General features: G+C 36.1%; 1 protein-coding gene and 1 long non-coding RNA gene across 2 annotated transcripts; one reads left to right on the top strand and one right to left on the bottom strand.

The window, feature by feature from the left end:
• The first annotated feature begins 24,915 nt into the window (after positions 1-24,915).
• Positions 24,916-26,925, top strand: LOC114258433 (peroxidase 44). Its single transcript, XM_028198386.2, has 2 exons — positions 24,916-25,272; positions 25,992-26,925. The coding sequence occupies exons 1-2, from the start codon at positions 25,081-25,083 to the stop codon at positions 26,754-26,756; spliced, it is 957 nt and encodes a 318-aa protein (XP_028054187.1). The 5' UTR covers positions 24,916-25,080; the 3' UTR covers positions 26,757-26,925.
• Positions 26,926-31,854: 4,929 nt separating this feature from the next.
• Positions 31,855-41,669, bottom strand: LOC114258398 (uncharacterized). The gene is made up of 2 exons (XR_003627965.2): positions 41,439-41,669; positions 31,855-32,056 (listed from the first exon to the last, which is right to left on the bottom strand). It is a non-coding gene; the product is annotated as an uncharacterized LOC114258398 (long non-coding RNA).
• Positions 41,670-72,089: the final 30,420 nt, after the last annotated feature.

Genomic DNA, 72,089 nt, shown 5'->3' with positions numbered 1-72,089 from the left:
TGGAGTTGAGTTGGACTGGCTTGAATTAGTTTGATTGGGTTCTAATGCATAATGATTCAATCTTATATTTAAAATTTAAAATCAATTACAATGAAGTAAATTTTACACTTATTAGTGTTAATGGGAACCGAACAAGTTATACGCGGAGAGACAGCGGAGCCAACATATACAACTATACGCTTTGTCGTCTCCGCCTTGGGAGGATGGATTGATGCGAAGACGCCAAGGTAACAACGAAACCGGGGGGACTGCCGCTACGTGGCGTGCTGCAAGCTGCTAAAACTTGTCAAATGTATTGCTTTACCATATTTGGGATTCTCAGTTTTTATTTTTTGGGCGCAAGTTTAAATATTTTTTTTTTAAAGGTTGATATTCCATCAAAAAAAAAAAAAAAAATCTTAATATTTAACTCTTATAACAAAATAAATTCTGAATTTTTAATTTTGTTAATTTAAATTTTAATATTTTGATTTGTTGTCAATTTAAACTATTTATCTATTTTTGTTAAGAAAAAAATGATAAAAAGAAATGTTTTAGTTATTAAACTTAATAAAAATAATATTTTAGACATTTTTATGTACAACTATATTGAGTTTAATAATTAAAATATCTATTTTTGTCGGTTTTACCTAATGAAAAAAGACAAATAATTTACATTAAAAACAAATCAAAATATTAGGATTTAGATTTATAAAATTAAAAATTTTGAATTTGTTTTATTATAAGGGTCAAATTCTTGAGTTTTATTTTTCCTTTTCTTTTTTAATTATCTCCCAACAAACTATACTGCTAATACCATTTTATGATATTATCAACTAATAAAAAATCTGAAATTGTGACAATGGAAAATAAATGATGGGACTGATTAGGGATTATAAAAATATATAAACATCACCTAATTTACGGTATATTTTATTAGTTTAGTACTACTTTTATACTTAATATTTATTTTACATTTAGATATTCAAATGACTTGTTTTTAATTTATTTAATAAAAAAAATTGAGTATGCCTCAAGTGGTGTTTAATTATAACTCATTGTATTTTTTTTATTTTTTTATTTTTTGATCGGCAAAATAAAGTTTTATTGATGGAAAGAGCAAGAAACATGCAAACTTACATTAACAAAGCAGGATGGCACATGCTTGAGATTGGAGAGAAACCAATCAAGAGCAACCAAAGAGAATAGGAAAAAACAACAAAACAGCAGCAGCAAACCAAACAACACAGCAAATAAAAACAACAAAACACCAAGCCGACCCAATGACAGAGATCAGCAGTTGCTGCTCGCCCCTACAGATTATGAACCACAACACTGAAAGCTGTTGTTGATGCTCCAACTAACCCAGGCACCTTCTAACCTCAATATCAAAGCCTGATTTGCCTCTAATTGAGAACAACATCATTAACTGAGAATGAGAAGTCCTTAAGTGAAGCTTTGAGCCAAAGAGCTAATCTGATCTTTGATTAGTTCCCACAAGTTAGCAAAATTAGGATGGATTTCACTAAAAACACACTCATTCTTATGCTTTCAAAGAGACCAGAGATCTATTAGTGGAATTGCTCTCCAAAATTTTTTGATGGACACTTAAATTTACCACCCATCCACTAATTGAGCAGGTCTGTCACAAATAAATTTTATTGACTTCTCCCAACACACAAACCTTTTTGACTTCTCTCATAGTTACTACAACACCCTTTTTAACTTCTCCCATACACTATAGTTTGTGATGAGATTGTTAAATTATTTCTATAAAAAATATAAAAATATAATTTGTATATTAAAAAAAATCTAAAACAAATATAAATATTTATATCTATATATTATATAAGAAAAATGGAGTTTCTAATGAGAAGCCTCCTAAGAGCTCCAAACTCTCATTCTAAAATTATTGAGCTTTTCAATTTATAAAATAGATTAAAAATTGACTGATTTATTTATTTAATTATTTTAGAAATAATAATGGGAAGATAACAAAAATATTTCATAATCTCTCCATCATAATCTCTGTCACAAATTTTCAAAAAAATAAATAAATTAAAACTTGCATTCCTTTTCTCTCCCCAATCAGATAATATTTTTCATGAAAGTTGTGGATATCTGTCTATATGTTATATATTATAACATAAGAAAAAAAAATTAAAAATTAGATATAAAACAGACAAAATTAATAAATTAGATTTTTATTTATTCAGTTAAAATATTTCTTTTGTCTCTCAATATCCAATTTTAAATTTTAAAAATCTATGAAGTCTATCTAAACAAATTTGATTTGAAAATATCTCTCACTATTATACTTTAAATCAATAAAACTCATATATCTATCACATATTTAACTCACATCATAACTTACCTAAATAATAATAATTAAAAACAAATAGAAACCACATAAAAATTAAATTTAAAAAAAATAAATAAAATCCCACAACTCCATCTAAAATAATTGAAAAAAAAAATAAAAACCACACACAAAAAAAAAAAAAAAAAGAAGATTAGAATTTAGATATGAATCTCAAAAAGATATAACAATGTCTAAATTTGACTTATGGTTTAATAATATAATTATCAATTTTTTTTATGTATGTCTATCAAAATTTTAAATCATTTAATAGGACAAATCAATTAATTTTCTAAAATTATTGATTTTTCATTTATAAAATATATTTTAAAAAAAAACTATTGACTAATTTATTTATTTCATTATTTTAGAAATAATAATTATCCTTTAATTTATGAATTTCAAATGGAAATATATCAAAAATATTTCATAATCTCTCTATGCTAATCTCTGTCACCGATTTTTTAAAAAAAAAAATATTAAAACTTGCTTACCTTCTCTCTTCCCCAAAAAATCAAATATTGCTTTTCGTAAAAGTTGTGAATATCTATCTATATCTTATATATTATATTATAACAAAACAAAACAAAACAAAACCAAAAAAAAAAAACAAAAGTCAGATATACAAACAAATAAAATTAATAAATTTGATTTTTATTTATTCAGTTAAAATATTTCTTTTAAATCTCAATATCCAATTTTAAATTTTAAAAATCTTTAAAGTGTATCTAAACAAATCTAATTTCAAAATATCTCCCACCATTATACTTTAAATCAATAAAACCCACATTTCTATCACATATCTAATTCACATCATAACTTACCTAAATAATAATAATTAAAAAGAAATAGAAACCATAGATAAATTAAATTCGAAAAAAAAATAGAAACCCACAACTCCATCTTAAATAAATTGAAAAAAAAAACAAAAACAAAAACAAAAAAAAAAACAAACCAAATAGAAACCACACAAAAATAAAAAGGGTAAATTATGCAAATGGTCCCTGTAGTTTACTCATTTTTTCATTTTGATCCCTGTTATTTCAATTTGATCAATTTTGCCTCTTAATTTTATGGATTGTGTCATATTAGTCTAATAAATAACGGCGGTTAAGTTTGATGGATGGAAAATGTAACGCCCCAAATTTCTAGCCCAAATGATAATACAACAATCATGGCTCTTTCAAGGAAAACCAAATATAAATCGTCAAACTTACATTATATGATACAATAGTTCTTCATGCAACAATACGTTAATCCAACAACAAGTAAATAAACAAATAAATACCCCCAAGGGTTTACAAGTTTCCAAGGCTTGAGCCTGGTTACACAAAACGGTTATTCAAACCCACACAAGCACAGCCCTTGGCCTACACATAGAGTCACAGCAAAACGAGAGCATTGTACTCCCAACACACATACTTCCACGCCCCTAGTTGGGTGGGATTACCACATCTTTTCCTGTACAAAAATCCCGTAGGGTGAGCATAAAGCCCAGTAAGAAATTCTTAACGAAGTATATACATTTTATACAAGTCTCAAGGGATGAAATGCACATGTCATGTTAAGCCCTTTTTGAAGATAAATCATATTTTCATCTTTTGAAAACCATCATGCTCAATGATATCATGCAATTTCAATTGTTTAAAACTTAACAATTTATTTCAAGGGCGGTAAATATGACTCTGGTAATCCCTAAGTTGGTGTCTGTAAGTAGACTATACAAGTACTACCAAATTGTTATTTTTACCGGTAATAACTGGAAAGCTCGACACTATTCATGCGAGTTTTCGGTCTTTCACCCCAGACTCTCAGGCCAACTTATTCAATATCATCTACACCACCTATCAAGACTTACCAACGTATTTACCCCAAAACCATTCCATAAAAACTTGTTTCTCAACATTCTTTTCTCAGTGCAAGTATTCAATTCAACTTTCAAAGTTTAATGTAATTAAATGAATTGATATGCCAATTTCACAAGATGAATATAAATACTTTTATTCCAATTCATCATCCAAGGAATAACACAATTCCCTCTTATCAAGTATCCTCAACAATTAGTTGTTTCAAGAATATTTCAACGTTTTGAACAATAATTTTCAAAATGAACAACAATTCTCATATTCCCTGAAATTCATCATTTATGTAACACTTTGTACTTTTGGGTTTAAAATTGATATGGGGTGTACTTGAATGATGTTAAGGATTGATAGGTAAATATATATTGTTGTTGTCATGCCTTATTATTAGATTGGGGTTTGTTGCTATATTTTGTTATGGTTTTGAGAACGAATGCAATTTCGGAGACGAAATTCCTTAAGGAGGGAAGATTGTAGCAATCTAGAAATTTTTCCCTCCGCTCGAGCAGACTTGTGAGGCTTCCAGTACTTTTGCAGTCTGTCCAAAATTCTGAGAGTTGTGAATTTCCGCTCGAGCGTAGGAGTGGTCGAGCGGCCGGCTTTGTTGGTCTGCGCGCTTGAGCGCAAGATTAGGCGCTCGAGCGGTCTGCCTGGTTGAGTTTGAATTTCTGAGGCTAGTGGGATTGTTTTTGACCTTTCATTATTATGTTTGGAGCCTCCATATTTTATTTAGGGTCATTGATTGAAGTGGTAACATGATGGTAAAGTAAGATTGGACCAAAAACTTTAATTCGAATAATCTTCCTACGAACAGTCGTCACTCTTTTGCCCTTTTCTTTTTTTCACACTTTGAATTTGGGTGTGAGACTAGAACCATTGGAAAGCTTGTCTCCGGGGCTTTGATTTGGACACAAGAACGACCTAAAACGGTGTCTGGATGGGAGAGTTATACCTGTTTGAAGTTTTGAAATCTGTGCTGGAAGCAGGCACGGTCGAGCAGGAAAAGCGACACTCGAGCGGACCGGACGAATTCAGCAAGTTTAAAGGGACTTTTCTAGGTCATTCTTCACACTTTTCATCTCCTCTCTTCATCCCTCTCACCTAGGTCCGAAAACCCTAGGTCTTTGACCTCAAATGCCTCACATTTCCCTTTGGATTGATCAAGATCTTCCACCAAAAAGTGAAGAAGGCTTGAAGAACTCACTTTTCAACCAATTGGATTTTGGATTGGCGAAGGATTCTTCTTGGAGCTTCGTTCTTTTACTTGATTCTTGAGGTAGGGGTCCTAGTTATTCTTCAATACTTGCATTTATAGATAGATTTGTGGTATTTTGATTATATAAATACAAAATCTCCATTTTTAAGCATATAGTGTTATATCATGGAATTTGGGGGTTTAGGGTTTGAAGTGTTGGGGTTCAATTGTTGGGTTAAGATTGTAGATTATGAATCTTGGGTGTATAATCAATGGGAAATTTGGAATAAAAAGTGGTGATGTGAGAAGTTTTAATTTTTCTTGAAAACCCTAAGTTGATTCATGATGATAATTAATGATTTTTCCCAAATTGAAAGTAGAATCATGAAATTGAGAGGTTAAATTGTATATATACAAGTTTAATTGAATTTTGGAAGTGTTTGAAAATTATGTTAACATTAGCAAATGAACCTTTGTTATGGATATTGTAAATCATGCTGTAATATGAAATGAAATTTGTGATAAAAGATTCGTTAATGATATGGATGGCATGAGACTTGGGATGAAAAGATGAAATGGGGATTTAAGAGTTCACCTTGAATTATGTTGAATTACATTTAGTGGTGTTAAATTGAAGCATGTTGAATAATGTTGATTATGTTGAATTGCGTTGATTATGTTGAATTGTTTTGACTATGTTGAATTGTGTTGAACAAAGTTGAGTTGTGTTGGGTTGTGTTGAGTTTGGGTTGATAGTTGGATAAAGGGGAGTTTTGCCTCAATTGGATAAAATTGTTATTTTGTATAAATAATTAAAATTGTCATTGCAAATGTAAAATCGGAGGATTATTAATGATGATGGTGGAGCTTGGTATGTATTATCACTCCCATTTGAGATTTTGAAAAAAAAAACAAATCTATAAAGGAATTCATGTATCAGTTTAGACATATTTGTTTTGGGCTATCGGTGGAGGATAGCTATGATTGTTGTAGAAATTACATGTTGACTAGGCAAACGGGACTATCTATAAATCATGCATATCATGGAGAATGCAATGGATTTTGAGAATTTAAACTGTATGTTTTGGAAAGAGATTTTGAAAATTCTTGTGTTATGTTTTAAGTGCACTTGTTTCATTTGAAAATCATATTTTGGATCACATGTATTGTGTTAGTTGAAAAGAGTAAATAATATGATAAGTCTGAGAAATGGTTGTCATTGAATATGACTGTGTGTTTTAATACATTGTATATGTATGATTGTTTGAGAGGAGAAAGTGGATGTACTCCATGTGTGATTGTGTGATTAAATACATTGTGTATGTATGTTTGTTTGGGAGGAGAAAGGGGATGGACTCCATTATAACTAAGTTGGCCGGAGTGTCCTGGGTGAAAGTCCCGAAATTTATACATGGGTGCCGATCCCGTGGACGAAATTTTCGTAAAATGGCAGTTTGAAGTGTTTATGTGTATTTTGTATGATTGGGAAAACCACTGATGTTCGGTTTTTATTCTTGGCAATCCCGTTTAACAAAACTCCTTTCAGTTGTACTTGTTTTCGCACTTTTTATTTCAGTGAGACTATGAGTGTTTAGATGCGAATCCAACCTGAATTGTGCCTTGCAGATGTTAATACTTTCAAGATTGCCACTTCGCGGGGGTCCAAGGGGCAGCGCCCCTTGGCGGGTCTGGGGCAGTGCCCAGGCGGGGTCGAGGGGCAGCACTCCCGAAGCAAAATGCAAAATTGCATTCGAAGTTGCTTGTCCGCCCATGCTCGCTCGAGCGAAGGAGTTCTCGCTCTAGCGAAGGCTGCGCTTGTGTATAAACCTGAAAGAGATGAATGTACGCTCAAACGAAGGGTGCGTGGCTCGAGCGAAGCCACTTATGGAAAACACGCGTTTTTGGTTCCTCGCTCAAGCGAGAGAAGCTTCGCTCGAGCGAGCCTCGCAGTTCTAGACTTCTATGAGTACGGGTTTCTGTCAGATTTTTGGATTACTGCTCCAGATCTTCTTTTTCAATATTAAGGTTTATATCTGGGGATACTTTGCTAGTTTTCTTTGATGTTTAATTGAGTATTCAACTCATGGGTTAAGAAGAATACATCAAAGGTTCGTTTGTTCATTCTATACAAAAGAGAGAGTTGTTCTTCGGTGGATTCTAAAGAATTTGAGCCTGAAGCTTTGGTAGATTCTGGAGTGGGTTATCGTCAAGACAATTCCGAGGTAAAGACGGGGTTGGAAGAGGCACATAGGGGTTGGTTCAATTTGGGCATGGATTCGCTAGGTAATTGAGAGTATACCTGTGTAATTCCTTTATATCTTCTTAGTGGATTGTTTTGTGACTGTTGCCCGTGGTTTTTTATCACAATTGAAGGTGCTCCAATTGTGGTTTTTCCACGTAAAATTGTTGTCTCGATTTGTCTCAATTGTTTGATTGGGATTGTTGTTTACTGCTTAAAATTGACACATAATCACAAATCAACATCTAGGGGATTTCTAGATTTTTCAACTGAGTTGTAGTCTCAGTTTGGTTGTTGTGAAATAATGAAATTGACTCATGAATTGAGAAGAATAAATGAATTGAAAATGAACTGAAGGAAAATGAACTAAGGATTGAAATTGGCATCATGTGGGTAATTGGATTAAGGGCGAGTGATGATGAACTCAATGGATTACTTGTGACAAAAGGGGAGATTATGAGTTTTGTTTTGTAAGTAATTGGGAAATTGAATTAAAAAAGGGTTTGTAATTCTTGTGTTATGTTGAACCCTAATCTTTTGGATGTTGATGTTATGGAGTATGGTAATATTAGAATGGAAATAAAATGTGAAATATTAAAATGGAAACAAAATGAGAAATAATTTGGAATCGGGTTGATAAATTTAAGATGATGTTCTTCTTTAAGTGTACTTGTTTTCAAAGAGAATTTATGGCTTGCTAATGATGAGAGACTACATTTATGGTAGGGAGTTTTCTTAAATGTTCAAGTGAAATTTTAAGAAAAGATACTTTTCGTATAATAATTTGAATTTACAAAATGTCACTTTACTATATGGTATCACCCTACATGCATGATCATTTCTATCTATGTGTTAGTTATTGATTGAGAACTATGAGATTCCTACTGGGCATTAGTGCTCACCCCATGGTTGTTTTACCTTTTTACAGGAAGAAAGTTTGGATTATTTGATTGAAGATTTATGGAGTTCTTGAGTCCCTTTGTATAACTTTGTAATAGATGTAAAGGAAATGGATCTTGTATTTGTATTTATTTATTTGTAGCACAATAGGAGACTGGCATGTATTGTTGTCATTGTAATATTCATTGAGAGAGAGAACATGTTTCATTGTGTTTCTATTACTCAAGTGTAATAGATATTTGTATATGAAAATAAATAAATAAATAAATAAAATGGACCTAATTTAAAGGCTTTGATAATGTTTTCGACTAATTAAAATTTGGGGTGTGACAATTTATATAATATAAATAAGAAATTTTCCAAATATCCATTTATTTTGACATACAAAATAAATATAACAATATCATTCATAGATTTTCAGTCACCTTTAAAAAAAATCCCCAAATTCTAGGTTTTTTCACCAAAACTATACAACTTAAATCTTTTGAAAGAAAACTTTTCAAAATCATCTTTTCTTTAATCAACGAAGATCAAAACTCATAAGATCATTTTAAAAGAATAAGAGACAAACCCATTTTCAAAATCGCTCAATTTCTTGAATCAACAATTAATTTTCAAAGCTATCGAAAGATGATTTCGAAAATCATATAGATCTTACAAATATATATGTATATAACTCTAAGAAAATCCCTACCGTAAGTTTTGAAGAAGAAATGAGATGAAACCCCAAAATCAACAGTGTCGAAACTCGATCTTCACCGCACACAACGAAACCCTCGAGAAGATAACCAACTTTGATGAAGAACCTATGGCAGAACTCTAATGGATCTTGAGAAATCAAGGTTTTGATCCAATTTGGCGTAAGGAAATGTAGAGAGAAGGGAGAGGAAAGGGTTTTTAGAGAGAGATATACAAAAGTGGTCTGAAATATCAGATTCACGAACTGATATAATATGGTCCGCTCGAGCATGGAAATCCCCGCTTGAGCATCAAATATACTTTCCCAGTACTTTAGCAGACAAATCACACTTTTGGAACCAAATATTCTCCGTTCGAGCGCATAAACAGCTGCTCGAGCGAACAAGCAACTTCTAATGCATTTTGCATTTACGCTTTGGGGGCGCTGTCCCTCAACCCTTCCAGGGCGCTGCCCTAGGACACGCCAAGGGGCGCTGCCCCCTGGAACCCTGCGAACTGACCGGGCAGCTCGATCCTTGACATACTCAGCGAAGTAGCAAAACTGGAATCGCTACATAAAATCAAATGATGTTTCAATTTGCTCCCTGTAGTTTACAAGATTTGTTAATTTGGTTTCTATAGTTTATAGGAAACTCAAAACAACAGGGACCAAATTGACACATCTTGTAAACTACAGGGATTAACTTGAAACATTATTTGATTTTCTGGCCATCAAACTTAGCAATCGTTATTTATTGGACTAATATGACACAATCTGTAAAATTAAGGGGCAAAACTGATCAAATTGAAACAGCAGGGACCATAATGAAAAAAGGTAAATTACAGGGACTACCACTATAATTTGCCCAATAAAAATTAAAAAGATAAGAATTTAGACATGGATCTCAAAAAAAATATGACAATATCTAAATTTGAATTATAATTATCTATTTTTTTATGTATATTTATCAAAATTTTAAATAACTTAATGGGATAAATTAATCAATTTTTAGATCTTACTTAAAGAATAATCTTATTAGTCATCCAAACTCCTAGATTTCGCGGGCACTAGCGGATGAGCTAACGGATTGGGTTAAGTGAGGTCTAAGTTGTTGGAGGTAACATTCTCTCATTCCATAAATTTATTTGTTTTTTAGTTTTATTTTTTTCATATGTGATCTTCTTTCTCTGCTGCTAGTTTGGTTTTGGCTTTGGTTTGGTTTGGTTTCGGTTTCAATTTTAGTAAGGTTTATGTGTTTGTTTACAGGTTTGCATGGTAGAGAATAATTATTGGTGATTATAGTTGCAATCGAAGTATCTATGTCCGTTTTGTACCAAAGATTCTGATCGGATTTTATTTTCTTCAATGAAGACCATAAAATTGAAGTAAAAAGATTGATATCAAAATTTTTTATTTTTTATTGTCATTTTATTTTATAGAAAATGTGAAAATTTATTGAGAATTCAAGATTTTACTATAACATTAGGTAAATTTAAAACTTTTAAATATCATTGTGTTATTTATTTTTATTCTCTTTCTATCCCATTACACAATTGCTAATATTTGTTAGTTTGTTAATTATAATTCAATTAATTGAAAATAAAAACTTAAAATAATTTTTCATATATATTATAGTTAATTTGTTACAGCTATAGTTGTATCTAATAGTATAATATATAGGGATAATGTCTACATGTAATTTCTATTTTTTATGTGATTAAATAGTCCGTCTTAAATAGTATAAACAAGAGTTAGATGACTTCTTTTATCTCTAAAAATCCAATCTATTTTTTTTTTACTTTTTAATTTTTAAATTGAAACATTAGTTGTTTATGTCCATAAGACAAAATTGATAAACACATATCCAAAAGTTACACATTTTTAATTTTTTTTTTAATATGTAGGATATTTACAAATGAAAAATGTTTGGGACCTCAAATTTTTTTTTCATAATTTGACTTATAATAATGTAATCATAAGTGTCAATTTTTATACAAATATGAGAATTAATTAAACTATACATTTCAACCAATCACATACTCAAGTTTTGATTATTTCAAGATGTTATTTCACTATAATTTCAATTAAGAGAATCTTCAACCCTTAATATTTTTTTTATCAAATTATAATTTGATAAAAATTTAAAACGATAAAATGTTGAAAATTATTGTTTTTTCATCAAAATTGGTGGAAAGAAAAAAAATGGGATAAGAATGAAATTCCTTTAAAAATTGATGAAAATTTAATGAAAAAGTTAAAGTAATTCATATAAAATCAAAAATTTTATTCAAATTTAAAATCAAATTAGATAAAAAAAATTAAAAGAAAATAATGAAAGTTTGAAACCTTCTTATTATTAAAGACTAGAAATCCAGGTGTGCATTATATTCATATTGTATTTTTAGTTATGAAATTAAAATCAAAATAAATGTAACTTAAATTATTGGATTAATAATAAAAATATCATATTAATTATTGTCAAATATCATTTCACTTCACATTTAATAACAAAATTATATATTTGTCTCGATTATAATTTTTAAATTTGTATATTTTTATAACAAGAAAATGTATGTCATAACTCATTTAATCTCATTTAATTAGATAATACAAATTATCAAAATTACACTTTAGACTTATATATATATATATATATATATATATATATTTTTTTTAATTTTTTTAAATTAATAATATAAAAAGTTAAAAATATAAAAATTAACTTATAAATATTAAATCATTTTAAAATAATTATAATAATTTTTTTTTTTAATGTATAAAATCTCATGTATAGCACAAGTTACTGCTAACAAAGTATTATGAGACAGCAGGGAGAGACAAAAGATAAACATCCATTGTTCACACCAACACTCTCACATCACGTCAGTTACATGTGCATAAATTAAGTTTTTAATATAAAAAAATAAGAAACCGTAAGGTTGCTCTCTCATTCTGACTATAACTAAACTATATATATGAGTGTGATCCATTTTTGACTTCCCACCTTGCAATCTTGGCGACTCAACTCTCCAAAATGTGTAACTCTCTAAGTTGCATAAAATATGCTTCTCTTTTCCGGACTGTGTATGTAGACTTTTTATCCGCCAAAAAAGGGAAGAATAACAAATATTAATTTAGTGTAAGTTTGAAAAATTAGTTGTAGGGACATAATTTTTGAATGACGAATACATGGCCGAGGTGGCACCAAAGTGTCAGCCAAGGTGTCACGTGTCCTGGTATTGGCGCTGAGATGATCTTGGCTAGGCCGAGGTTGTTTGCGAGAATACTGGAGTCCAGGATAAGCGGATAAGGGACAACAGTCTTAGAATAAGAGAAGACTTCAGTTTGGGTAAAGATAAGACTCTTAGAGAGTTTATCCTAATCCTACTGGGAGTCCAAGATTAGCAGTAATCCTAAGTCCATTAGAGCTAGACTTCTATTGGGTCTAGGATTGTGTTAGCTATAAAAGGGAGGCACCCCCATGGGTCTAAGGTATGTCTTTTATGCTTTGAATAGTGAGTTAAGCACTTTTGCTATTTTTGAGAGATATTTTACTGACTTGATCGTCGGAGTGTCCCCAAGTGGACGAAGCACCGCCAGAATCTCTTCTTTTCTGTCACAGGTCATTCAGGCGTCATCTATTCTGCCAATGCTCTGCAGTTGAACACTAGTTTGGCAGTGTGGTCGGAAATCTATTCACACAATTTGGCGTCGTCTGTGGGAAAGAAATGAGAATAGATGGCCAGCAACGGATAGAAAGAAAAGGTTGGGAACGACATCCCTACTGGAAGTGGGAAACATGTAGACCTTGACGTCGAAGAAGACAACTGCAACGAAGAGACTCGTGATAAGAATCACGCAGAAAATGACGTCAGCCAAGAGGGCAACGTGCCAAAGAAATCGGACCGAAGCGGGTATTATAACGAGGACGACCTCCAGGTATGGAAAGATAGATGCCTGTGATGGGACGACAAGGTGAAGGGAATGGCGAACAAATTGGTGGACCTGCAAATGGTTGTCAATTTCAAGGTGCAAAACAACGTCATGCAGCCACCATTTCCGTTACAAGATAGGTTGATTCCAGCGGCCAAAAAAGATGCCCAGAAAGGGGGGTAGAACATAGTTCCCGCAGTCCCTCAGCACAACAGGGCAAAGGGGCATTCTCACTAGCCTTCATGGGAGGGCGGGCATGGAGAATCAAAGAGGGTTGGAGAATGATGTTTGGGAGTTGGAATTTACAAGCTAAGGTTGGTTTAACACTTTTTGAAATTTGAAAAATTTACAAGTTGAAGTTAAACCGAGGTCATGTAACACTTGTTGAAATTTTAAAAATTTACAAGTTGAAGTTAAACAGAGGACATGTTTAACACTTGTTGAAATTTTAAAAATTTACAAGTTAAAGTTAAACCAAGGTCATGTTTAACACTTGTTGAAATTTATGAAAAATTTACAAGTTGAAGTCAAACTGGGGTCATGATTAAAGGAAGGAATGATATAGGTTCCATCACCTCAGGATGCCCAGGTACTAGAACCTAGGAGGCAGTTGTGGGGACATAATTTTTGAATAACGAACACGTGGCCGGGGTGGCACCGAAGTGCCAGCCGAGGTGCCACATGTCCTGGTCTTGGCGCTGAGATGATCTCGGCTAGGGCGAGGTTCTTTGCGAGAATACGGGAATCCGGGATAAGCGGATAAAGGACAAGAGTCCTAGAATAAGAGAAGACTTCAGTTTGGGTAAAGATAAGACTCTTAGAGAGTTTATCCTAATCCTACTGGGAGTCCAAGATTAGCAGTAATCCTAAGTCCATTAGAGCTAGGCTTCTATTGGGACTAGGATTGTGTTAGCTATAAAAGGGAGGCACCTCCATGGGTCTAAGGTATGTCTTTTATGCTTTGAAAAGTGAGTTAAGCACTTTTTCTATCTTTGAGAGATATTTTACTGACTTGATCGTCTGAGTGCTCCCTGGTGGACGAACCACCGCAGTAATCTCTTCTTTTCTGTGACAAGTCATTCAGGCGTCATCTATTCTGCCAGTGCTCTCTAGTTGAACACTAGTTTGGCAATGTGGTTGGAAATCTACTCACACATTAGCTTTTAATTAATAGTTAATATTATAAATTTGTAATTATTTTGAAAATTATCATTAATTTATAATTTCTCCTAAAATAAATGAATTAATCAAAAAGATTTGTAAAATGTGAAGAATCTAAAATAATTACAATATACATGAAAAAATGTCAATTAGTTATAAAATGGTGAGAAAAATATAAAATAACTAAATTATCCTTCATTTTCTCTCTGATGTCTCCCTCTCAAAATGTAAATCCTTACCCACCGCAAACTACAGTGGCAGAAGTACGGAGGGACCGCAAATGGACCTAGCCCCTCTTAAATTTTGAAAAATTACATATTATCTCTTATATTTTATTAGAATTTATAAATAACATACATATTATATTATTCCTAATTTTAAAATAAAAATAAAAAAGAAAAAGAAAAACACACTTTAGTAACTACCTATTGATAAGAATATACCAAACCAAGCTCAAGCAAGAAAAATAAAGGATAACTTCCCTCTCTCTAACTGAATTAGTTAGAGAGATATATGAATGTATAGATTGTATAAACAGCAGCTAATAGTTGGTTAGTTGGTTAGGTTGCACTCGTGTATTATAAGTACAGATGCACTAACTAATTGTTAAATAAGATTGAGATTTCATTTTCTTATCATGGTATCAGAGCCTATCTACTCAAACGAGTATTGGTCCTTCTTCATCTGCTTTCTCACATTAAATTCTTGAGTTTATGTTCTTGAATCTATTTCAATGGCTTATCTTCCTCCTAATCTCGTACTTCTGATTTCAAATCTCATTCTTTTGTCACTGTCAAATTGGATTTTACAGATTACATCATTTGGAAAACACATCTCCAAAATATGCTTAGAGCCACAAATCTTCTCTGTTACGTGGATGGTACTTGTGCTTGTCCATCTGCAACAATCACAGATTCAGAAGGCAAAGATGTTATCAATCTTGAGTTTTTGAGTTGGACACAGATCGATTCACATTTGCTAAGTTGTATTACAGCAACTCTAACTCCCACGGTGTTTACATCTGTGGTTCATTGCAAAAGCTGTCAAGAAATCTGGAAATATCTTGATAAACGCTTCATATCACTCTCCAGATCTCACATACACCAACTCAAGAACAAACTCAGTAGTATCATGAAGAAATCTGAGTCCATGGAAGACTATCTTGCTCAGATCAAGAGTCTTGCTGATCAGCTAGCACTTGTTGCCTCTCCTATTGAGGATGAGGATCTAGTTTTGATTACTCTAAATGGATTGCCATCTGAATATAATGCTTTAAAAGTAGCTATTCGAGCTCGATCAGAGGCCATCACCATGGAGGATCTTGCTTTTGTTCTCTGTTCAGAAGCTTTGCATATTGAGGCGGATCATAAATCCTCTTCCTTAGATCTTACTGTTGCTTACACTGCAACTCGAAATGAGATTCCAAACCAGTCATCTTCTTATCAGACTGGTAGTTGTGGAAATAGATCATCATACAAAGGCTCTTCTCATAGAGGAGGAGGTAGATATTTTTCTATAAATACTTTCAGTCGAGGTCGAGGATGAAGATCTTCATCTTTTCATCATCCATCTTCCTCTTCTTTTTTCTGTCAGATATTTGGCAAACCAAATCATACTGCTCTTAAATGTTGGCACAGATTGGATACTTCCTATTCAACACAAACTCTAACTGACAAACCTGCTTTTCTTGGATCTTCATCTTCTGCTTCATCTAATTGGTATGTGGACTCTGCTGCCACAAATCATGTAACTCCTGATCTTAATAATGTCCAAGTCTATAGTCCCTATCATGGCCAAGACCATGTGACTTTTGGGAATGGTAGTCATCTTCCTATTCACAACACTGACAATGGTATTCTTCCAACTCCTTCTTTTCCTTCAAAATTGACTAATGGTCTTCATGTTCCACATATTTCATCTAATCTACTTTCAGTTCATAAATTGACTTCTGATAATAATTGCACTGTTACTTTTGATGACAAATCATTTGTGGTTCATGACAAGACTATCAAGATACCTCTCCTTAGAGGTATTTATAGTCATGGCCTTTATCAATGGCCTTCATCTTCTTCACAAGTTTCATCATCACAGCATTCTTTTCCTGCTTGTATGGCTACTGCTACATGGCATACCAGACTTGGTCATCCATCTCCACAAAAGCTGCAATATCTTGTTAATAAGTTTCAGTTGCCTACTACTTCATCTTCTAATAAGAATTTGTGTCCTCATTGTAGTGTGGCCAAGAGTCACAGACTTTCTTTTGCTTTGTCTAATTCCACTGTAAATAAGCCCCTTTCCCTTGTTCATAGTGATGTTTGGGGCCCTTTCTCTCCATCTATTTCTGGATTTAAATACCATGTTTTGTTCATTGATGAATTTAGCAAATTTACTTGGGTTTATCCTCTTTGTTATAAAAGTGAGGTGTTTTCCAAATTTATGGAATTTAAGGTGTTTGTCGAAAATCAATTTGAGACTACTTTTAAAATTTTTCGCACTAATGGTGGTGGAGAGTACACTAGTTCTCAGTTTGAAACTTTTCTTAAAACACATGGCATTATTCATCAAATGTGTTGTCCACACACTCCTCTCCAAAATGGAGTTGCTAAGAGGAAACATAGGCATCTTGTCACCACCACCATTACTTTGCCACAATAATCAGGCCTTCCTCTTGCTTATTGGTTTGATGTTCTTGCTACTTCTGTTTTTCTTATTAACAGCTTGCCTAGTTCTAAACTTCAAAATCAAACTCCTTATAGAACTCTCCTCCTCCTCTGATAACAGGAACCAGAGCAGAGGCCCATCCGCCCAATCTCCCTCTACCTCGAAGGACCCTTAAGAACAGGCAAAACCGCCTGGGCCAGAAGCCTCGGACGACACAATTACTTCTCCGGCAGAATAGGTCCTGTTTCATCATTCCCTTGATTTTGCTTTTCTTAAAAGCTTTGGTTGTAGGTGCTTTCCCTGGCTTCAACCCTATGCTTCTCATAAGCTAGCCCTTAAGTCCATTCATTGTGTCTTCATTGGTTATCACCCCTCTATCAAGGGATATCGTTGCCTTGATCCTATTTCTAGAAAAATTTATTTGTCTCAGCATGTTACTTTTGATGAATCACTCTTTCCTTTTCTTACTTCATCTATTTCTACCTCTACACATAACTCTCCACCTACTCTTCCTTAACTACATTCCTTTTTCTGGTCCTCTTCTCAGCCTGCTGTAGCTTCTGTTCAGCCATCTGCTGAATCCATTCAGTCTTTTGCTCCTACTGTTTCTGCTTTACCTGCAGCAGTTCAGTATGCTGCTGTTCCTAGCTGGCCTGCTGCTATTCAGTCTGCTGCTGCTAGTTAGCCTGCTGCTGCTGCTACTGTCTTACCTAGTCTGCCAGCCTCTACTTTGTCTCCATCTTCTATTGTCCCTACCTCTATTCCCATTTCCTCTCTCACTATTGATCTTCCTTTTGTGCATCCTATTCCTGCTACTCCTTCTCATTCTTCTCTCAATATTCATCCAATGACTACCAGGTCCAAGTCTTCTTCTTCTGCTCTTCTCTCTAGTATTTCTCCTCTTGTTGAACCCACTTGTTTCTCTAAAGCTGCTTTAACTCCTGAATGGTCTAAAGCCATGCAAGAGGAATTTCAAGCCTTACAAGACCCAGGGACTTGGTCTCTTGTTCCTCTTCCTCCTCACAAGCAAGCCATTGGCTGTAAGTGGGTGTTTCGCTTGAAAAAAAATTCTGATGGCTCCATTGCTCGCCACAAAGCTCGTATTATAGCTAAGGGCTATCTCCAATAGGAAGGCATTGATTATCATGAAACGTTTAGCCCTGTTGCCAAGCAACCTACAGTCCAGGTTCTCCTTAGCATTGCCCTTCATTTTAATTAGTTCATTAAACAATTGGATATTTCAAATGCTTTCCTCCATGGTCTTTTTCAGGAAGAAGTTTATATGGTGCAACCTCCAGGTTTTGAAAGTTCTTCTCCTCAACATGTGTGCAAACTGAAAAAGGCTCTCTATGGGCTTAAGCAAGCTCCTCGAGCTTGGTATTCAACCTTTTCTTCTTATCTTCTCTCCACTGGCTTCACGAATAATCGTTGTGATTCTTCTTTGTTCATATAGCGAACTTCTACCACTGTTACTTTTCTTTTGATATATGTGGATGATATCTTAATTACTGGAAATAGTGCTGCTCATATCACTTCTCTTATCCATCATATGCACAAAGCCTTCTCCATGAAAGAATTGGGTGATATTTCCTATTTTCTTGGTATCTCCGTGACTCGCATTGTCTCTGATTTGTTTCTCTCTCAGCACAAATATGCCACTGATATTCTCACCAAGGCTGGTATGATCAATTGTAAACCATGTTCTTCGCCCATGGCCTCTAAATCCGATCCTCCTTCAGACACTTTGGTGCCCTTTTCTCAGCCATCCTTGTATCGAAGTATTGTTGGAACCTTACAATATCTCACCATTACCAGACCTAACATCTCTTTTACTGTCAACCATGCATACCAGTTCATACATGCTCCTACTGTTGCTCATTTCAATACTGTCAAGAGGTTACTTCATTACATTCAGGGTACTCTTCATCATGGTTTATTCTTCACTCTGGGCTCTCTGGATTTGTATGCTTTTTCTGATTCGGATTAGGCCGGCGATGTTCTTGATCATAAGTCTACCACTGGGTATTGTGTCTTTCTCGGCCCTAACTTGATTTCGTGGTCTTCAAAGAAACAATCAACTATTTTTCGGTCCTCCACTGAAGTAGAGTATAGGGCTCTTGCTCAAGCTTCCGCTAAACTTCAATGGTTTCGCATGCTTCTTCAAGAGCTTTCTCTTCCTTCTACTACTCATGTTTTATGGTGTGACAATCTCTCTACCATATCTCTTGACTCTAATCCTGTTTTCCATGCCCGTACTAAGCATATCGATGTGGATTATCATTTCATTTGGGAGCAAGTTCTCTCTCACAAAGTTGTGGTTAAACATGTGTCTTCCTCCGATCAGGTGGCTGATCTATTTACCAAACCCCTTCCCGTGGCTCAATTTTCTTATCTTCTTCCCAAGCTTATGGTGCATTCCTTACGCATTCACTTGCGGGGGCTTGATAAGAATATACCAAACCAAGCTCAAGCAAGAAAAGCAGAGGATAACTTCCCTCTCTCTAACTGAATTAGTTAGAGAGATATATGAATGTATAGATTGTATAGATGGTAGCTAATAGTTGGTTAGTTGGTTAGGTTGCACTCTTGTATTATAAATATAGATGTACTAACTGATTGTTAAATAAGATTGAAGATTTCATTTTCTTCTCACCTATGTCAATAGCTAATTAAAAAAAAGAAAAAACTACTTCAATATTATTTCACAATGTATAATGAAATAATTTCTTATTATAAGCCATGTTAATTATTAATATTAATTTTATTAAATTGATTTTATTCATATAAGTGGTACATGTCACTTTTTTTTTTCTTTATAAATTAAATAATATTTATATATTTAATTTCATAATCTAACAAAAGTAAATTTCAAAAGTGTTTATAATTGCATGTAACCAAAGAAGCCATGGGCTTCATTTCATTATCATTGTCCTTGTCATTATTTGGATTTATTATCTTCTGGTTTGATACTTCCTTACCTTTCCCAGTAAAAAATAATATTGAAAATCTAAGTGATTCGTGATTAGATCAAGATTATAATATTCCAAATCCCAATTATCCAAAACACACAATCTAAATCAACTAGCACTTACGAAAGTGATTTAGATTGTTTGTTTTTCGGAATAAACAATAAATCGACACAAACGATTTTTACGTGGAAAAAATCACAATTGAAGAACCTTCAATTGTAATCAAAAACCACGGGCGAAACGCCACTAATCAATCCACTACTGAAGAAAGAAAGATTACAAAGATAATACACAAATTACCCAACTCAGTCAATTTGTCTTCAAATCTTCTGCAACTCTTTCACCACGCCTTCATCTCAGAATTGATCAATCCTGAAGTTGAATCCACAACTTCACTTGTCGAATTAACGACTACGTACAGAATCAAACGCCTTTTGAAACTCTACGCTTGAATCTTCGGAATCCACCGAAGAGAACTCTCTCTTGAATTTAAAGTAACTAACTCCTTGATGTATTTATCTTTAGATCATGAGTGAAGAATTCTTCTCAAAACATCAAAGAAAAACTCACAAAAAACCTCAGAAGAAAACTTCAAACAAAACCCTAGGACTCTTGCATAAGATCTAGGAAAAGTAGTCCTAAAAAACAGCCTAAACAAGTATAAATAGGCAACCTGAGTCCGCGATCTCCGCTCGAGCGGCCAACATCCCGCTCGAGCGGCTTCAGCAAAATCTGCGTGCGACAAAACAGAGTTCCGCTCAAGCGCTTGATGACCCGCTCGAGCGCAAAATCACACCTTCCAGTATTTTTACAGACCTGACAAATACTGAGAGACCCCAATATCCCCTCGAGCGCCAATGGTCCCGCTCAGGCGGGAAAAACAAAAACACAGGAAAATTACAACTTGTTCAACACAAAGTTTTGTACCCGGATTTGACAATCAAGGGACCTAACAAATACTATTATTTTCTATGAAATATTTATCTTTAACAAGAATTTCCTTCAACCGAATGCTATGATCATCAAATTTTTATATTCAAATTACTTATCTTTTATTTATTTGATGTTTTAGCTCATCTTTCATTTATTTTATCGATATTGATGACCGGGGCCCAACTTGACACAAAGACCCAAGACCCTAATCTGGACCACACCCTCCTTGGAGAGAGAAGGCCAATCTCAACAATACAAACCTGCTCGATCGATCATCTAACTTGAGGACCAAGGTGACCGAACCCAATAGTAAGGTCAATTCCCCATTAAACCTTACTAGCACCAAAAGTGGTGGTCAGACAACACTAGAACTTTGGACCCTCACCTACTACCTGACCCCGTAGGGATGTTAAAATACAGTTCCCAAATCAAATACCCCATGATGCACCCTCTAAGAGGGATGCCACAAATCTGTTGAGGTAACAAGTAAGAAACCCTACCCATGTACGACACATTCAACACACTATTATCATATCATCTATATCCTCAAGCAAGATGTCTTAACTTCTCCATCAGAGGATCGAAAAGGAAGACACCCATCGATGAATCCTTCTTGTCTTATTTTGCAGATTAAAGACATCATGGGAGTGGTTTAAGACATACGGACTACTTCTCTCTTTAGTCATTGGGCCATCGGGAAGCTAATATCATCAATAAGTCTAGGGAACCTCCATAATTTACCCAAAAATTTACTAACAGCCCACATGGCAGCACACCTCAATATGAAGGTTGTTTTTATTTAAAAGGAAACATATATATATATATATATACACACATAGTAACTATAATGCCCCCCAAATTTTATTATTCGGATACATTATCAAATTCTTCATTAAAGTCCAATTATATAACATAAGTGTAGAAGCGAGATTACAATGAATAAACGAAATATTCTCGCATATAATACAAATGATGAAATACACGATTACAACAGATTACAATCTGTGCCCTTAGGCTTGCGTAGAATGTTACAAAATAAATAATTACAATGAAGAAACAATGTCATTTTTACAACACTTTAACCGTCAATAAAAATCAACCTCTTGATCCTTGACCGTTGTAACCAACTCTGTACCTGAAAAATTATTCAACGATTAGGATGAACGTAATGATCCAGTAGAGATCCACAGTGGTTCTAAACAATAACATTTCATTGATAAAAATGATCATGATGCTCCATTTATAAGCACATACATAAGGTGTTATTTTATATTCAAAATACACATACGTGCGTTTATCTTTTAAAGGGGATTCATATTTAATAACACAATAAAACTCATTTCTTTTCTTATTTTTATGAGTCATTTCTCATATCTCAAAGAAATAATCTTCTCAAATCCATTTAATTTCACAAAACAATTTCCGTATAGTTGATTGCACTCTCATTTCCACCCATCTACCATTCCACAAAATTAAATAACCGATTATGATATCACTGACAACTCATGACATAGAAATTACATCCATCGTGTACATCATCATATATCAATATCCCACAAGTCATTCAACGATAAGACACCTTCATATACTCCCACATTTACCAACCTTGCTATAGAAGGACAATTGGACACCTTTCAATTCAATACCATAACGAGTCCCCAAACCACAACACAATTTACTCATATAAAGAGAGAATAAATTAATATGAATCTAAATAAGTGATTATTAATAAAAGGGAAAATCGGTCTAAGGTCCCTATCCACCTTTTAGTAATGGATTAGGTCCACAATATATTCTTTTGTAGTCTAAGGTCCCTCACCCCCCATACCCAACAAATTAGACACAGGTGATAGAATTAAGCTTCTGGATAACAAGGTCTTGCAAAAATTATTGTTTTCTATCATCAAATCCAATAGATCAGCCGCATCATAAGCTGCTTCCTCAACTTCCTCCAGCCATTCACTGTTGGCGATTTCCTTGAAGAAAAGTTTATGTTCTGCAACAACCACTACCTCGACGATTTGATTGATAGTGAACCGAAGTTTTGTGAGGTCGCACTGCATCGGGACCAGATCGTTGCCGCCGCCGGCAGCAGCATCATCGGAAAGCAAATTTAGTTTGCCTATCAGTGCGTCGATGAGAGGAGACAGAACAAGTTCTCTGTCCATTTGTTTATTAACCAATCGCCTGCCTGGAATTCTGAAGATTGAAATGCAGAAAACAAACTCCTCATAGCACAGAAACCCTCATCTATTCAGATTTCAGATGCAAAGACTTCGTGAATTTTGACCTAACTTCTCAACCATTCTATTCTAATTTTCCCTTCCTTTCTCAAATCAGAGAAATTTTTAAAATTTCTCTGGAAAGTCCAGAGAAATTGAATCAAATTTCTCTGTGATATGAATTTTCTCTGGACTAATTTTTTCTGAACCAATTTTCTCTGGACATAAACTTAAGACAATGGGAAAAAACTGCAAGAGAGAAAGAGTACTAATCAATACCAAACAAAATCATGGGCATTTTGCATGCTAAAAGTAGCAGTAGATCTGAAAATTTTCTGAGAATAATTAGATTTTCCAGAGAAATTTGGACTGAAATTTCTCTGGACCAATTTTCTCTGGACTGAAATTTCTCTGGATCAAGGTTGAGGGGCCTTAGACATTATGAAAATATTGTTCATGGACCTTAGACATCATAAAAATATTTGATGTCTTTTATGCTATAAAATCATAATATCAAGGACCTTAAAAAAAAAACCCCAAAATAAAACTCACATACATTAAATAAATAAATAAAAAAGGAGTCTCACATAAATATTTGATTACCAATTAATTAAGTTAAGCCTTATATAAACAATTTACAAAAAGAATAAATTCATCTTTAAATATCAACATTTTTTTTTCTTTTCTTTTGATTAAAAAATCAATGAACCTATATCAATGTTTCTCATTCAATTTGTTTGCTTGAGTTTTTATTTTTATTTTTTATTTTTTTAAAAAATATTTAGAAATTAGTTTGGAAAAAAAAGTAAAAAAAACTAATTCTTTTTATATGATTTTTCCTTTTTTGGTAAACAATAATTTTTAAAATGTGTTTTTTAATATTTATTTTTTGTCAAACTATTTTTTATCCTTTGAAAAAAGAAATTAGGACACAAATTCTAAAAACTCAACCGCACAAAATTATATATATATATATATATATATATATATATTTGGATCATGTATTTATTTTATTTTATTTTTTAGTTGTGTGTATCATGGTGCTACAATCCTAAGACATATTTTGAGGGGGGAGAAAAAAAAAGAAAAGAAAAGAAATAGATATCTATTTTCTCTATTTGTCTCTATATAGTAACAACAAATTGATAACCTAATTAATTGGAACTCTACTTTTTCCTTAAAAGCCTCTACTTTGAGGTGGGTTGCCATTTGTCCAGTTTGTAATTTCCGGGTAAATTAGAGAGGCTCCATAGTCTTATTGATATGTAAATGACATTAAAAAAAATGCCACAACACTTCAGACAATAACAGAATTTGATATAAAAATCAACAAATTATAAATTATATTTGTAGTTTGCGACTTGTATCAAATTAGTCATGAAGTTTCAATTTTATCATTTTTTGTTTATTAATTTTTCATGCTTTGTTAATTTAATTCATAACATCAATTAAGAAATTAAATAAATATGAAGTGTAAATTAGTTCATTTAAAAAAGAATCAATCATTTTAAATTGGACATTAATCTCTCAATTACGTTTGGAAAAGTAAATTAAATTAATTATGTTGAACGTTCAAATATATGCCTAGAATAAGTCTCTGATACTTTTCCCATGAAAATGTATTAAAATGGATAAGAATGTTAGAGTTGACAAAAATAAAAAATTGGGCATGGGATTACTATTTCTTTCAATATTTTAACTCATACATATGATTAGAAAGTAAGAAAGAAGAAGCATCCAAGATATTGCTCAAAATCCATCTTCTCATTGGTTGGCTTTGACCACGCCCGTTGCCAACTTGCCAGCTGCTTATCTCCACATACCTCTTGATTTCTCTCACTCTCTCTCTCTCTCTCCCTCCCTCCCTCTATATATATCACTCTGAGCCTTCTTGTTCATATCATTCAAACAAACGTCTCTCCCCCTGCATATATCCTCAAGTTCATATCATTCAAAGCATAGATTGGATCATTTTCTGAAAAAATACTATGAAGATCTCATTTATATTTCTTTGCCTTCTTGTTCCCATTGTCACAGCCAAACTTCGAGTTGGCTTCTACAGCTCTACCTGCCCGCGTGCTGAACAGATTGTTCGACAAGCAGTGATGCAGCGGTTCAGCACTGACCGCTCCATAACGCCGGCCTTGCTTCGCATGCACTTCCATGACTGCTTTGTTAAGGTAAAATTTTTTATAATACTTCATGCAAAGCTTTAAATGGCATTATCGAGAGATGATTTTATATCAGTCAAAATATAATTAATAAGAGTATCAAGTGATGCATATCAAGAATCTAGTAATGGAGTTGTAAATTTTCTAAAGTTATCAGCTGTGGGAAAAAAATATTCTAACATCTCAATCAATGGTGTTGGCGGTGAACAGCTATATCAGTTATGAACAACAATTTTATAGAGAATGATTTGGCTTTTTGTGGTTGTGATGTTTTACCAACGTTATTATCACATTATACTTGTCATAAATTATGTATATATTTTTCATAAGCATGTCATTTTTCATGATTTTATTACCTTAAAAAATTTTCAAAAATAAGAAAACATCAAAAAAACGAAATATCAAGACAACTTGTATTTTCAACAATATCAAACTTTAAGTCTATGATGGCAATGGGTCGGGATTTTCAGATTTTGTGCGTGAGTTCTTAACTTTAAACTCAATTATCTTAGTCATATAATTTCAAACTTTACACCAATTTTGACCTACCTACTCTTGTACTCGACCCTACCCCATCTCCAAAACATTTTTTATTAGAATCAAGTTTGGTCAAATACAAGTAAAATAATTTTACCACCAAGTTCTGTTTTGTTTCATGTTAAAAGAATTACACATTTATGCATGATTACAAAGCTCTAATTCTTTTGTTTGGTGAAAATTGTTTATAGGGTTGTGATGCATCCATACTCATTGACTCAACGCAGACTACGCAATCGGAAAAAGATGCCTTTCCGAACCAGTCTGTCCGAGGATTCGACCTCATCGACAAGGCCAAGTCAAACCTTGAGGCCGCATGTCCCGGAATAGTCTCTTGTGCTGACATCATAACTCTGGCAACCCGAGACTCGGTGGCCCTAGCCGGTGGGCCCAACTACGCTGTCCCAACTGGCAGACGAGATGGTTTGGTCTCCAACCCAAATCTCGTGAACTTGCCAGGCCCATCCCTTTCTGTCTCACAGGCACTCAAATTCTTCACAGCCAAAAAACTAACTCTCAATGACATGGTCACCCTTTTGGGTGCACACACTGTTGGTGTTGCTCACTGTGGTTTTTTTCAAGATCGGCTTTCAAACTTCCAAGGATCTGGGAAACCTGACCCAACAATGGACCCAACCCTAGTTTCTAAGTTATTCCAACTCTGTGGTACACAATCGAGGCCGTTGAGTCAGGACCCAACTGCATTTTTGGATCAAAACACATCTTTCATATTTGATAACGAGTACTACCATCAAATTAAGTTGAAGAGAGGTGTAATGCAGATTGATCAAGAACTTGCCTTGGATAAAACTAGTGCTCCTATTGTGACAGGTTTTGCAAGCAATGCGATTGGATTCCAACAAGGTTTCACAAAGGCGATAGTGAAGATGGGGAGAATTGAAGTTCTTGTTGGAAATGCCGGGGAAATTAGAAAGAATTGTAGGGTTTTCAATTGAGCCAAGCAAAAGAAATCCATGTCACGAATCTTTTAAAAATTCTCTTATTTCTGTGTTCTATAGGCATCAATAATTTAGTTTCCAAATACCACATTTAGGTTTCCATATTCAGTTGAATTGATAATTGTAAACTTTTCCTAATTATTTCAGGTTTAATTTGTTCTTTGCCTATTGGTTTGTTTCATTTGTTTGGTGAAGATATGTGTTCATAAATGAGTGTAGATTCACACATGAGTGTTCTAATTTGATTTTTATTGATTTAAATAGATGAATTTATCACTTTTATATTATTTTCTTAGAAATAACTAGCCAAGTGTCAAATCAAAACATAAATGGTGTGAAATATTACTCCAAAATCATCAAATTATTACTACATGAGTAGATAGAGGGTAATCTCCTTATATAACCATGGTATTTCTATTTGGAGTGGGATTTGCAATATGAAAATAATAATAATAAATAAATAAATAAATAAATAAAATCATTTTGAGTAAGGGGAAAATAAAATCCGATATAAGTAAATTTTTCTCCTGTTGTCTAAGCGTAAAGAATTAAAAATGATTTTTTTTATTTTTTTTTTAATTTTAAAGTTTTATGTATGGATGGAAAAATTTCCCAACTCAATTTTATTTGTTCTAACTTGACTTTAATATAAATGGTTTAAGATAGCATTGATTGGGTAGGGTAAAGTTTAGTGGTAGATAGGTTAAAATTGTCAAGATTATAGTAAAATATGAAATTGTGTTACTAAAATAATTGAGTTTAAAAAAATTTACACGCAAAATCAGAAAAATTTGATCTATTTCCATCCATAGTTTGAAGAGGGAAACAACAAAATTATCTATCATTAGTGAACCTAAGATCCAAATTATGGTATTAATAAACCTCTTTCTTTATCGACAAATGAACATTTTATTAGTGTAATTTGCAAAAGCACAAAAGTATTACAACAATACAAAAAAATCGAGGTTTTGGAGAACATATCTCAATTAGTTTGACACATAAGCTTGTAGCAAAATCATGTGCAAACACAAAAGAAAACAACCTATTTGTTGGTGAGCAACCAACAACAAAATTAAAGTACAAACAGCAAAAGACAAGAGAAAAGCAAGAGTCAAAGGGCTAACATAGAAGAAGCTAAAGCAAATTCGACTCTTTGATGCCAAATAAATCCACCAAACGAATCACAACACAACTCAAAGGACTAAAATCATCTGCAAAAATCAAGAAATGTAGAAGCTAAATGAGCCTCCTACTTTTCACTCCCCTCCAAAGACGAAATAAAGTCATTGGTGTTTGTTGATTTTTGCATCAATCATTTTATATTTGTTGGTGTTTGTACACTCGCCTCTCTTTATTGATATTTGTATCAGTTATTTATGTACACTCTTATTTAATCAACAAAGTTTCTCTTGTTAATAAATAAAAAAAAAAGGTTAAATTTTTCTCATATTGGCTATCTCAACTTAAGGGAGTATTTGGGTTTGCTAAGTCGATTTTAAGACTGATTTCGATGATCTAAATCATTCACTTTTTAGGACTCGTTGAGTAAAATTTTCATGCAACAAATCAAAATAATCGAATATCAGTAACTATATGTCTAGATGGAAATTTTGTTAGGTCTTTGTGGCCATTTGATTCGGTGGAATATATGAACGTAGACGCAGCTGGAAGTGCGGGAGGTCTTCTTTGTGTCTGGAACCTTTCGATTTTCTCATTAAAGGAATGTTGCGGTTCCAGAAATTTCATCCTTTTGGCAGGTATTATGCATTCTTCTATTAACTGTGATATTGGTAATGTATATGCTCCGAGTGAAGACTCCTCTAGGAGGAGGTTATGGGGTATTCTCTCTAACTTGAAGTCTTTGTTCCCTAATCCTTGGTGCCTAGGGTGTGATTTTAACGAAGTCAAAATTATTAGTGAAAGAAAAGGTTGTCTAAGGAGGAACAGAGGTATGGTTGAGTTTGGAAATTTTATTAATAGTTTGGAATTGGTGGATATCCCAATGTTAGGTAGGCTTTACACTTGGGGTAATTCACAAAGCTGGAGTAGAATTGATCTTTTTTGGTTAACCCTGAGTGGCTAGAATGGTTCAGACACAAGGTTTGGGGATTACCTAGACTTTTTTCCTAATCATTGCCCATTTTGCCGATGGTTGATGCCAGGAATTGGGGCCCAAAACCTTTCAAGTTCATCAATGCTTGGGTTTTACACCCTAATTTTCTTACTGTAGCTAAAATAGCTTGGGAATCAACAATTGTTCTTGGGTGGGCTAGTCATGTTATTATGTAGAAGCTAAGAGCTTTAAAAGTAGTTTTGAAAAAATAGAATGTGGAAGTATTTGGTGATGTCGCATCAAAATTGACAGAAGCTGAGGGTGCTCTACATTCTTTGGATTTACAATCTGAGTTGAGGGGATTGACTGAGGAGGAAGAGGGTAGAAGAAAAGAGGTTCTAGGTATGATTTGGAAGCTTAGAAAAAGAAAAGAGTCGCTGTGGGTGCAAAAATCCAGAATGGAATGGGCTTTGAAAGGGGATAGAAATATGAGAATTTTTCATCTTATGGCCAGCAAAAAAATAGAATAGGAACTCGATTGCATCTCTCATGGTTAATGGGTTAGAGGTGGATGAGCCAAGTGAGGTTAAACAAGCAACGTATTCTCATTTCCAGAATTTATTCTCGTAAGGCCAAGTATTGAAGGAGATTTTAAGAAGATAGATGCTAACCAAGCAGATGCTATCCTGGAGAGAGAATTCACAAAGGAAGAAGTTTGGGCTGCTATAAAAAATTGTGATGGAAACAAAGCCCCAGGCCCAGATGGGTTCAACATGATGTTTTTTCAAAAATGGTGGAAATTCTTGAAAGGCGACATTATGAAATTCATGGAGGAGTTTTATTGCAATAGTAAATTGGGCTATGGAGTTAACTGCTCTTTCGTTTCTCTTATCCCCCAAAAGGAGAATCCTAGCTCTCTTATTGAGTATAGACCTATTAGCTTGATAAATTCTCCATATAAGGTGCTGTCCAAAGTTTTGGTTAATAGAATCAGCCTAGTCCTGCCTAGTGTCATTGATAAGGCTCAGTCCGCTTTGTAGGGGGTAGAAACGTTATGGATGGTGTCCTTATAACTAATGAGGTGGTGGACTGGTGGAAAAAATCAAAGAAGAAGGGTATTATTCTCAAATTGGACTTTCAAAAAGCATATGATACTGTTAATTGGAATTACTTATTGAAAATGCTATCTAGTTTTGGCTTTGGTTTAAGATGGATTTGATGGATGAAGGAATGTATGGAATCTGCGAGAATTTCCATTTTAGTGAATGGCTCCCCTTCTGTTGAATTTTGTTCACAAAAAGGGTTAAGACAGGCTGATCCTCTTTCCCCGTTCTTGTTCAATGTTGTTGCTGAAGGTCTGAATATTTTGCTATCTAGGGCCAAGGAGCTGAGGTTAATAAAAGGTGTGGTTGTGGGTAGTAGAGAGGTTAATGTGTCCCATCTTCAGTTCACTGATGACACTATTATATTCCGTGAAGCTGAGTGGGCAGAAATCATGGCAATCAAACGAATTTTACGATACTTTGAAGTGGCCTCAGGATTGAAGATAAACTTTTATAAAAGTATGATTTGCAGGGTCGGTGTTGATGATGGGTTGGTGGAGAAGTTTGCAGCCTCTCTTAATTGTTCGAGCCACAAATTACCTCTAAAGTATCTTGGGATGCCACTTGGTGCCAACCCAGGTAGGAAACAACACATGGCAACCAGTGGTGGATCAGTTTAAGAAGAAATTATCTGGGTGGAAAAGAAGGTTGCTATCCTATGCTGGTAAGGTCACACTCATCAAATCTGTGTTGTCTTCCCTACTTGTTTATTATATGTCTTTGTTCAAGATTCTGGAGTGTGTTGCTAAACAACTTGATAAGATTCAAGCTAGGTTCTTGTGGGGTGGGGATGAATCTAAAAGGAAAATCCATTTGGTAAAATGGAAAGAGGTGCAGCTGAATAAGAAGCAAGGAGGCCTTGGAATTAGAGATATCAGATTAATGAATACATGCTTGCTTCTCAAGTGGTGGTGGAGATATGCCTTTGAAGATGAGGCTCTGTGGAAATCTGTAATTTGTGCTAAATATGGGGAATCGGGGGGTCATTGGTTCCCTCCAGTGCATGATTTGGCTTCAGTTTATTCTATTGGGAGAGAGGTTCTTGATGTGTCGTATTTAAACCCTTCGTTGTACAACTTCTTTCGGGAAAATGTGGTGATTAGGATTGGTGATGGGAATAGGGTGAACTTTTGGGTTGATATTTAGATGGGAACATCAAGTCTCAAATCTCAATTTCCAAGGTTGTATCAGCTGAATCTAGACAAGGAGATTAATCTAAAGGTGCAGTTGTCTCGCAGAGATAGTAATAATTATTGGTGTTTCAATTTTAGAAGGCCCCTCCTTGGTTGGGAAGAAGAGGAGATGATTAGGCTGCAAAATCTATTGGTGTAGGACCTATCCTTGACGTTAATCAAAAGGATTCAATTTGGTGGAAGGCTGGGCAATCTAGAATCTTTAAAATTGGTTATGTGTATAATTGGTGCCAAAACAGTGCTGGGCCTGCCTTGGGTTATACAGAGCTAGTTTCATTTCTTGGCTTGCTTGACGGGGTAGATTGAAAACAACTGCTTTCCTCAGTAGAGTTTGAGCCTTGAGAGGTATTCAGAATTTATTTTGTGTGTTGTGTAAAGCTGAGGAGGAGACTTCTAATCATCTTCTTGTGTCATGTTCTTTTGTGTGGTGTGTTTGGTCTAACATCATGGCCTGGTGGGGAATTCAATGGGTGTCACTAGGTTCTTTTGAAGGTTTGATATACTGGTGGTTGGGGTGGAGGCTTAGGAAAAAGGAAAAAAAGGTTTGGCGAGTTGTTTTTATTTTTGTTGTTTGATCTTTGTGGTTATATAGAAATGATTGTGTATTTAATAATACTCATCCAGATGTTGATGCTTTGTCTGTCACGCCCCACTTTTTATTACTCGAAATCATTACCAAATTCATTACTTTAATTCAAGTTCAGAGATCACATGCGAAATAAACTCAAATGTTCGACTAGTAGAAATGAACAACAATTCTCTCATTCGTATGCAAATTAAATACAGCATGAGTATACTAAATAAATTGCCTTTGGGCTTACATCATTAAAGAGTCAAGAAGAAGGGTATAACCCTTTTACATAAATGGCATTCTGCCAACACAAGAGATAGGCCCCGTGGCCAACAAATAAGAAGATCCAAAATCTTGTGGCACATCCTGCTTATTGCCTGAAAAAGATTCAACAACGTGGGATGAACATATAGTCCAGTAGGGATCTCAACATGGTCCTCAACAATAACAACTTACAGATAGCTATTATCATGAATGCTCAATCTCGTATTAGAATAGTAATGTGGCAGTTTATACAAAATATACATAAGTGTGAACTTTTCTCGAAAACAACCATTTCATTCAACGCTATGAGCAGTTCACCTTTCTTTCCTTTTCATTACCCCTCTTTCCACAAACTTTCATGACAGCAACAGTTCTAGAAAACAATTTCACCAAACCCTTTACTTTTCTCCAATTTTCCGTACTTACAACTGATTTGCCTTTTTTTCAAAACATGTTCACAAATATCCCATTTTCCTTCACACTTTCCAAAATCTTGAAATGGCATTTTGGTTTGTTCCCAATACATTTATATCTATACATGCATGCCTTTGATAAAAAGGGAGATAACAAATCATCAACATGTATATAATCACCAAATGAGGCAACTCGGCCTTTCAAAACTGTAACCATCACAACCCATAACATACTCAGATGCACTGAGACAATAACAATAAAACTCTGCTCTACCGGCTATATGCGCAGTAAGCCAAGGATATAACTCTCACAACAATATGCCATTTTACCAGGCGCTAGCTGGAGGGTGTGGTACCTCAGATTCTCAGCGCAGTCAGTTCTCTAGGCGCTAGCTGGAAGGTAACAGTACCTCTGATTTTAAGCGCAGTGTATAACACCAATAATCACAATACAACAGAGCATAACCAACAAGTGTAATACATACACATAAACTATTCAATAATGTTCAACCAACACAAGTGTAATGCATACATGACAATTCAACACAACCACGTCATCCTCCACTGATGACCAAGGACAAAACCTCTAGATGCATGATTTTAATACACCTATTATAAAGACTCAACTCTTATGAGCTCTTAAACCCAACAATGCCACTAGTACGTAGTTAAAGATTAAATCCCCCAAATGTGTGTACTCAACACTCATGATATAATAGTTCAATTCTCATATTTATTATCCGAGACTCACATAGAGTTAACATTTCATTTCCCATTTTCAAGATCAACCCTCATAATTTCCCAAGTAGACATGTTCCACCACTTATTCCCAAAACACTTCTCTCATTTCACAAAACCACTTCCATTCTTTTCATTTCATAAAACCAATTTCATGGATAATAAGGCCATAACCCATCCTAGTTCAATACGTTCATTTCAAAATAACCCCAATGCCATAGTTAATCCCTGAGTCATTAATACTTTTACACAACCCATATTAATAATAGTGATTTATAAATATTGTTCAATCAACCTCCCTCTTTAATTTACCAAATCAAAATATAATATAGGGCTTTCTTTTCTTTCAACAATATCATGCTAGATTACCTCAAAAATAGCCCAAATAACAATCAATGATAACAAATCATTCTCAAACAACCAACCCTAGGTTCCCCATCATATTTTCAAACAAATCCAACATGGATATGATTTTCATGCAATATAAAACTACCACATGTCTAACTATAGACGAAGTATTGAAAGAGAACAAAAAAATCCCTACCTCAAATGGAGAGACCAAATGGAGAAGATGAAGGATTTCGAAGGTGCTCCAAATCGAATAATTTTCGGATCAAAATGAAGAGCAAGCCAAACCCCACACTTTATATAAAGGGACCAAGGTAGAAGATCACTTGATCTAGATGATTTTATAGAGAAGTTGTAGTCTAGAGTGAGAAGCTCTCAAGTTATTTATTCAATGAACTCCATTAAATAGATTAGTGTATCTCATACATTCATGATACATAATGCATCTTCTATATTAATGAATTCATTAGATAGATTAATGTCTCTTATATATTCATAATGGATACATAATGCATCTCTAAGATTCATTCATAATGAATCCATCACATTCAATGTATTAGCATTAGTCTTCTATACATTGTATATATAGGTGCATTCATCAATAATTAGTCACCTTCTAATTGATGTACATGTATCTTCTTTAATGAGATGAATCTAGTATAATCATGCATAAGCTTTGAAAAGTTAGAGAGAGAGATTGGCCCGAAAAAGTGATCCAAAAGCTGTTATTCGGACTGATATACAAACAGGTCCACTCAAGCGTCAAAAGCCTCACTCGAGCGTGGAGCCCAAAATCTAGACATCAACCCTTGGTTTCCAAACACAACCAACCTATTTCAAACCTGCCCAACACGACCCAAGACTCATGTACAAAGAGTAAAGAAAGAAAACGGGAATAAGACAACAACACATCCACGAAACCAAGTTTGGAATACAATTAAACAATGAAGAAAAAACCGGGATCGCTATAACTCTGAGCTAATTAAAGTTAGAGTGGCCATGTGGTTGAAGAATTACGATTTGGGTTGCTATTACTCCATCCAAGAGACTATTTCAAATATAAAATGGATGAGACATATGATCTAGGTGAAGTGGAGGCTCTACTGATATTGTATGTTAAGGCTGGCTGTTGTGAGAAGCTACTGCTCATCTTTGTCTGCTTTTAATATAATCTGTACTCTTTTATATTTTTGAAGGTTGATATGTGTTTTTTTGGCTTGGGTCTTGTGTCTATTATGGGTCGCTGTTGCTGGAAGGGCAGTAGGGGCTCTGATGTGAGGTTTTGGAGCTGGTGGTGAAGCTGCTAGTTATGTCTGTTGTTGTTCAGTACAGAAGTGTAGTTGCTCTGCAGAGGTTCCTATGCTATGGTTTGTTGATCTGTTGTGCTTTTGGGCTGTTGTTGGGCTAATGTGGGTCTGCTGTTGTGTTGCTTTATCATAAGGAATTTGCTTTGGCCTGTTATGCTTAGCAGTGGATGTAAGTCCCGGGTGGAAAATTGGCTACAGATTTCTGATGGTGGCTGAAAGCTCTGGTTTGTTGAACTGATATACTGGTGGTGGTATTGAGGTTGCTTGGCTGATTTACTGCTGATGTTTCAGTTTTGCTTTCGGAGTGGATGCTGAGGCTTGCCTCTATGATTCTCAGTCTTTGCCACTGGGAGCTGTAAACGGAGATGCTGCTGATATTATTGGTCTGAACTGATACTCTGTTTGTTAAATTGGTATTTATGTCTGTTGAGTGCTGTTCATGGGATGGTATATATTGTGTTGTGCTGCTGGTGAATTTGTTGTGATGTGAGGCTTGGGTATTGGTGGTAAAGCATGTTTTGCTACTATTCAGCTTCTGAAGCGTAGATGTGGTGTAGTTGGGTAAGTGAAGCTGGTTAATTTTGGTGTTGTATTGGTTATTTTGGTTTGTCTGGTAAGGTTGTTTTTGGCTGTTTATGGTTAGATACTGACCAACTCTTGATGGTGTGCTAGCATATGATTGGGCGGTCTTATTGGTACCAACCTAGTTGGGATTGATTTGGCTCGCTATGATGCTTTTGCACTCATCCTTTTTTTCCTTTTTGATGTATTATTTTTCCTCTTCATCAATAAAGTTCATTTTCTTTGCTAATAAAAAAAAAAAAAAACTATATGTTGGAATCAAATTTATATTATAAAAGATGAATGACTATTCTTAAAATTATATTTGTTGTCTATTTTTTTAAAACAAATATGATTCATACATATAATTACTGATATCCAATCATCTTTATTTTTTACAAGAATATTGTACTTCGCGAAACCTAAAAAGTGAACGCTTCAAATCACCAAAATCGATTCTAAAATGGGCCTACTAAACCTAAACACTATCTCAAGTTCATATGGTAATTTAAAAGAAGTCAAACCCCCAAAAATTACTAACTAAGTCCTTCTACGTTACACTATTGTTTTATTAATTTCTATGATGTTCATGTTTCAACTATGGCACAATTTTGTTGCCTATGATTTTTTATTGATGTGTAATCCTTTATTTTGATTATTATCAATAAAATTTTCTTTTGCCGATTAAAAAAAGAAAAAAACTATATATATGATAATTTGTGGTATTGATACATAAACACCATAACTAAATCACTTTCAGTCGTATAACTAAAACAAACATTATGATTTATAATCAAATATCACTTGAGGTATAACTAATTTTTTTTTTTCAATTATAACTAAAAAATAACTACAATAGATAATAACCGACATTATAATGAGTCATGACTAATATCAAAGTGAGTCATAACCCAATATTACCTGAGACGTAACCAAAGACATTTTTAATCATAACTAAAATAACAACCACAATTCCTTAATGTACATGATGCACATTTCCTTCGATTATTTAATAATGGGGTTAATTATATATTTAGTCCTTAAATTATGATTCTTGTATCATTAATATCTAATGTAGGGAGTCGTTCATCTCCATACTTTTTTAGTCCATACACCTCTACACACATTTATCCACCGCACGTGTCTAAAACAACATCTAAGGGCTTGCATCTATTCAGTAGACATAGAGAACACAAAGCGAGAGATGCAGAGGAAAAAAAATGAAAAATATTTGAGATGCTCAAAAGGTATTCATAATTCTCTCTACAATGATATAGTTGAATATATGTCAATTTTTAATTTATTACATACTTTTTTTTTTCAGTAAAACAAAATCTTTATTGGTGAAAAAACACATATGTTTCATATGAGATTACATCAATAAAGAGAAAAGAAGAAAGAAAGAAATATAGACAAAGCACAATGTTGGTGAGGAACCAACACTAGCTGAACAAAGCAGAGCAACAAAGCAGCAGTAGCCACGCAATAAACAGGCCACGCCCAATATTCAAAGTAGCAACAACCACACCTATATGCAGAGTTTAACTTTTTTAGCTTATACATAACGACACTGACTGAGTACTTGAAGGAGGGGCATGAGGTAGTCACATAACAAACAACATAACAAGATAAAGGAACAAACAACAGCTGCCACAAACAGCAATAAACCACATCCAAAATTCAAACCAGCAGCAGCCACACCCAACAGCAACTCAACTAACACCCTATATGCGAAGTTTAATTTGTTGTAAATTATATATAATGTCACTCACTGAGTACTTCAAGGAGAGGCTTGAAGTTTTGACTCACATTGCAATCCTAAGCTTGATAGAATCACACAACCCTTCAAAATTTTGCTGCCACTTATGGTTATACTTCTTCCACTCACAGCTTAGGCATATGACTTTCTTCCTAGTACTGCAGTAGGAGCCCTACTAGTACTACCTACACCTCTCCTACTAACTGATATCTCTGATGGCCCCTGCCTAACTTCCTTTCCTTTAACAAACTCTGCTACTTTTACTATCAATGTTCTGTTGTCACACCATAGTTCATTTGCTTTCTGAACTGCCATTCTTGCTTCCACTAGACAACTATAACGTAGGAATCCAAATCTTGATTGTGGCATCTTCCTCCTTTAGTTATAGGAGAGCAGGTACGAATTTCTCTTTTTTAGTAAATTCTATTAAATAAAAAATTTAGACAATGGAATATTTGTAATTTTTCATACCACGGGAAATAATTTATATTTCAAACAAATCTCAAACAATGTATTTGTAATTCACCTTAAATCAAAAAAATTAAACACGATTAAGAAAAACAAACACCAAACGCTAAAATGATCATGGATTGAAATATGCTTACTTTACTATTGGACAATCTTCACTGTATTTAAAAGATTTAATTCTATTGTATACACAAGAACAAATAGAATTTACAGAAATAAAGAAAAGGAGAGAATTTGTTTGATTACAAAAATCAAACTCGAAATAAAAGTAAATAAATAAAAAACAGATTTTATTTTGTTACAAAAACAAAGTTAAAAACTGATTTAAATAAATAAAAACAACACTGAAAATAAATTAAATAACTTACTTGATTTAATTTCTTTGAATTATTTTCTGATCAAGTCCAGTGTTTGACACTGTGTCCTTAAGACAGATTCGTCCTCTCCACGGTGCTTTCAGAATTTGGACGTCTATCTCCCAGGATGAAATGATCTTACCACAAACAATAGCAGCACTACAAATTGTTTGCCTTACGAACACACTAAGTGTTTACACTCTTTCTTTCGGAAATAAAATGCAGCAAGATGAAGAATAGAATTAACAGAGGTGAAATACGAAATTTCTGAATGGAAAACATCAAATGAGGGTGGTCCTATTTATAGATGTGAAGATGGCTCTTGGTTTTGAATTGAACAGGTATGTGGCTCTTGGTTTTGAATTGAACAGGTATGATACCTGTTGGATTCAAATTTAAACAGATTTGAATCTGTTTATTCAAACAGATAGAAACGGGAAGGGCCAAACGGGAAGGGCTCTGTTTGGATGAGCACTATATCCAAAACAGTGCCCTGTTTGGATAAACAATAAATCCAAACCAGTTTATTGAATTCTGAATTTTATTTTAATAAAAAATAAAATAAAATTCAAATGTTTTTGGCCCAAAAAGATTAGAACCACACACCTGCGCCCAAGCCCAGCCCGCCCGACCGGCGGCGACGGCGCGCGCGTGTGGTGATTTTTGGGTCCAATGGGTGTAGCCCATTTTGCCCATAACCTCTCCCTCTAAAACACTTGGGTACCCCTTGGGGCACACCCCAAGTATCTCACCCTAAGCCTTATAAACCCTTTCAAAACTTCCCACCAAATCAATGTGGGACAAGCCAATTTACAACCTTAAGGAAAAAACTCCATTTCCATGGAGCACACTTTGGCTTCAATTTCCCATTCACTCGGTAATGGTTTTGAGCAACCAAATATACCACGTGAATCACAACGCGGCATAGAACGCGTTACCACTTTGACCCGAGTAAATCGATACTCGGGGCCCACCTAAAAAATAGACCAAACTTGAGGAAAAATTAACCATTTCCAACATTTACTGCCTTCAAACCCATCTTAGAACATTTTTATAAAACTAGTTAAAATTTTGTTATATTTTAATTCAAAAGTAAACTTTTTTATTTCAGCTCTACACTTTTTCAATGCACTCTCTAACAAACTCTTTATTTTAGCCTACATTATTTAAATGCTATTTTTATTTTAAATTATCTTTTATAAACTCAATTACAAGTAACTCTAACATATCAAAAATACTATCTTTTAATGTTTAACTAGTTAAAACAACTAAGTACATTTGTTGAATAAAAAATATCAAAATTAAAATAACTAATTTGATAGCTAATTTGATGAAATTGAAATTTGATAATTTACTTTATTCACAGTTTTAGCTAAAAAAATAAAATAAAAAGAGATGCTCTAACTAGTATACACAATCAAAACCCAATCCAATTGTGACTGATGCTTGTTCTAAAAGCCAGAGAAATCCTCGCCCGAACTCTCTTAAAAATAATTTCAAGAACAATCAATTTCCTATTATCATATATATATATATATATAATAGTTAAAATATATATTTTCAATGGATCTCATGTTTTCATAATTTAAGCTACAAAATATTGAAACCGTAGGGCTTGATTTCTTGAAAAGGTGAAGACAGACGCAGAAGAAGGTGGGAGGGGGATTTTTTTTTTTTCTCCGCATCAGTGTTTGGGTGTTAAGGGTTTCACACCATAGGCATAATTCACAAAATCATGTAAAATTTTAAAAACTTACATAAGTGATCTTATAGAAATATGTAAGTTAAACACAAATTTACGTAAGTCTAATTCATGGAAGTTTTAAATACACAAAATTACGTAAATAAAAACTTACATAAGCCATCTAATAAAAATATATAATTCAAATCACAAATGTATATATATAATAAAAGTGCATACATATAATATGCAATATACGAGTAGTTTTACGTTGTGGGTTCTTCCATGCACGTATCAAAATTATGTAATTTCAAATTGCACCAACCCATAAAAGTTCCTAATCATATTCCATGTCACCAAACTTGACAAGAAAAAAATATAAAATAAAAAGGAGACGGCATTCTCACTTCCCTTCTTTTTTTTTTTTTTTTTTTTTTTTTATAAAGTGTAGACAGAACATATAAAGTTCAAAAACTAGCTAAAAACTTTTAGCTGCAGCAAATCAAGTAGAAATTTCGATTTATGTTATAATGCCATCATTTTTTGCATTTTTCCATAGCAACATTCCAATATTTAAAACATATATACATATAGGAATATAAGAAAGAGAGAAGAAATATATATAAGGGGTCTCTCATCATTTATATTGCTAATATATTCAAATCATTAGTTTAGTTTTTCCATGAGAAAGAAATACAGTATGATGATTTCATGCTATAATTAAGAATATTTATTCACACACACACACCCCATTGGGCATTGATGAAAAGCCGTAAAGCCGTACCTAAGAACTCACTTCCTATGTAGCTTCATCATGGACCTTAGAATACGATTTGCCAGATTCAGCAACTAAAACACAGAGCATTGCCCCAAACATATGTAAATTCAAAACTCGTGTTGTTTTGGCCTAAATTGAATTTCTCTTACCAGGACCAGGAACCAATTCGAATTTGGATGCTAAACACACATACTTCTAAAAGGAAATCATATCTACGTCAAATAATGACACTCCTTGGAAAATGAAATTCATAATTGCCCTCTTATATAATAATAAAGTTACTTAAATTATTAATTGAAATATATTTTTAACATCATTAAAAAACTGTTAATTGACTTGATAATTTATTAATAAAAAGGGTGATTTGTTATGAAATTAGAAATCTCATGAGGTAAAATGTAATTTTCAAAACCATAAAGGTGATTTATATTTTAATCATATCTCAAGGGGTATATTTGTATTTTACCCAATAAAATAAAATATTCTGTATTCCAATCGAATTTATTTTGGTGGCATCAAAATCAATTTGGGAGATAACAATACATGTACATACAAAAATACCATAACCAACCACCTCAAGCACTAATAACCAAAATCACTATAAATTTGACGATCACTAAATTCTCAAAATCAAGAATTAAATTGACTAATGATTAAAATTCTAAATCTTTATATTTAGAGCGTATAATACATACCTTTTTCAATAAAAAAATAAAAAATAAAAAAATAGCATAGTTTCTTCATCACATCTTCGGATTATTTCCTCTCTTCCTGCACACAGTGTGTAACGGACTCACTAAAATAATATATTGAGTTTTATATGGAGAAAATTAGTCTAAGGTCCTTCTCCTATTTTTAGTAATCGAAGAGATCCACAATATTATTTTATGATGTCTAAGGTCCCTCAACTCCCAAACTCATATATCACAGAGAAATTTGACTGAAATCAAACCTCATTTGCAAACTGAATTCATAAGGCAAAGCAAGATCTGAGAATCAAAGATACATAAATAGATACATATGTAAGTATGTATATATATATATAGAGAGAGAGAGAGAGAAAGAGAGAGAGAGAGAGAAGGGAACCTCTATGGGAGAACCTAGAGCCGAACTTGGCGTAAGAAGAGAGCTTGACGCCGAGATCGCCCTTCATATTGTGAGCCTCCTTCCTCAATTCCTTCCAACCCGACTCCTGCTACAGCTCCATAGTCAGGTCCGTCATTCGATTTCAGGTGAGATTGGACCCGATTCATTTTTGCTCCTTTGTCTTTTGTGTTGTGTTGCTATCTCTCTCTCTCTATGTGTGTATGTGTGTGTGTCTCTATGTATGTATTTATATATACTAGTTGAGGAGAGTTTGGTTGTTACTTGCAATTAGAATTGAACACTCCTTTTGCCCTGCGAAATTTATATAAAGAAATTCTAATATACATACTTTTTTTTATGAAAAAATTAGTCTAAGGTCCTTCTTCCATTTTTAGTAATAGAAAAGATTCACAATATTATTTCTCTGGGTCGAAAGGAATTTTCTCTGGATTTTTGTGAATTTCTCTAGGTTTGAGGGAATTTTCTCTAGGCTTTTGCGAATTTCTCTGGGTTGGAAGAATTTTTCTCTTGATTTTTGTAAATTTCTCTGGGTTGGAAGGAAAAATTAAAAAAGGCCATTGTTGATCAGAGCTTTTATAGATATCTATGGGTACTTTTTGAAAGCTATTTTGAAAGATCTCTCTCTCTCTCTCTCTCTCTCTCTCAATTTACTTGATGGATTGGGTTCTTCTTCAGCTCTTCTTCTGTGTTGGTAATATATCATAATATGTGTTCTTCATCAGATTCTCTTCCAAAGAAATTTAATATTCGAGATGTGTAAAATTTTCTTAGTGATGTGTCCAGAGAAATGCGATGTTGGTGTAGAGAAATTTGAAATTTTCTCTGTGATGTGTCCAGAGAAATTTGAAATTTTTTCTATGATTTGTCCAAAGAAATTCTCAGGATCAAATTTTCTCTGGATCGAATTTTTTCTGGATTGATATTGAAAGACTTTAGACATTATGAAAATATTGAGTATCTTTTATGCTATAAAATTTTAATATCATGTCCTTAAAAAAAAAATCTCTTTTATATGCCAAGCATACTGTTGACTATATGATATTTCTAAAGTTTTCATTCTTTATTTATTTTTTAAAATTTTAAAAACTGAAAAAACGAAAAGGATACTCTTTCAAATTAGCTCCCATTTTTATCAGGGATCACTAAAAGATTTAGAGGTGACAATTTTATTAAGTTATTTTTCTTAGGGTAAATTATATAAATAGTCCTTATAATTTATACAATATGTCAATTTGGTCTCTATTATTTAATTTGTTCGATTTTACCTCTTAATTTAAAGGATTGTGTCACTTTAGTCTAATAAATAATGGTTGCTAAGTTTGGTGGGCGGAAAATCAAACTATGTGTCAATTTGGTCCCTATAGTTTATACATTGTGTCAATTTGGTCCCTGTCAAAATCGAGCAACTTAAAACAACATGGATCAAATTGACACATTGTGTAAACTACATAGACCAAATTGATACATTGTGTTGACTTTTTGTCCACCAAACTTAACAACCATTATTTATTAGATTAAAATGACACAATCCGTTAAATTAGAAGGCAAAATCAAAGAAATTAAAACAACAAAGACTCAATTGACACATCGTCTAAACTATTGGGACCATTTACTTAATTTACCCTTTTTCTCTTAACTACTTGCATGATTTCTGATCCATGTGATCTCTGCATTTGACCAACCTTTGGATCTAAAAACGTCATGGCACTGGCTAGTGAGAGAAAGTTATTGACATTTATTGGATGTTATAACACTAACTAGCTGTTGTTTTTTATTTTGTTTTGTTGTTTCGATTCGGTTGGTTTCTCACCGATTTAAATATTGTATTAGTAAATAATTGGGTTTGTTCGATAGTGTCAACTTAATTGAAATTATTAAGTTTTATTTTGCCACTTTATGCAGTTGTTCATTTTTATTGATATTTGTATTAGTCATTTGTATACTTTTATTTTCATCAATAAAATTACTTTTGTTGAAAAAAAAAAATTAACTAGGTAGGGCTGGAGCCAAGATTCCCCTCGTGGAGGGGCTAGATTGCCAAAAAAAAAAAGAAGGTAGATCCCAACTGTTGTCAATACATCGGGTCGAGTTTTATTTGTTTAAATCATTATTAAAGATTACTTAATATAGGCTAATTGGACTAATAAACAAGTGCAAGGGATTAGTCTCAATTTAAACATTTTTAGTACAATTTTTATAGTTGGATTGACCAAAATATATAAATGTATAATAAAAGGTAGGGCAAATTACACTTACCTCCCCTGAGATTTTTCGTAATTATAGAGATCTCCCTTATAATTTTAATAATTATATTGACATCTTCTACATTTAAAATTATTATTAAGATTCCCCCTCATATTATCTCTTTGTTTGAATATCTAACATAACAAGGTGATGTCAACAACTTTAACTATTAAAAGGCCAAAATTACCCTTGTTCATCTCTTTCTAGCAATGAAAAGGTTAAAGGGTGTAAATTACACTACCTTCCCTTATATCATCTCATTCCTCTCACAAACTTTTTCCTTTGTTTTTCTCATATTTTCTTAATCATTTTTGTCATTTTTCTCCTTTCCTTATTTTTTTTTCCTATTATTCTTTGACTATGACATACTTTATATCTCTAAAAAAAATAATGTTCACCATATCCATCTCATAAGTTTTTAGTACGTCTATCTCTTTTCATTTTCTTTTATTTCTTTCACTCTTCTTGCTGTTTATTCTCTCTTTAATTTTGTCTTGATGTTACTACAACTAATAACAGCGTCAAATTTTTTTGGGTGCTCTTTCCTTATGCTCTTTATACCCGCAAAATAATAATAATAATAATAATAATAATAATAATAATAATAATAATAATAATAATAATAATAATAATAATAATTACAAAGTCAAGAAATTACATTTACATTTTGAAAATTTTGTGATAAATTATAATTAATTCTCGTAAGGCTATGAATAGTGTTTCAAAGATATTATAGTCATTTGCACAATCAAATTAACATCATTTGGGCCAAATTATAGAGAAGAATCTTGACAATGCCAAAAAAAAAAAAAAAAAAAAAAAAAAAAAAAAAAAAAGAAAGAAGGAGGCCAATGTAATCTCAAAAATCATAGAGAAGGTCCCTGCAATTATGCAAAATCTCAAGGGAGGTAACTATAATGTACCCCTAAAAGGTAAGGTGGTACGCTAATAATTGAGAAGATCTTAATATAATTAATCTACTTTCCTTCAACTTTCTAAACTAATTTTTATAGTTTTAGTTTAAATATTACACAATATCTTAAGTATATAAAAGCTTTAGTTTAATTGCTTTTAATAAAAGCTTTTATGTTTAATATGATTGCAAATCAATCAGGTAAATTATATTTTTTATTTATTTTCTTAAGGGAAAATTAAATATCAATTTGTGTTTGAATTTTTATTTTTATTTTATTTTTTAAAAGATTTCTCTATCATGTAATTTCTCCTATTTTAAACATGTGATTACTAATATCTTTTTAACATGAGCTTAATTTAATTTTTCAATAATGTTAGGATGATAATCTTTTCTTATTATAATTTGTTTATTACTTTATGTGTCAACACTGTATTGATGTTTGCCACCAATGTAATCTCAAAATATGATAAACAAAACATGAGAATAAAATATGATTATCATAATATTATTGTAAATGTTTAAAGGACCATTTCCCCAATCATTAAATTTTGAAACACAACTCTTAAACATTATGAAATTTACAAAATTTTTAGGTATATATTGAATTTTGGGGTGGGTCCTTACGTAATATACAAAAAAAAAAAAAAAAAACATTTATCTAGGGGGCAACGACCCCCCAACCCCTTCCCTCTGCACTGTAACTAGGCCTTCTACATTATATAATTATTTTTTTAGATGTGTACTGTATATAAGTTTTGATAATGTATAATATCAGAATGATTATGATATATACCCTTCAAAAGATGTATACTATATACACCTTATAATTAAAAAAGAAAATGGTACAACTTTATACCTTTTGAGTTATACCTAAAAAACAAAAAATCATAATCAAACATTACATAAGGCATAGCCAAATATCTCAAAATAATTTCATAACTAAAAAAGAAAATTAATCATAACTAAAGAAGAAAATGATGTAACTAAAGATGTATATATGGTATGGAATGTGTAACGCCCTAAAAAATAAACCCAATATAACATACATCCACGATAAATAGAAGAGATTTTATATTACAATCATCAGAGTATTCTTACCAAAGGTATTACATGTTGACAATAAAGGTAAATGCCCTATAGGCTTACAACTTTCCAAGTCAACACTTGGTTACAAAAAGAGAGTACTAACTCTGCACAAATAAGCCCTTGGCTTGATATACATGTAATACAACAAAAACAACTCAAAGAGTCTAACAGCCTCAAGCCTCCCAAGTTACGTCCTTGGAGGTGGCATAACACCTATACTAGAAAAAGATGTCCCATATAGGGTGAGCCAACGCCCAGTAGAGATATGCTAAACATAATATGAACAATAACTAAAACATTAGCACCTGACAAACGTTTAACTCATATAAACCAACCTACAGTACAATCCAGTTCCATAATCCTTCACTTAACAAAACTCAACTTATAAACATGGCTCAGAATCTGATCGAACAACTTAAGTGAGACTACATCTCATGCCAACAATACTTCAAACTATCATTTCATAGAAATTTCGTCCGCGGGATCGGCACCCATGTATAATTATGTTTGAATTGCCATTTTACGGAAATTGCATCCGCGGGACTCGGCACCCATATATTCAGATACTCATCATATACAATGACAACCAATACACCAATTGATTAGTTTTAATTCACCTAATCATTATGCAGTGTCTACAACAATCAAGACTATCCTCCACCGATAGCCTAAAGCAGCTATTTCTAAACAGATAATAAATGCACCGATAAATAAATTATTGACATTTTCAAAAGTGAGCGATTAATAAATCCAACTCCACCATTCTATCTCATAATGAGCCAATTTCATCATTCCCAACTCAATTTCATAATTCCATAACAAATGTCATTAATTACACTAATGACCCAAAGGTCCAAATATTATCAACAACACCAATAATCTTATCTCTACACCCAAATACACATGTATAGGCTCAAAATACAAAACCCCTCTTATATACATTTTGAAAACCCTAACACCTAAAATTACCCAATATCAATGTTAAATCAAAATGACCAATAGTTTATGTTAAAGACCATAAAAATGAGTAGTTATCCATACCTCAAACTCGGAACTCAAAGGGAGAAGATGAAGAATTTTGAGATGCTCCAAATCCCTAGATTTTCGGATCAAAACGTAGCCCACAATGAGATCAACACTTTTTACAAAGGCCCAAGGATAGGGGATCACTCTAACTAGATCAAACCCTAGAGAGAAGGTAGATTCTAGAGAGAAGAGCTCTCAAAAGAGGTTTTTAGAAAGTAAGAGAGAGAGTGTGAAAGTGAAAAAGTGATCTAAAAAGACCCAGCTGATATCTGATATACGTATGACACACTCGAGCGGATAATAGGACGCTCGAGCATCAAGCACAAAAAATAGACCTGCTCAAGTGTGAATGGTACCCGCTCAAGCGCCAAGACACAATTGCAAAATACACATGCTCGAGCGCAAAGGGAAAGCCGCTCGAGTGCAGATTTCCCCCTTCTAGTACTTTTACAAACAATGAACTACCCGCTCGAGCGCCAATATACCCGCTCGAGCATAAAAAACACACCTGTAGAAGTTTTACAGAGGTACGAAATGCTGAGAGTGTGTAAACCCCGCTTGAGCGCAATAAGACCCGCTCGAGCGGACAACCAAAAAAAAAATAAACTCCGCTCGAGCGCAAAGGGACCCGCTAGAGCGTACCACCAAAATTCTGGGCAACAAGGAATGGGACAAAAGCTCAACCAACCTATTCGAAACACGCCCAGTACATCCTAGTACTCAAACACACGAAATTAAAGGATAACAACAAGATATACAACCACCAACTCCATAGAACCTAAGTCCGGAATACAACAATCAAAGGAAGGGAAACCGGGATCGCTATAGAATGTGTATTATAGAATTCTCTTTATGATATTGACAACATAAATACCATAACCAAAAATTTTTTAGCCATATAACTAAAACAAATACCATGAGTTATATATGCTTAAAGATGAGTTCCCTTCTCTCTTCAACCTGTCTGCTGATAAGAATGGATCTCTTCACCAATTTTATGCTAGGAAAACCAGCTAAAGTGATTGGAATTTTCTCTATAGAAGAGTGTTATATGCTTGGGAATTGGTTACTGAAGCTAGGTGGATTATTCTGTTATCCTCTGCTCCTCCCTTGAGCCTAAGCTATCACGACCCCATTCCGCCCCTAGTAGAATGGTGCCGTGATGGCCAGTCATCTGAGATTACCGAAGGCCAACTCACAAGGATTCACACACAATCCGAGTATTACATATGGGGCTAACATGTGCGGAAGCAATGTATACGAGTCTAATTAGTCCATAAAAGTTGTGCATAAGTCAAATGAAATGGCATACATCTTTACATAGCTTTACAACTTGGGTACAATAAAATGAAGTACAAAAATACATCTTGACCAAAAGGCTTCTCAAGCCATCATATACAAAACACAATGAATTACAAGCTAAGAAGCATGATTTTCAAGATGCTACAAAATGCGAGTCCAAAACAAGTTGCAAAGCACATCTAGGCGTCACCGCCGTCCTGCTCATCACCTACATATATATAGAGAGGGCGAGCTTGGATACTCAGTGAATGGTACAAATAATAAAGGGGTTTGCATGAATAATATCTGAGATCTTTATCAAAGCGATACACATTATATCTTGCACAGAGTCAAAGACAAAACAAGTTCAGCTAACAAGTCTTTCAAGCTTCATCAATCAAAGTCTTTCAAGGCTTTCAAGTTTCAAGGGATGACATTAATAAAGGTTGTGCTACAAATGTTTATAGTCCCCTAGCACGTACGGACTTTCAAAGGTTGTGCTACAAGTGGTTATAGTCCCCTAGCACGTACGGACTTTCAAAGGTTGTGCTACAAGTGGTTATAGTCCCCTAGCACGTACGGACTTTCAAAGGTTGTGCTACAAATGCTTATAGTCCCCTAGCACGTACGGACTTTCAAAGGTTGTGCTACAAGTGCTTATAGTCCCCTAGCACGTACGGACTTTCAAAGGTTGTTATCCAGAACGAGACTAACACTTGATACACAAAATAGGGATAATCATTCATGCCTAACAAATACTTTTCAAAATAAGGCAAAGCTTTATCAAAACTTTATAATATAGTTTTATTAAAAATACCACTCACATAGTTCTTCAACATCGGGGTCAAGCGAGAGTCCAAGTCCTACAAACACATGGCAAAGTCTATTGAATGCACTTTCAAACAAGCTTTACATGAATGCAAATGATCTCGGCATTCTTTCAAAACTAAGTCGAACCAAAACAAAACACTGTTCCTCATCTCGGGAAAACATAATGGGCACCAACCAGATCTTGGCCAAGGTCCCACACCTCCTTGCCGAGGTGTGGTCTCGATGGCCACATTCAAGGAAATGAAGTCGGAAAAATCTGGGTTTCCCTTTCTTGAAGAACATGAACATGAAGAACATGGATGCAAAGATCATAACTTATCATTACAAAATCTGAGATTTCATGCTATGAATTCAAAAACATGGACCTGGGTACCCATACTCGAAGATTTCATGAAAACAAACACAAAAACATGAATCTCGATGCAAGCTTTCGGATCAAACAAGGCTTTTTCTTCAAGAACACATGAATACCACTTTCTCTTTCTAAACCCAACTTTAAATCAATGCATGGCTTGCAAATCAGGTTTGATCATGTAATACAGCTAGATGATCAATAAGAACAACAAGAGTATATTAAGATTCTAACCTCAAAACACGAATCAAACGGTTTGAACTCTAAGGATCAAGGTTGGAAATCTATTCCTCCTCTAAGAACTTCTTCTTCTTCTAGAGCTTCTCTCTCCTCACAAACAAAGACATATAGCAAATGATACATATCTAGGTCTACTGGCTAACTTAACACTCAGTTGGGACACGTGGCACTACCGGGTTGGTTCTCTTCGAAAGGTGGCTGAGTGAAAAGACAAGACTATGACAAAGTGTGTTCAACAAGCAAGATGGCATAGGCACTCCGACAGGTAATGATCTCAGCTAAGAACAAGGCATCGGCAAGTAGGGGAACAATGGTCTCGGCTAGGAAGGACAACACTTGACTAAGCTGTGCCACACCTTGGCCTAGATGTGCCACACCTCGGTCTAGGTCATACCACTCCAGGACAAGATCACTTAGGTGCAAAGGTAACATCTCGGCCTAGATAATACACATCTCGGCCTTGGTGATGAACACCTCGGCCAAGATAATGACATCTCGGCCAATATGTCAGGGCGAAGGTGGAGGCCAAACAAAGTGGTTCCAAGATAATCCTAGACTAAAGATGACCTCGGCTAAACTCACACCAAGCAAGGTACAAAACATGCAGGAAACACTTAAGCAAAACAAATCAAGGTTTGCAAAATGCAATATATCAAGACAAGATCATGTAATATATGCAAGCATGACTAGAGTAGAGTGAGGGTTGTTACATCCTACCCTCCTTAAAGAAGTTTGGTCCCCAAACTTAAATTACCTTGCTCTACAAATAACCCCGGATGACGGATTTTCATTTCTTCTTCCATTTCCCATGTAGCATCCTTGCCGTAATGCTCTTTCCATTCAATCTTTACCATCAGTATCGACTTGTTTCTCAACTGTCTCACTTGTCAATAATTCTCATCGGCTTCTCCTCGTAGCCTAATTCTTCATTAACCACAATCCCGAAATAATCAATTACATGCATTGGGTCCCGAATATACTTCCTCAACATCGAAATATGGAACACATTGTGAACTTGACTTAGTTCTGGTGGTAAAGCCAGTCTATAGGCAGCTGGGTTAACCTTCTCAAGTATTTCAAACGGCCCGATGTAACGAGGTTCTAACTTACCTTTCTTCCCAAATCTAGAAATTCCTTTCATTGGTGAAACCTTTAGGAATACATGATCCCCAACTTCAAATTCCAACTCTCTTCTTCTTTGGTCGGCATAGCTCTTTTGTCGACTTTGAGCAGTTTTGATCCTTTGTCGAATGAGTTTAATCTTCTCGATTGTGACTTGAACTAGCTCGGGACCAATCAAAGCTTTATCTCCCACTTCAGTCCAACATATCGGCAATGTCACGACCCAAACCCGGCCCTATGGGTTTAGCACCGTAACCGGCCAGTAATCCGAGATTACCGAAGGCCTGCTTAACAGTAGTACAGTAAAACAGAGTTCAGGGCCCAGCGGAAGCCAATACAGTAAATAAATAATGTCCATTGAGCTGTGACAGTCTGTATGCCAAAACGATTTTTCATGCATTCATACATACAAACAGTACAGTCTATACAAAATTTACAGTCACACAGTACAGGGACCTAATCCCTTGATAATAGTACAGTTAGTAGCTGACAGTCTATACAGTAATCCAAACAGTATGGAGACAGACGAGGGAAAAACAAAACACCCCAAAGCCATAGCATGGCAACTCGGAACCTCGCAGTGAGGCACAAAGGCTGGCTTGACAAAACTGGAGTCTAACCCACGCTCTTAGCTCCGATCTGGTGGCTGAGCACCTATATATATATATAAACAGTGAGCTAAAGCCCAGTAAATAACATAATGCGTAAAGAGGTTAAGAATGAAATGTCCTTACAGTAATGAAAGCAGTTCATTAAACAATACTTCAGTCTTTCAGTCAGAACAGTTATTCAGTCATATGTGGTACATCCATTAGCATAGCAGTAAACAGTAGGTCTTAAAGACCGAACAGTAATGATGGCCATCAATCAGTAAACAGTAGTGGTTCCACGAGGGAACCGACAGAGATCTCTGTAACAGTAGCAGTAACAGTATACAACAGTTGCTAAGGATGCCACAATACATTTCAGAATATAGGACATACATTCAAACAATTAACAATAATTACTTCAGAAAACAGTTTCGTTAAACAGTCAGAAAACATTCTCAGTTGAACATATCTTTACACAATTGTTACTCATAGAGTTTGGACTACAGTATGCTAGAGCATGTCTCCCCAGTCGCCAACCCTACACAGTTCACAGGTTGAACACACACTAAGCTACACAGTTGGGAAATATCATAACTTAATCCCTAATTTTCCTTGGTGTGTTCTACATCTATATCCTCATTAAGATGCCTTAAACTAGGCCTAAGAATGCCTAGGATGGGATGAGGATGCAAAAATACACTTAGAAAACATTTCGCAAAGTTTGCTGAAAATAGGAGCCTCGCTCGAGCGAGTCTTTCTTCGCTCGAGCGAGCTTCCAAAATCAAAGGCTTCGCTCGAGCGAGAAATCCTTCGCTCGAGTGGTCTGTCGAAACAGTAAAAATACTGGATGCTGTGATTTTACGCGCGATGGTCGCTCGATGCTCGCTCGAGCGGAGCCCTGGACAAAGGTGCTCGCTCGAGCGAGGAAGCCAAATCTGGAATTTCCAGATTTGCCTCCCAAGCTCAAACCAAGCATTCTACCACTCCAAACTCGACCTTTTGGGCCCAAATTCTAGAAAACATAACTAAATTCAATGTATAACAAGTTTCAAAGCTCAATTTATGAATTCAAGCCCCAAAGGTGAGTCAATTAAAACCATATTCAAACCCATTTTCAAGAATATGAAGAACATGCAAACATGCATGGATTCAAACCAAATTCAACCTTCAAAGCTTGTTCAGATGGACTCATTCCTTCAAGAACATGATGAATTCATGGACTCAAGCCTAATTATGAACATGCATGTACAATTTTACCATGAATTCAACTCAAAACTCATCAATTCAAACATGTGTGCATGAATTATGTTCTAATCCTACATGTATGAACTAAAACAAGACTTAACTCTACAATTGAAGCATGAATCATGCAAGAATTAATTCTATGACAACAACAAGAAGATGAATGTCCTACCTTAGTCTTGTATTCAAGGTTTAGGAGTCCAATTTGACAATTTACATTTCAATTCCAAGCAATTCAAGCCAATTCAACAAAATGAACTCAATTCTCTCCTATTTCCTCTCTTGGTCGGCAGTATAAGGAAAAGGGCTAAGGAAATGGTTTTTGATCAAGCATATACAAGTCTCTAAGTGTGTGAGGTAGTGGCCCACTTAGTGGCAAGTTTGGTAAATAAGTCAAAGTTTGCAATATAACAATATTTAATCTAATTCAGTCATACCTAATCACATTTCTGATAAATATACCATTAAATCACATAATTTCCAATGATCCCAAAACATCAATCTATTTTCGATTCAGCCGCCGATAAGGCTTCATTTTGCAGTTTAAACATAAAAATACCAACAGATAATCAAACAATCGAACAGATAAAAATGCAATACAATAGATATGCTCAGTCAATTCAGTTCTAGTTTTCAATCAGTCCATTCAGTACTTCAGTTAGTTCAATTATCTGTCATAAGAAGTCCAGTTTAGCAATAATCAATAAGTAATTCAGTAATTTTTTTCCGGTAAGCAATATGGGGGTTGTTACAGCCTCCCCTCCTTATAAGGAGTTTAGTCCTCTAAACTCGAGTTACCTTCATTCTGGGAGAAAACAGGATCAAGCGGGAACAGATCAGGATATCGCTTAGCCATGTCATTTTCCCTTTCCCAAGTGGCATACACACTACCATGGTTCTGCCAGTCAACTTTCACTAGCGGGATCTCTTTGTTTCTCAGTTTCTTGATCCGTCTGTTTACAATCTATATAGGTCGTTCCTCGTAAGTGTAGTCATCACTCAACACTACCCGAGTAGGCTCAATTATATGGAAGGGATCCCGGAGATAATCTCTTAACCTCGAAATGTAGAAAACATTATGCATGTGCTCCATTTCAGGAGGGAGCGCAACTTGATATGCCACCGGATTAATTTTCTCAATAATCTCATGCGGTCCGATGTATCTTGGCGCTAACTTGCCTTTGACTCCAAAACGAGTCTGGCCCTTCATTGGTGTTACTTTCACAAAAACGTGATCACCCACTTCATACTCTCTGTCCCGTCTTCTGACATCCGCATAACTTTTCTGTCTACTCTGTGCAGTTTTCAGTCTTTGCTGTATCAGTTTTATCTTTCCAGTCGTCTCATATACGATCTCGGGCCCAAGCAAAGGCCCATCTCCAACTTCTGCCCAGCAAATCGGAGATCTACATTTTCTGCCATACAATGCCTCGAAAGGCGCCATACCAATACTCGAATGGTAGCTGTTGTTGTAGGCGAATTCAACTAATGGCAGATGACTTTCCCAATCTCCCTGAAAATCAAGGACATACATTCTCAGTAAATCCTCCAGAGTTTGGATGGTCCTTTCTGACTGTCCATCTGTCTGAGGATGATAGGCACTACTCAACCTCAATTCAGTACCCAATGCAGTCTGTAGACTTTGCCAAAACCTCGATGTAAACTTCGAATCCCTGTCAGAAACAATAGACACAGGCACTCCATGCAGTCTCACAATTTCATCAATATAGATAACAGCCAATTTGTCTGCATTATAGATTGTCTTGACAGGTAAGAAGTGAGCAGATTTGGTTAGTCTATCAACAATAACCCAAATTGAATCCATACCTTTTCTGGAGCAAGGTAACCCAACGATAAAATCCATCGTGATATGCTCCCATTTCCACTCTGGTATGGGTAGGGGTTGCAATAATCCGGCAGGTCGTTGATGTTCAGCTTTGACTTGTTGGCAATGAAGACATTTGGACACAAAGTCGGCAATTTCTTTCTTCATTCCCGGCCACCAGAAATTCTGTTTCAGATCTTGGTACATTTTCGTATTCCCCGGATGGATAGACAATTTTGAATTGTGGCCCTCTTGCAGAACTCTTTTTTCAGTTCAGTGTCATTCGGCACACACAGTCTTTCTTGAAATTTCAGTACATTGTTCTCGAATTTGAAACCCGGTCTCGGCTTAGACTCTCTTTCTTCGATGATCTTTTTCAAGAAGTCATCCTGTTGCTGTTTCTCTTTAATTTCTTCTATCAAGGCTGGTTGAGCAGAAATAGCGGCTAGCGTTCCACCTTGTTCTCTCAAAACAACTTCAATTTCAAATTTTTCAAGGCCACCAAGCAGCTCTTTCTGTCCGGTGAGCAAACAAGCTAAGTTGGCAATTGAATTTCGGCTTAATGCATCGGCAATAGTATTGGCTTTTCCCGGATGGTACAGAATCTGTAGATCGTAGTCTTTGATCAGTTCTAGCCATCTGCGCTGTCTCATATTTAGTTCCTTCTGTGTGAAGAAATATTTTAAGCTCTTGTGGTCGGTGTATACTTCACATGTCGCCCCATATAGATAGTGACGCCAAATTTTCAGTGCAAACACCACCGCAGGAAGTTCCAGGTCATGGGTCGGGTAGTTCTTTTCATGTGGTCTCAACTGTCGGGAAGCATAAGCAATAACTCTCCCATTCTACATTAAAACACACCCCAAACCCTTATGAGAAGCATCACTAAATACAGTATAACCATCCGTACCTGAAGGTAAAGTCAAAACCGGTGCAGTCACAAGTCGAGTTTTCAACTCTTGGAATGCTGATTCCCTTTGGTCAGTCCAGTCAAATGATGTCCCCTTCTGAGTTAACTGAGTCAATGGTAGGGCAATTTTGGAGAAATCTTTGACAAATCTTCTGTAATATCCAGCCAATCCCAAAAAGCTTCGAACTTCAGTCACATTTGTTGATCTAGGCCAGTTCACTACAGCTTCAATTTTCTGCGGATCAACAGAAATTCCATTTTTGCTAACAACATGCCCCAAAAACATAACATGGTCAAGCCAAAATTTACATTTAGACAGTTTAGCATACAGTTTCTGTTCTCTTAGGGTCTGCAGGGCAAGTCTCAGATGATGTTCATGTTGTTCTATACTTTTGGAGTAAATCAATATGTCATCAATAAATACTACAATGAAATCATCAAGGTATGGTTTAAAAATTCTGTTCATGAGGTCCATAAAAGTAGCAGGGGCATTCGTGACTCCGAATGGCATAACTAAAAATTCATAATGGCCATACCTCGCTCTAAAAGCAGTTTTATCAATGTCTTCCGGTTTAACCTTCAGTTGATGATACCCCGATCTGAGATCAATCTTGGAAAACACTTGTGCACCTTGTAACTGATCAAATAAATCATCAATACGTGGCAATTGGTATTTATTTTTCACAGTTACCTTGTTCAATTCACGGTAATCAATGCACAGTCTCAGCGAGCCATCTTTCTTCTTTACAAACAAAACCGGTGCGCCCCACGGTGAAGTACTGGGCCTGATAAACTTCTTGTCTAACAGTTCTTGCAATTGCACTTTCAACTCCTTTAGTTCAGTTGGGGCCATTATGTTAGGAGCTTTCGATATCGGCTGTGTACCCGGAATCACATCAACGGTAAATTCAATCTCCCTGTCAATCAAATCCCCTGGCAGATCATTTGGAAATACATCTGGGAATTCCCTGACTATAGGAATACAATTCACATCAGTTTTAACACTATCATCAGTAGACACAGTCAGCACAGAACACAGATATCCTTTACACCCCTTTCTAATTAATTTAACAGCTTTCACTGACGAAATCAAATACGGAGGAGGTACTACTCCACTCCCATTAAACACAAATTCAGGCAAACCAGGTGGATGGATAACAACTTGCTTGGTCACACAATCAATAGTGGCATGATATTTTTGTAACCAATCCATCCCCAATATTACATCAAAATGATCAATGTTCAATGGTAGTAAATCAATAAACAGATGCATATCCCCAACAATGATTTCACATGCAGGGTACATATAAGCACATGTCATGGATCCTCCTACGGGTGATGATACGGCTAGCAGATAGTTCATGGGTTCTAAGGGTCTATTCAATTTCCGTGAGAAAGCATGCGATACATAAGAATGTGTAGACCCCGAATCAATCAATACATATGCATTTTGTGTACAAATAGAGAGGATACCTGACACAACGGTTTCAGTATTTTGCACGTCTCCCGGTACTAGGGCGAACACTCGGCCCTGCCTCATGGGCTCTCTCCCGGTAGCTTTGGGGTTAGGCTTTGGTGCTACAGTTGACGCTGCTGCGCTTGGCGTAGCTTTGCTACTAACTTGCGGAGCGGAGGGACAGTCTCTAACCATGTGGCCCACTTTGCCACATCTGTAACAGGCTCCGAATATTTTGTGACAAACCGCTTTGTGCTTGTTGCCACATACAGAGTAGGGTGGAATGAACCCACTCCCTTGGCTGGGGCTAGTTGTCGACCCCGTATTCTGTTTCTTGTTGGCCGGGTTGTGCTTGCCTTTCTTGAATTTGAAACCCTGCCTTTTACCATGCCATTCAGTTGTTGGTGTTTCAGATTGTTTCACTACTGCAATGTTCGACTCGGCCATCAATGCCCGGTCGAGAACACCCACAAAAGTCGGTAGTTTCAAAACACTTATTCGGTCAAGTATTGCAACATTAAGGCCACCCTCAAATTTTCTGGCCTTCTTGTAGTCAGTGTCCACCATATGTGGTGCATATCTGGCAAGCTCAGTGAACCTTGCTTCATATTCAGCCACAGACATTGTACCCTGTCTCAGTTGTTCGAATTCAGTCACTTTCCTATCCCTGACACACTGTGGGAAGTACTTTTCAAAGAAGGACTCCTTGAACTGAGCCCAAGTCATAACAGTATTTGTATCGCGGATCAACATCCACCACCTTCTAGCTTCTTCTTGTAGGGTGAAGGTAGTTGTAACAACCCCCATACTGTTTACTGATTAATGACCGATTGAGTATCGATAATCACCGATTACTGTTAAACGGAACTGATAATGACTGATAATTGAACTGATTAAAAGTACTGAACTGACTGACTGAAATTGGAAACCGAATTGATTGAGTATATGTTAGTTAAATTGCATTCTATCTGTTTGACTGTATGATTATCTGTTCATACTTATATGTTTAAACTGCTAATTGAAGGCCTTATCGGCGGCCGAAATCAGAATTGATTAGTGTTTTATGATCCTCATAATTAATGTGATTTTATGGTATAATTATCTGAAAACTGATTAGGCATGATTAAATTAGATTAAAATAAGCTAATTAAAGAGTTTGGTTTATTTACCATATTGCCACCCTTAGTGGCACACTACCTAGTGATGCTAGAGCCTTGCATCCTTCACTCAAAACATTTCCATCAGCCATTTCTCCTGAGCTTAGCCGACCATGAGAGGAGAGTTAGAGAGAGAGAGAATTATTCTTGTTGATTTGGCTTGAATTGCTTGGAATTGAAGTGTAGATTGCTATATTGAACCTCTAGACTTGCATTCGAGGAACCTAGGTATGAATTTCATCTTTTGATTTTGCCTTTAAGTTGACTCATGCATGGTTCATGTTAATTTGTAGAGCTAAGTCATGAGTTGATTCATTAATGGTGGATTGAAGCTCATCTCTTGCATGCATGTTAGTATTGTTGCATTTTGAGGTTGATTACATGGACATTAATACATGCATGCTCATATTGTTGTTATAGACCATGTTTTCATCTGGTTTTGAAAAGAAATGAGCTCATTTGAGCAAGCTTTGGAGCTTTAATTTGGTTTAAAACTCATCCATGCATGTTTGAATGTTGTTCTTGAAAATGGGTTTGAATATGGTTTTAATTGACTCACCTTTGGGGCTTGAATTCATAAATTGAGCTTTGAAACTTGTTATACATTGAATTTAGTTATGTTTTCCAGAATTTGGGCCCAAGAGGTCGAGTTTGGAGTGGTTGAATGCTTGGTTTGAGCTTGGGAGGCAAATCTGGAAATTCCAGATTTGGCTTCCTCGCTCGAGCGAAGGGTTCCCCGCTCGAGCGAGCACCTTTGTCCAGGGCTCCGCTCGAGCGACCATCGCGCGTAAAATCTCAGCATCCAGTATTTTTACTGTTTTGCAGACCGCTCGAGGGAAGGATTCCTCGCTCGAGCGAAGCCTTTGATTTTGGACTTCCGCTCGAGCGAAGAAAGTCTCGCTCGAGCGAGGCCCCTATTTTCAGCAAAGTTTGCAAAATGTTTTCTAAGTGTATTTTTGCATCCTCATCCCATCCTAGGCATTCTTAGGCCTAGTTTAAGACATTTAGATGAGGATATCGTTGTAGAACACACCAAGGCAAATTAGGGATTAAGTTATGATATTTCCCAACTGTCTAGCTTAGTGTGTGTTCAACCTGTGAACTGTGTAGGGTTGGCAACTGGGGAGACACGCTCTAGCATACTGTAGCCCAGAACTCTGTGAGTAACAATTGTGTAAAGATATGTTCAACTGATATCTTTTGAATACTGAACTGAACTGTTTACTGAACTGGTATTACTGAATGAATGTATGTCCTTTATTTCTGAACTGTACTGTGGCATCCTTAGTACCTACTGTTTACTGTTACTGTTACTGTTACAGAGATCTCTGTCGGTTCCCTCGTGGAGCCACTACTGTTTACTGACTGATGGCCATCATTACTATTCGGTCTTTTAAGACCTACTGTTACTGTTATGCTAATGGATGTACCACATATGACTGTTTACTGTACTGAACAACTGAAATACTGATTGAATTGAACTGTTTTCATTACCGTAAGGACATTCATTCTAAACCCCTTTACGCTTTATGTTATTCACTGGGCTTTAGCTCACTGTTTATATATATATGTAGGTGCTCAGCCACCAGATCGGAGCTAGGAGCGTGGGTTAGACTCCAGTTTTGTCAAGCCAGCCTATGTGCCTCACTGCGAGGTTCCGAGCCTACCTGTTAAGGCTTAGGGGTCTTTTACAATTCCCCCTTCTGTACTGTTTTACTGTCCTGTATAGACCGAGTGTTACTGTACTGTTATCAAGGGATTAGGTCCATGTACTGTGTGACTGTAAATTTTGTATAGACTGTACTGTTTGTATATGTATGAATGCATGAAAAATCTTTTTGGCATACAGACTGTCACAGCTCATTGGACATTGTTTAATTACTGTATTGGCTTCCGCCAGGCCCTGTACTCTGTTTTACTGTATTACTGTTAAGCAGGCCTTCGGTAATCTCGGATTACTGGCCGGTTACGGTGCTAAACCCATAGGGCCGGGTTTGGGTCGTGACAGAGTGGTATCAGAGCGATACTTACCACGAGTTATACCGCACACACGTGTCCAAATGAGCTATAGGGTGTCCTAGAAAAGTTATTAGGGCATCTCATGAGCATGATAAGTGTGTGGTTATGTTATGACAGAATACATGCTAATGTGGTAAACTGTTAAACAAATGACTGCTTATGTTTAAAACTGTTATAACTGCTTATAGTGAAATGGACAATGCAAATGAACCTGAATCCTCGTCTACCGAGGCAAGAATGGAAAGAATGGAAAGAATGATAGAACTGATAACTGCTAGACTGGAACAACAACAGAACCAACAGCCCCCACCTCCTCCTCCTCCTCCGGTACAGCCGGAACCTAATGCGAATGTGGATGATGGGGATATTATTGCTCTCACCCATAAATTCAGCAAGATGAAACCGCCATCCTTTCAGGGAGACCTTGAACCGTTAAAAGCTGAAGCTTGGGTTCTGGAAACAGAAAAATTATTCGAAGTGTTTCCGTGCTCAGAAGCGAACAAAGTATTGTTAGCTACCTTCACCCTACAAGAAGAGGCTAGAAGGTGGTGGATGTTAATCCGTGATACAAATACTGTTATGACTTGGGCTCAGTTCAAGGAGTCCTTCTTTGAAAAGTACTTCCCTCAGTGTGTCAGGGATAGAAAAGTGACTGAATTTGAACAGCTAAAGCAGGGCACAATGTCCGTTGCAGAGTATGAAACCAAATTTACTGAACTTGCCCGTTATGCACCGCACATGGTGGATACTGAATATAAGAAGGCCAGAAAATTTGAAGGTGGCCTTAATGTGGCAATACTTGACCGGATAAATGTTTTGAAATTACCGACTTTTGTGGGTGTTCTCGACCGGGCATTGATGGCCGAGTCGAACATTGCAGCGGTGAAACAATCTGAAACACCAACAACTGAATGGCATGGTAAAAGGCAGGGTTTCAAATTCAAGAAAGGCAAGCACAACCCAGCCAACAAGAAACAGAATACGGGGTCGACAACTAGCCCCAGCCAAGTGAGTGGGTTCATACCACCCTGTCCTGAGTGTGGCAAGAAGCACAAGGGGGTCTGCTACAGAATATCTGGAGCCTGTTACAGGTGTGGCAAGGTGGGCCACGTGGTTAAAGACTGCCCCTCTGCTCCACAAGCCAGTAGTAAAGCTGCACCAAGCGCAGCAGCATCAACTGTAGCACCAAAGCCTAACCCCAGAGCTACCGGGAAAGAGCCCATGAGGCAGGGCCGAGTGTTTGCCCTAGTACCGGGAGACGTGCAAAACACTGAGACCGTTGTGTCAGGTATCCTCTCTATCTGTACGCAAAATGCATATGTATTGATTGATTCGGGGTCTACACATTCTTATGTATCGCATGCTTTTTCACAGAAATTGAATAGACCCTTAGAACCTATGAACTATCTGCTAGCCGTATCATCACCCGTAGGGGGATCCATGGCATGTGCTTATATGTACCCCGCATGTGAAATTATTGTTGGGGATATGCATCTGTTTATTGATTTACTGCCATTGAACATTGATCATTTTGACGTAATATTGGGGATGGATTGGTTACAAAAATATCATGCCACTATTGACTGTGCGACCAAGCAAGTTGTTTGCCGTCCACCTGGTTTGCCTGAATTTGTGTTTAATGGGAGTGGAGTAGTACCTCCCCCGTATCTGATTTCATCTGTGAAGGCTGTTAAACTGATTAGAAAGGGCTGTAAAGGATATCTGTGTTCTGTACTGACTGTGTCTACTGATGATAGTATTAAAACTGATGTGAATTGTATTCCTATAGTTAGAGAATTTCCAGATGTTTTTCCAGATAATCTTCCAGGAGATTTGACTGACAGGGAGATTGAATTTACCGTTGATGTGATTCCCGGAACACAACCAGTTTCTAAAGCTCCTTACCGAATGGCTCCAACTGAACTGAAAGAACTGAAAGTGCAATTGCAAGAACTGTTAGACAAAAAGTTCATTAGACCTAGCACTTCGCCATGGGGTGCTCCTGTTTTGTTTGTCAAGAAGAAAGATGGCTCACTAAGACTGTGTATTGACTACCGTGAACTGAATAAGGTAACTGTAAAGAATAAATACCCATTACCGCGTATTGATGATTTATTTGATCAGTTACAGGGTGCACAAGTGTTTTCCAAAATCGATCTCAGATCGGGGTATCATCAACTGAAGGTTAAACCAGAAGACATTGATAAAACTGCTTTTAGAACAAGGTATGGCCATTATGAATTCTTAGTTATGCCATTCGGAGTCACGAATGCCCCTGCTGCTTTTATGGACCTCATGAACAGAATTTTTAAACCGTACCTTGATGACTTTATTGTTGTATTTATCGATGACATATTGATTTACTCCAAAAGCATAGAACAGCATGAACATCATCTGAGACTTGCCCTACAAACCTTAAGAGAACAGAAACTGTATGCTAAACTGTCTAAATGTGAATTTTGGCTTGACCATGTTATGTTTTTGGGGCATGTTGTTAGCAAAAATGGAATTTCTGTTGACCCGCAGAAAATTGAAGCTGTAGTGAACTGGCCTAGACCAACAAATGTGACTGAAGTCCGAAGCTTTTTGGGACTGGCTGGATATTACAGAAGATTTGTCAAAGATTTCTCCAAAATTGCCCTACCATTGACTCAGTTAACTCAGAAGGGGACATCATTTGACTGGACTGACCAAAGAAAATCTGCTTTCCAGGAGTTGAAAACTCGATTAGTGACTGCACCGGTTTTTACCTTACCTTCAGGTACGGATGGTTATACTGTATTTAGTGATGCTTCTCATAAGGGTTTGGGATGTGTTTTAATGCAGAATGGGAAGGTTATTGCTTATGCTTCCCGGCAACTGAGACCGCACGAAAAGAACTACCCGACCCATGATCTGGAACTTGCTGCAGTAGTATTTGCACTGAAAATCTGGCGTCACTATCTGTACGGGGTGACATGTGAAGTATACACCGACCATAAGAGTTTAAAGTATTTCTTCACACAGAAAGAACTGAACATGAGACAGCGGAGATGACTAGAACTGATTAAAGATTATGACCTACAGATACTGTACCATCCGGGAAAAGCCAATACCGTTGCCGATGCATTGAGCCGGAAATCGATTGGAAATCTAGCATGTTTGCTCACCGGACAGAAAGAGTTGCTTTGTGACCTTGAAAAATCGGAAATTGAAATTGTTTTACGAGAATAAGGTGGAACCTTAGCTGCTATTTCTGCTCAACCGGCACTGAATGAAGAAATTAAAGAGAAACAGCAACTGGATGACTTCTTGAAGAAGATCGTCGAAGAAAGAGAATCTAAACCGAGACCGGGATTCAAATTTGAGAATAATGTACTGAAATTTCAAGAAAGACTGTGTGTACCAAATGATACCGAACTAAAAAGAAGAGTTCTGCAAGAAGGCCACAATTCGAAACTGTCTATCCATCCGGGGAATACGAAAATGTACCAAGATCTGAAACAGAATTTCTGGTGGCCGGGAATGAAGAAAGAAATTGCTGATTTTGTATCCAAATGTCTTCATTGCCAACAAGTCAAAGCTGAACATCAACGACCCGCAGGCTTATTGCAGCCTTTATCCATACCAGAGTGGAAATGGGAGCATATCACCATGGATTTTATTGTGGGATTACCTCGCTCCAGAAAAGGTATGGATTCAATTTGGGTTATTGTTGATAGACTAACCAAATCTGCTCACTTCTTACCTGTCAAGACGATTTATAATGCGGACAAATTGGCTGTTATCTATATTGATGAAATTGTAAGACTGCATGGAGTGCCTGTGTTTATTGTTTCTGACAGGGATTCGAAGTTTACATCGAGGTTTTGGCAAAGCCTACAGACTACATTGGGTACTGAATTGAGGCTGAGTAGTGCCTATCATCCTCAGACAGATGGCCAATCAGAAAGGACCATCCAAACTTTGGAGGATTTGCTGAGAATGTGTGTCCTTGATTTTCAGGGAGACTGGGAAAGTCATCTGCCATTAGTTGAATTCGCCTACAATAACAGCTACCATTCGAGTATTGGTATGGCACCCTTCGAGGCATTATATGGCAGAAAATGTAGATCTCCGATTTGCTGGGCAGAAGTTGGAGATGGGCCTTTGCTTGGGCCCGAGATTGTGTATGAAACAACTAAGAAAGTGAAACTGATATAGCAAAGACTGAAAACTGCACAGAGTAGACAAAAAAGTTACGCAGATGTCAGAAGACGGGACAGAGAATATGAAGTGGGTGATCACGTTTTTGTGAAAGTGACACCGATGAAGGGCCAGACTCGTTTTGGAGTCAAAGGCAAGTTAGCGCCAAGATACGTCGGACCATATGAGATTATTGAGAAAATCAATCCGGTGGCGTATCAAGTTGCGCTCCCTCCTGCAATGGAACACATGCATAATGTTTTCCACATTTCTATGTTAAGAGATTATCTCCGGGATCCGTTCCATGTAATAGAGCCTACCCACGTAGTGTTGAGTGATGACTACACTTACGAAGAACGGCCTATACAGATTGTAAACCGACGGACCAAGAAACTGAGGAACAAAGAGATCCCGTTAGTGAAAGTTGACTGGCAGAACAACGGAGGCGTGTATGCCACTTGGGAAAGGGAAGATGACATGGCCAAACGATATCCTGAACTGTTTCCACTGAACCCTGTTTTCTTCCAGAATGAAGGTAACTCGAGTTTAGAGGACTAAACTCTTTACAAGGAGGGGAGACTGTAACAACCCCCATACTGTTTACTGATTAATGACCGATTGAGTATCGATAATCACCGATTACTGTTAAACGGAACTGATAATGACTGATAATTGAACTGATTAAAAGTACTGAACTGACTGACTGAAATTGGAAACCGAATTGATTGAGTATATGTTAGTTAAATTGCATTCTATCTGTTTGACTGTATGATTATCTGTTCATACTTATATGTTTAAACTGCTAATTGAAGGCCTTATCGGCGGCCGAAATCAGAATTGATTAGTGTTTTATGATCGTCATAATTAATGTGATTTTATGGTATAATTATCTGAAAACTGATTAGGCATGATTAAATTAGATTAAAATAAGCTAATTAAAGAGTTTGGTTTATTTACCATATTGCCACCCTTAGTGGCACACTACCTAGTGATGCTAGAGCCTTGCATCCTTGACTCAAAACATTTCCATCAGCCATTTCTCCTGAGCTTAGCCGACCATGAGAGGAGAGTTAGAGAGAGAGAGAATTATTCTTGTTGATTTGGCTTGAATTGCTTGGAATTGAAGTGTAGATTGCTATATTGAACCTCTAGACTTGCATTCGAGGAACCTAGGTATGAATTTCATCTTTTGATTTTGCCTTTAAGTTGACTCATGCATGGTTCATGTTAATTTGTAGAGCTAAGTCATGAGTTGATTCATTAATGGTGGATTGAAGCTCATCTCTTGCATGCATGTTAGTATTGTTGCATTTTGAGGTTGATTACATGGACATTAATACATGCATGCTCATATTGTTGTTATAGACCATGTTTTCATCTGGTTTTGAAAAGAAATGAGCTCATTTGAGCAAGCTTTGGAGCTTTAATTTGGTTTAAAACTCATCCATGCATGTTTGAATGTTGTTCTTGAAAATGGGTTTGAATATGGTTTTAATTGACTCACCTTTGGGGCTTGAATTCATAAATTGAGCTTTGAAACTTGTTATACATTGAATTTAGTTATGTTTTCCAGAATTTGGGCCCAAGAGGTCGAGTTTGGAGTGGTTGAATGCTTGGTTTGAGCTTGGGAGGCAAATCTGGAAATTCCAGATTTGGCTTCCTCGCTCGAACGAAGGGTTCCCCGCTCGAGCGAGCACCTTTGTCCAGGGCTCCGCTCGAGCGACCATCGCGCGTAAAATCTCAGCATCCAGTATTTTTACTGTTTTGCAGACCGCTCGAGGGAAGGATTCCTCGCTCGAGCGAAGCCTTTGATTTTGGACTTCCGCTCGAGCGAAGAAAGTCTCGCTCGAGCGAGGCCCCTATTTTCAGCAAAGTTTGGAAAATGTTTTCTAAGTGTATTTTTGCATCCTCATCCCATCCTAGGCATTCGTAGGCCTAGTTTAAGACATTTAGATGAGGGTATCGTTGTAGAACACACCAAGGCAAATTAGGGATTAAGTTATGATATTTCCCAACTGTCTAGCTTAGTGTGTGTTCAACCTGTGAACTGTGTAGGGTTGGCAACTGGGGAGACACGCTCTAGCATACTGTAGCCCAGAACTCTGTGAGTAACAATTGTGTAAAGATATGTTCAACTGATATCTTTTGAATACTGAACTGAACTGTTTACTGAACTGGTATTACTGAATGAATGTATGTCCTTTATTTCTGAACTGTACTGTGGCATCCTTAGTACCTACTGTTTACTGTTACTGTTACTGTTACAGAGATCTCTGTCGGTTCCCTCGTGGAGCCACTACTGTTTACTGACTGATGGCCATCATTACTATTCGGTCTTTTAAGACCTACTGTTACTGTTATGCTAATGGATGTACCACATATGACTGTTTACTGTACTGAACAACTGAAATACTGATTGAATTGAACTGTTTTCATTACCGTAAGGACATTCATTCTAAACCCCTTTACGCTTTATGTTATTCACTGGGCTTTAGCTCACTGTTTATATATATATGTAGGTGCTCAGCCACCAGATCGGAGCTAGGAGCGTGGGTTAGACTCCAGTTTTGTCAAGCCAGCCTATGTGCCTCACTGCGAGGTTCCGAGCCTACCTGTTAAGGCTTAGGGGTCTTTTACAATTCCCCCTTCTGTACTGTTTTACTGTCCTGTATAGACCGAGTGTTACTGTACTGTTATCAAGGGATTAGGTCCATGTACTGTGTGACTGTAAATTTTGTATAGACTGTACTGTTTGTATATGTATGAATGCATGAAAAATCTTTTTGGCATACAGACTGTCACAGCTCATTGGACATTGTTTAATTACTGTATTGGCTTCCGCCAGGCCCTGTACTCTGTTTTACTGTATTACTGTTAAGCAGGCCTTCGGTAATCTCGGATTACTGGCCGGTTACGGTGCTAAACCCATAGGGCCGGGTTTGGGTCGTGACAGAGTGGTATCAGAGCGATACTTACCACGAGTTATACCGCACACACGTGTCCAAATGAGCTATAGGGTGTCCTAGAAAAGTTATTAGGGCATCTCATGAGCATGATAAGTGTGTGGTTATGTTATGACAGAATACATGCTAATGTGGTAAACTGTTAAACAAATGACTGCTTATGTTTAAAACTGTTATAACTGCTTATAGTGAAATGGACAATGCAAATGAACCTGAATCCTCGTCTACCGAGGCAAGAATGGAAAGAATGGAAAGAATGATAGAACTGATAACTGCTAGACTGGAACAACAACAGAACCAACAGCCCCCACCTCCTCCTCCTCCTCCGGTACAGCCGGAACCTAATGCGAATGTGGATGATGGGGATATTATTGCTCTCACCCATAAATTCAGCAAGATGAAACCGCCATCCTTTCAGGGAGACCTTGAACCGTTAAAAGCTGAAGCTTGGGTTCTGGAAACAGAAAAATTATTCGAAGTGTTTCCGTGCTCAGAAGCGAACAAAGTATTGTTAGCTACCTTCACCCTACAAGAAGAGGCTAGAAGGTGGTGGATGTTAATCCGTGATACAAATACTGTTATGACTTGGGCTCAGTTCAAGGAGTCCTTCTTTGAAAAGTACTTCCCTCAGTGTGTCAGGGATAGAAAAGTGACTGAATTTGAACAGCTAAAGCAGGGCACAATGTCCGTTGCAGAGTATGAAACCAAATTTACTGAACTTGCCCATTATGCACCGCACATGGTGGATACTGAATATAAGAAGGCCAGAAAATTTGAAGGTGGCCTTAATGTGGCAATACTTGACCGGATAAATGTTTTGAAATTACCGACTTTTGTGGGTGTTCTCGACCGGGCATTGATGGCCGAGTCGAACATTGCAGCGGTGAAACAATCTGAAACACCAACAACTGAATGGCATGGTAAAAGGCAGGGTTTCAAATTCAAGAAAGGCAAGCACAACCCAGCCAACAAGAAACAGAATACGGGGTCGACAACTAGCCCCAGCCAAGTGAGTGGGTTCATACCACCCTGTCCTGAGTGTGGCAAGAAGCACAAGGGGGTCTGCTACAGAATATCTGGAGCCTGTTACAGATGTGGCAAGGTGGGCCACGTGGTTAAAGACTGCCCCTCTGCTCCACAAGCCAGTAGTAAAGCTGCACCAAGCGCAGCAGCATCAACTGTAGCACCAAAGCCTAACCCCAGAGCTACCGGGAAAGAGCCCATGAGGCAGGGCCGAGTGTTTGCCCTAGTACCGGGAGACGTGCAAAACACTGAGACCGTTGTGTCAGGTATCCTCTCTATCTGTACGCAAAATGCATATGTATTGATTGATTCGGGGTCTACACATTCTTATGTATCGCATGCTTTTTCACGGAAATTGAATAGACCCTTAGAACCTATGAACTATCTGCTAGCCGTATCATCACCCGTAGGGGGATCCATGACATGTGCTTATATGTACCCCGCATGTGAAATTATTGTTGGGGATATGCATCTGTTTATTGATTTACTGCCATTGAACATTGATCATTTTGACGTAATATTGGGGATGGATTGGTTACAAAAATATCATGCCACTATTGACTGTGCGACCAAGCAAGTTGTTTGCCGTCCACCTGGTTTGCCTGAATTTGTGTTTAATGGGAGTGGAGTAGTACCTCCCCCGTATCTGATTTCATCTGTGAAGGCTGTTAAACTGATTAGAAAGGGCTGTAAAGGATATCTGTGTTCTGTACTGACTGTGTCTACTGATGATAGTATTAAAACTAATGTGAATTGTATTCCTATAGTTAGAGAATTTCCAGATGTTTTTCCAGATAATCTTCCAGGAGATTTGACTGACAGGGAGATTGAATTTACCGTTGATGTGATTCCCGGAACACAACCAGTTTCTAAAGCTCCTTACCGAATGGCTCCAACTGAACTGAAAGAACTGAAAGTGCAATTGCAAGAACTGTTAGACAAAAAGTTCATTAGACCTAGCACTTCGCCATGGGGTGCTCCTGTTTTGTTTGTCAAGAAGAAAGATGGCTCACTAAGACTGTGTATTGACTACCGTGAACTGAATAAGGTAACTGTAAAGAATAAATACCCATTACCGCGTATTGATGATTTATTTGATCAGTTACAGGGTGCACAAGTGTTTTCCAAAATCGATCTCAGATCGGGGTATCATCAACTGAAGGTTAAACTAGAAGACATTGATAAAACTGCTTTTAGAACAAGGTATGGCCATTATGAATTCTTAGTTATGCCATTCGGAGTCACGAATGCCCCTGCTGCTTTTATGGACCTCATGAACAGAATTTTTAAACCGTACCTTGATGACTTTATTGTTGTATTTATCGATGACATATTGATTTACTCCAAAAGCATAGAACAGCATGAACATCATCTGAGACTTGCCCTACAAACCTTAAGAGAACAGAAACTGTATGCTAAACTGTCTAAATGTGAATTTTGGCTTGACCATGTTATGTTTTTGGGGCATGTTGTTAGCAAAAATGGAATTTCTGTTGACCCGCAGAAAATTGAAGCTGTAGTGAACTGGCCTAGACCAACAAATGTGACTGAAGTCCGAAGCTTTTTGGGACTGGCTGGATATTACAGAAGATTTGTCAAAGATTTCTCCAAAATTGCCCTACCATTGACTCAGTTAACTCAGAAGGGGACATCATTTGACTGGACTGACCAAAGAAAATCTGCTTTCCAGGAGTTGAAAACTTGATTAGTGACTGCACCGGTTTTTACCTTACCTTCAGGTACGGATGGTTATACTGTATTTAGTGATGCTTCTCATAAGGGTTTGGGATGTGTTTTAATGCAGAATGGGAAGGTTATTGCTTATGCTTCCCGGCAACTGAGACCGCACGAAAAGAACTACCCGACCCATGATCTGGAACTTGCTGCAGTAGTATTTGCACTGAAAATCTGGCGTCACTATCTGTACGGGGTGACATGTGAAGTATACACCGACCATAAGAGTTTAAAGTATTTCTTCACACAGAAAGAACTGAACATGAGACAGCGGAGATGGCTAGAACTGATTAAAGATTATGACCTACAGATACTGTACCATCCGGGAAAAGCCAATACCGTTGCCGATGCATTGAGCCGGAAATTGATTGGAAATCTAGCATGTTTGCTCACCGGACAGAAAGAGTTGCTTTGTGACCTTGAAAAATCTGAAATTGAAATTGTTTTACGAGAACAAGGTGGAACCTTAGCTGCTATTTCTACTCAACCGGCACTGATTGAAGAAATTAAAGAGAAACAGCAACTGGATGACTTCTTGAAGAAGATCATCGAAGAAAGAGAATCTAAACCGAGACCGGGATTCAAATTTGAGAATAATGTACTGAAATTTCAAGAAAGACTGTGTGTACCAAATGATACTGAACTAAAAAGAAGAGTTCTGCAAGATCTGAAACAGAATTTCTGGTGGCCGGGAATGAAGAAAGAAATTGCTGATTTTGTATCCAAATGTCTTCATTGCCAACAAGTCAAAGCTGAACATCAACGACCCGCAGGCTTATTGCAGCCTTTATCCAAACCAGAGTGGAAATGGGAGCATATCACCATGGATTTTATTGTGGGATTACCTCGCTCCAGAAAAGGTATGGATTCAATTTGGGTTATTGTTGATAGACTAACCAAATCTGCTCACTTCTTACCTGTCAAGACGATTTATAATGCGGACAAATTGGCTGTTATCTATATTGATGAAATTGTAAGACTGCATAGAGTGCCTGTGTTTATTGTTTCTGACAGGGATTCGAAGTTTACATCGAGGTTTTGGCAAAGCCTACAGACTGCATTGGGTACTGAATTGAGGCTGAGTAGTGCCTATCATCCTCAGACAGATGGCCAATCAGAAAGGACCATCCAAACTTTGGAGGATTTGCTGAGAATGTGTGTCCTTGATTTTCAGGGAGACTGGGAAAGTCATCTGCCATTAGTTGAATTCGCCTACAATAACAGCTACCATTCGAGTATTGGTATGGCACCCTTCGAGGCATTATATGGCAGAAAATGTAGATCTCCGATTTGCTGGGCAGAAGTTGGAGATGGGCCTTTGCTTGGGCCCGAGATTGTGTATGAAACAACTAAGAAAGTGAAACTGATATAGCAAAGACTGAAAACTGCACAGAGTAGACAAAAAAGTTACGCAGATGTCAGAAGACGGGACAGAGAATATGAAGTGGGTGATCACGTTTTTGTGAAAGTGACACCGATGAAGGGCCAGACTCGTTTTGGAGTCAAAGGCAAGTTAGCGCCAAGATACGTCGGACCATATGAGATTATTGAGAAAATCAATCCGGTGGCGTATCAAGTTGCGCTCCCTCCTGAAATGGAACACATGCATAATGTTTTCCACATTTCTATGTTAAGAGATTATCTCTGGGATCCGTTCCATGTAATAGAGCCTACCCACGTAGTGTTGAGTGATGACTACACTTACGAAGAACGGCCTATACAGATTGTAAACCGACGGACCAAGAAACTGAGGAACAAAGAGATCCCGTTAGTGAAAGTTGACTGGCAGAACAACGGAGGCGTGTATGCCACTTGGGAAAGGGAAGATGACATGGCCAAACGATATCCTGAACTGTTTCCACTGAACCCTGTTTTCTTCCAGAATGAAGGTAACTCGAGTTTAGAGGACTAAACTCTTTACAAGGAGGGGAGACTGTAACAACCCCCATACTGTTTACTGATTAATGACCGATTGAGTATCGATAATCACCGATTACTGTTAAACGGAACTGATAATGACTGATAATTGAACTGATTAAAAGTACTGAACTGACTGACTGAAATTGGAAACCGAATTGATTGAGTATATGTTAGTTAAATTGCATTCTATCTGTTTGACTGTATGATTATCTGTTCATACTTATATGTTTAAACTGCTAATTGAAGGCCTTATCGGCGGCCGAAATCAGAATTGATTAGTGTTTTATGATCCTCATAATTAATGTGATTTTATGGTATAATTATCTGAAAACTGATTAGGCATGATTAAATTAGATTAAAATAAGCTAATTAAAGAGTTTGGTTTATTTACCATATTGCCACCCTTAGTGGCACACTACCTAGTGATGCTAGAGCCTTGCATCCTTGACTCAAAACATTTCCATCAGCCATTTCTCCTGAGCTTAGCCGACCATGAGAGGAGAGTTAGAGAGAGAGAGAATTGTTCTTG

The sequence above is a fragment of the Camellia sinensis genome, chromosome 12 (genome assembly GCF_055761805.1).
Source record: "Camellia sinensis isolate YWXY chromosome 12, ASM5576180v1, whole genome shotgun sequence".
Lineage (NCBI taxonomy): Eukaryota > Viridiplantae > Streptophyta > Magnoliopsida > Ericales > Theaceae > Camellia > Camellia sinensis.
Note: the sequence above shows the minus strand (reverse complement) of the source record. Positions and strands in the feature narration are given on the sequence as shown.

Coding starts and splice junctions, on each gene's coding strand:
- LOC114258433 (XM_028198386.2), top strand. CDS start 25,081: ATGAAGATCTCATTTATATTTCTTTGCCTTCTTGTTCCCATTGTCACA. Junction 25,273..25,991: donor TCCATGACTGCTTTGTTAAG/GTAAAATTTTTT, acceptor AATTGTTTATAG/GGTTGTGATGCATCCATACT.